This window comes from Python bivittatus, unplaced genomic scaffold (genome assembly GCF_059951505.1).
Source record: "Python bivittatus isolate LINGU-HERP-01145 unplaced genomic scaffold, Pbiv_v1 ctg000080_np1212, whole genome shotgun sequence".
Lineage (NCBI taxonomy): Eukaryota > Metazoa > Chordata > Lepidosauria > Squamata > Pythonidae > Python > Python bivittatus.
The window spans coordinates 26,513,948-26,586,036 of NW_028277035.1; the positions used below are offsets into that span (position 1 = coordinate 26,513,948).

The 72,089-nt window shown below is 37.7% G+C and overlaps 1 pseudogene; it reads right to left on the reverse strand.

Moving 5' to 3' along the window:
* Nucleotides 1-14,517: 14,517 nt before the first annotated feature.
* Nucleotides 14,518-42,914, reverse strand: LOC148216647 (uncharacterized; annotated as a pseudogene).
* Nucleotides 42,915-72,089: the final 29,175 nt, after the last annotated feature.

The following is a 72,089-nucleotide window of genomic DNA, read 5'->3' on the forward strand; positions in this document are numbered from 1 at the left end:
AGTCAAAGCTATGGTTTTTCCAGTAGTAATGTATGGCTGTGAGAGCTGGACCATAAAAAAGGCCGAGCGCCGAAGAATTGATGCCTTTGAACTGTGGTGCTGGAGAAGACTCTTGAGAGTCCCCTGGACTGCTAGGAGGTCAAACCAGTCAATCTTAAAGGAAATCAACCCTGATTGCTCATTGGAAGGATCGATAATGAAGCTCAAGCTCAGATATTTTGGCCACCTAATGCGAAGAGAGATCTCTTTGGAGAAGACCCTGATGCTGGGAAAGATTGAAGGCAAAAGGAGAAGAGGACGGCAGAGGATGAGATGGTTAGATAGCATCACTGAAGCAATGAGCATGAAACTGAGCAAACTCAGGGAGGCAGTGAAGGACAGGAAGGCCTGGCGCAATATGGTTCATGGGGTCACGAAGAGTCGGACACGACTTAACGACTAAACAACAACAATACCTATTTTTCAGAAAGACAGATTTTTTTCAAGAATAGATATGATTTGGATTTCAAGTGACTTGGCTACTAAAATCTCCAAAGTAGAGATTTTACCAAAGACTTTTTCAGATCATAACCCTGTGAGTCTGATTTATAAAAGAAAATTGGGTTCTTTCAGGTGGGGATTAAATGAAGAGTTGTTACAGAAAGATGAAATTGTTGAGGATTATAAAAAGAAATTAAAATAATTAAAAATAATAATTTAAATAAAGGTACTGATTTCAGAATGTTCTGAAGATGTAAGTAAAGCCTTTATTAGAAGTTATCTGATACAATATAATTCTGAATGTAAGAAGACAAGGCAAGAGAAAATGCAAAATATTTTGGATGAAACAAAAAGAAAAGAAGAAGAATGAAGGAACTCTCCAGGGAATACAAGTATCTCCCAACAGGTTAAGATTTACAGCAAGTTATCTATGTTAACAACAGGAGAAATGGAAATAAAATTGAATTATGCAAAGCAAAGAAATTTTGAATTTGTGAATAAACCAGGTAAATGGCTTATAAATTATGAAGAGAAAGAGAAAAGAAAATGATATTGAAACTACAAGAGGGAGATCCTATATTAATGGATAATGTGGGCATACAAAAAACATTTTATCAATATTATTCTAATTTGTATAAAGGACATGATATTGCATTGGAGAAAATAGATGAATACCTTAGAAAATAAAATATGCCGAGAATTACAGAGGAACAAAGATAAATTACGAATGGACCTATAACAATAAGGGAAGTTTCAGAAGCAATTAAAAAGAGTAAACCAGGAAAGGTGCCTGGACCAGATGGTCTACTGAGTTTGTATTATAAGTGCTTTGAGGATGAATTTTTACAACCTTTACAAAATACGATGAGTTCTATTCTACAGGGAGGAAAGATGCCAGAGACTTGGAAAGAGGCTAATAAGCACTAATACCTAAAGAGGGACAAGATTTGACTTCAGTAAGAAATTACAGACAAAGATCATTATTGAATAATGACTATGAGTTGTTTACAAATGATTTTAGCTGAAAGACTGAAAATAATTTGCAAGAATTTATTCATGAGGACCAGTGTGGGTTTTTACCTAAAAGACAGTTGAAGGATAGTGTTAGAACTGTGTTGGATATTTTGGAATATTTGGAACAACACAATGAAAAACAAGTCACATTGATATTTTTAGATGCAGAGAATGCTTTTGATAATTTGAACTGGACTTTTCTGTTTGAAGTTTTGGAAGATATGAATTTTGGAAAGAATTTTATAACATGGGTGAAATTGACTTATATCTTTCAGACAGCACAAATAATCATTAATGGAGACTTAACCAAACCATGTGAGATACAAAAAAGAACAAGACAAGGTTGCCCACTGTCTCCTCCTTTGTTTATTTTAGTTCCTGAAACATTGAACAGAGATATACTGTAAGACAAGATGAGAGGATTGTGGGCATAAAGATTAAAAAAAGTCATACAAGTTAAGAGCTTTTGCGGATGATTTGGGTTTGGTAGAATCTTTAAAGGGAATTGAACTTTTATTGAGTAAATTAAAGGAATTTAGGGCATTAGCAGGTTTCAAAATTAACAAACAGAAGACAAAATTGTTAACAAAAAATATGAAGATACAAGATCAAACAGAACTGATGAATAAAATGGGTTTAAGATTGAGAAGAAGGTAAAATACTTGGGTATTACCATGACAAATATGAATTGTATGTTATTTGAAAATAAGACATGGAATGAATTTAAAAGAGAGATGTCAAGATGGGACAAATTACAATTGTTATTATTGGGTAGAATTTCTGTGATTAAGATGAATGTCTTACCTAGAATGTTATTTTTGTTTCAGACAATACCTGCTTTGATGACTGATGTACCATTTCAACATTGGCCGAAGGATATATCTAACTTTGTAAGGCAAAGAGAAAAAAAAAACATGAGTTAAACATAAGGTACTACAAGATGAGAAGGAAAAAGGAGGATTGGGCTTACGAGATTTGAAATTATATTTTGCTGCCTGCTGTTTAGTTTGAATGAAAGTGGGTATTGTTAAGAAATATAAGGTTATTGGACTTAGAAGGTCATGATCTGAGATTTGGGTGGCGTGGATATCTATGGTATAACAAAGCTAAGGTGAATGCAGATTTTAAAAATCAATATGTCATGAGGGCTATTCTTAGAGTATGGAATAAATATAAATTTAGGTTCTGCCTGAAAACACCTTTGTGGCTTTCAGCACAAGAAGCATTTTATAGATGAGAAATGATAAGTAAGCATAAATGGTTAACTTACTGTGATGTATTAGAATTTTCTCAAGGGGATTGTAAAATAAAATCTAGAGAAGATTTAACAATAGAAAGATATCCTTGTCAATAGTGTTCTTATGTACAATTGTTAGAAAGATTTACAGTGGATAAAATATTTTTTGGTTTTGAACAATGTAAGATTCAATTTCAGACAGAATCATGTACTAATGATGAAGATGCTATTGCTAAAATGTATAAACTTTTGTTGAAATATGAGACAGAAGAAGAAGAAGCAAAAGAATGTATGATAAAATGGGATAAAAACTTTGGTTATAATATATAAGTGGAACAATGGGAAAATATGTGGCTGAAAGGATTGAAATTTACATTGTGTTTGAGCCTTAAAGAGAACATTTATAAAATGATGTATCATTGGTATTTGTCACCAGAGAAGTTGTCCAGAATGTATAAAGGTACTTCAAATCCTTGCTGGAAATGTGAACAACATGAGGGGACGTTTTATCAAGGTTGGGGGATGTGTAAAAAATCAAAAATTTTGGACATAAATACTTATATTAATTTAAAAGATTTTAAAGATTAAAATATAACTGAATCTAGAAACCTTCCTTTTGGGAATAATGGACAGGCAACTAGAAAAAAGTTATGGAACTTTGTTTTTGTACATGATAACTGCAGCAAGATTATTGTATGCTCAAAGATGGAAGGGTTCGACATTACCCACAATGGAGCAATGGTTGGTGAAGATGATGGAACTTGTGGAGATGGCTAAATTAACTTCTTCGATCAGAGAAAAAATGATACCTACATTTATGGCTGAGTAGAAACCTCTTATTAGACTTTTTGCATGAAATGGAAAAAATGCACTTATGATTTGTGGTTTTGATGATTATAAAAAAATTGGATAATAGAAAAAAGGGAGCTTTTTTGTAATCATAGAGTAAGAGATAATTTTGTAATTGTACTTATATTTGCTGCAAAGGAAATTGAAAGCCTCTTTTCTTTTTATTCTCTCTTTTTGCACTTTTGCCTTTCTTTCTTTCTTTCTTTCTTTCTTTCTTTCTTTCTTTCTTTCTTTCTTTCTTTCTTTCTTTCTTTCTTTTTACTCTCCATTAGTTTGTGTTAATTTTTTTGTTCGTTGTAAAGCTTTTAATAATACACACACACACACACACATAAAACAAAGCAGCCCATATATTACATATTTATTATTTTTAATATTTTGATAACTGTATTTGAGCTTTATTCATTCATTCATTCATTCATTCATTCATTCATTCATTCATCATATTTATATAGCCATCCATCTTACAAAGAAAAAAAGGAAATCTTACCTTTTGGTAAGATGATAAGTAGCTAAATTAAAATTGTAGCAGTTTGAAGCTTTTTTTGTTTTTTGTAAATCTGCTAACCTTTACTGGCATTTCATTATTTAACATAACTAATCAGTTTTGCTGCAAGAGAAGGCATAGAAGGATTTTTCCTCTACACAGCAATCATTATATATGTTACAACTGAAAAATACCCTTCAATTTAAATTCAGCTTATATAAAAATCTGGACATGTATAATTGAAGAAAGACCCAAGTTCCTAGGTTTTTAAAAAAGTGAAAATCATAACTGTAATCCAAACAGTTCTGAGAGGGCAACTGTTTGTGGAAAAAACTCTTTTATATCACACAGCAGCAGGTGTACATGCCTACCTATTATACAAAAAGATCATACACTTTTTTTAAAAAATAAGCACATTCTCTAGCTGATAGCTGCATGATTTGGGAGAACTGTTTTGGCTGAAATAAGGGATAAAAATAAAATCAATCATAAATGCAATACAGCTTGATCAAAGGCTGTTTATTCTATACATGCAAAATACTGTATAATGTTTCCTAACTTAACTGTGGCTTTGTCATTTTATATCAACTGTCCTGTGATGGTACACACACCCCAATCTGGACAAAAGTATTTACTTCCCGTGAAAGTCACCCAGGCATGGTGCAATATGAAAAGCATTGTTCTGCATTTGAATGATCTCATCTCTGCCTCGTGCTTGTACGGTCAACCCCATCTTTCCTTAACTGCATCGTGCAGTTAAATGGCAAATTCCTCTCTTTTGTCTCACCCTGGACATAACTGTTACAAGAATTGGAAGAAGCCAGAGATTTAAACAAACCTTAAACCAGTGTTGTCCAAACGTGGCCACTTTAAGATTAATGGACTTCAACTCCCAGAATTCCCCAGCCAGCATGGCTGGCTGGGGAATTCTGGGAGTTGAAGTCCACTCATCTTAAAGTGGCCACGTTTGGACAACAGTGCCTTAAACCAAAGACCTTTGGGTTCACAGTAGTGCCACGGGGCATGTGGTGGAGTAAAAACAACCTGTGGACAAAATCCTGACACATTTAAGGCTTCTTTCTAAGTGCAATCTGAGTATGGCGCCACATCTGTGCACCCATAATCCCATGGGGCTTCCATAGGTCTTTGCAAAAGGAACTAATTTACTCTGAACGTTTCCCAGATCAGCTGGTCCTCCAAGAAAAGACTGTGAGGTTGCTTTTGTCATGGAACAAGATGACATGCTCATTAGTAGGAACTCAATCTTTCTGTTACTTCCTGGTTCCTGGGATTTATCCCTTTCTTGAAAAATGTAAGGATCATGGTGGTACCAGGGCCATCAGTCCTGATCAATATAATGGGGGTGAGGGTGGGGAGCTTTGCTGTTCAACTAGTTTTTTTACCCCCACAACAGACAAATGCAGCATGAAGAAGATGGAGAAGGCTGTGGAATGCCAGCTATAGCACTAAGATTTATGCTCTGCCATTGGCCTGCTGGTGGAGAGCGGTAACTAATCTGAGAGGATCCTCAGCAATCGGGAGATACTTGCAGAGTGGCAAAAAGGGTATTGGGAGGGCTTGGGAGGGCAGGACTGGTGGTTGTGTGTGGCTGCATAGAAGTACCCTAAGCAAGGTTTTTTTTTTTTGGTGCCTTCAAGTCAGTGTCGGCTCCTGCTCCTGCTCCTGCCTGAACAAGTCCCTGCAGTTTTCTTGGAAAGATTTTCGGATATGGTTTGGCCTTGCCTGCTTCCTGGGGCTGAGAGAAAATGACTGGCCCAAGGTTACCCAAATGGCTTTGTGCCTAGGGTGGGACTAGAACGCACAGTCTCTATGATCCATTTGTTTCCTTGGCTATCCATTGTTTTTTCAGGAGTCTTCTCAAACAAGTTCAAAAGCATCAATACTCTTTCTATGCTGTTTCTTGAAATCCAGATTTCATTTCCATAGAATGAGTTTGCATAATTCTTATCTTTGTAGGTCTAGACCTGTCATGGCATCTTAATATCTTTTCCAAGATCTTCATTGTTATCCTCCCAAGTGCTACTCTGTGGCATATTTCTTGATTTATGGATCCTTTACTCTTGTTAGTTGAACCTAGAAGGCAGAAGCTATCCACCGCTTCAATATCTTCATTATCAGTTCTAAGGCTGGATGCTGTACCTGTTGTCACTGGTCTGGTCTTCTTTATATTTAAAGTTACACTTTTTTTCACTGTGCTCTTTAACTTTCCTTATTAGAGCTGCCAGATCATTGCCTTTTCAGCTGTCAGAATAGTATCATCAGCATAGCACAGGCTGTTGAGGCTTCTTCCTCCAGTTTTATAACCATACTCATTTTCCAATCTGGCTTCCCTCAGTATATATTCTGCATGTAGGTTGAATGTATAAGGAGAGAATATACAGCCTTGTCTTGCTCTTTTGTGAACCTAGAGCCAGTCTGTTTTGCTATGTTCTATCTGATCTGTGGCTTCCTATGTATAGGTTGCTCATGAGGACAATGAGATATTCTGGGATTCTGATTTTCTGAAGGACATTCCACAGCTTGACATGGTTGACACAATCAAAGGCCCTTCTATAATTAATGAAGCACAGATTGAGATTTTTTGGTATTCTTTGACTTTCTCAATTATCCAGTATCCATCAGCAATAATGTCTTCCTCAACCTTTTCTAAAACCAGCAGAACATCTGACATCTCCCTGTCCATGTTGGTCTTTAATCTGCATTGGATGATCCTAAGTATTACAGGTAGTCCTTGAGTTATGACCATTTATTCAGTGACCGTTTGAAGTTACAATGGCACTGAATGAAGGGGCTTCTGACTGGTCCTCGAAGTTCTGGCTGTTGCAGCATCCCCATGGTCATGTGATCACCATTTGTGACCTTCTCTGCTGGCTTCCCACAAGCAAAGTCAATGGAAGGGTCACAAGTCACTCAGGTAAGTCTCCCCTCCACTCCTTTTTTTGCTTGCATGCACCACACCCTCCTTCCTACCTTCGCTTGCTCACACACACCATGCCCTCCTTCCCATTTTGTTGCTCGCATGCACCAGTGACCTTCTTCCCTGGCCTCCCTATGCTCACACACACACGCCCTCAGCAGTGTGCTCCTTCCCCAGCCTTCCTGAGCTTGTGCTGCTCTGCAGCACTCCCCTCCCCCAACTTGCACATGTCCTGTGCTGGGCCTCCCAGGGCCTCCTCCATCCCTCTGCAGCGCCCCTAAGCTCCTTACCTGGGACTCCTTCTGCTTCCCACTTAATGACCCGCACGTCTTTGGGGTTACGATGATAACTAGGACTGCCTGGATTGCTGTTGCTAAGTGATGTAGTCACGTGATGTCATGCTTTACAACTGCATCACTTAGCAATGGCAATTGCCGTCATAACTCAAGGAATACCTGTATTTTGCTAACATGTGAAATTAACATGTACAATAGTTTCACACACTTTGTTAAGTCTCTTTTCTTTGGTATTGGTATGTAGACTGACCATTTCTGATCTGTTACCCATGGTGTCATTCTCCAGAATGGTTTGCATAGATTGGTTAGAACCTTTTCTGATTCTTCTTTTGTTCCTTACTATATTTCAATTCTTGTAGCCAACAGGGTAAATCAGATTAAGAAACCAATGCCATATAGGTCAAGACTACTTTTATTGTAACAGCTACACTAACAGAATCTTGCAAGTCTGAAAAGTGTTTTTCCCCTCCCTCACTTTATCTTCATGTGAACTAGGGAGGGGCTGGTCTGAGATGTTTTCTCAATTTATTTTCTTGGAATGGGCTCAAGCCCCACTTAGCTGACAATTGTCTTGATAGCAGCTCTCCTTCTGTCCTTCAAAGCAATTTCCTGTGTCCTCTGCACCTTATGCCCGGCTGATGCCCGAAGTATTTCATCTTTTTGTACAAGAGGTTCTTGTAAATGGTATTCTCTAAAGTATCTTAGATACTGACATCCTTGCTGTACAGAATTTCAGTATACTCCTTCCATTTCTGTTTGATCTTCTTTGAATCAGTTACTATCTGTACATTTGCCTCCTTTAGCTTACCAATTCAATTGTACTGTGTTTGCTATATCTTTCCTATGAAAGCAGTACCATTTTTTCTGTGTTTTTCATGTCCTAAATAGTAAACAGTTATGATCTCCTGACTGTCAGTGTCCAATTTCAGTCCATTTCAATTAACTGAAGCCTAAGATGTCAGTGTGTAATCAATTCATTTCATCTTTCCCTGTGCTGAACTTTCCCATGTTTGTACTTCTTATGTTCCCACTCTAATTCTGTCTTTGCAACTTTGGATCTTCTTTTCCTATATTGCAACATCAGCAACTAGACATCCCAAAGGCTTTAATCTAGCCACGTCATAAACTTCATTAGTACTCCAAAAGATCCTCAGCTCTTCCAAGGAGCATGTTGAGTGCCATCTGACCTGAGGGACCAATCATCCAGCACTATATGGCCAACCCCTTTATCTTGTCTATCCATGTGGTTTTCTGGTAAAATACAGAAGTGGTTTACCATTGCCTTCTCCTAGGCAGTATGAAATGATGCCTTTGCCATAGTCATTGAAGTGATCATTCATCTCCAGCAACTTCCTTTATTGCTGCTGTCCAATATAGGTGCCTACTTGCTTTAGCTGGGCAACTGCGATGACCTTCATGCCTTGGGTGACCCTGCTGGGAATATATACTCTTGGCATACACTCCCAAGGTTCTTTGCTCATTCCTCCCAGGAACACACCTCTCCTGCCCCTGATGAGGCAGTGTAGCAAGGCTTAAGAGGAGTTCTGTATATGTTTCTGAGATGGCTCTCCCCTTTCTCACCAAAACTAGCTTCTTTTACCTCAATTTTATCCCTTCTCCTAGTATGGGACCTATTTAGGGCTGGTTAAACTACAACCTGGAACCAGCAACTCTCCCTGGAAAGGCAATCCAGCTCTTAGGTTTAATTTCCTCTACTACTTGCAATTAAACACTTTTAATTGTTCCTGCCTTGCTTCGACTTCTCTGCAACCACTGGCTTGTACATATAACAAATAGCTAAATAAATCTGAGCAGCTGGTAAAATATTCACAGATCAAACCTTCATAAGAAAGGAGCCAATGAATACAATTCACTAATTATGTATGACAATAGCTCACCAAGGGCTTTAATAAACAGAGCTTCTTGAAATAAGGTGGGTTATCTAACACTTGATAGACTAGAGTAGTGTTTCTTAAACTTTTTGCTCTCAGGACCCTTTCCCACTTTTAAAAATTATGGAGGACCCCAAAAGAGCTTTTATTTGTATGGATCATATTTACTGTATTAAAAATTAAAATTGACAGATTTGTAGAATATTTGTTTATTGAATCATGTAAAAATAACAATATTAAACACATTAGATATTAACCTAAATATTTTTCATGAAAAAAAACCTATATTTTTTAACAAATAAAAAATGAGAAGAGTGACATTGTTTTAAATGTTTGCAAATATCTTCAATATCTGGCAAATAATTTTGGTTTTGCAGACCCCTGAGAGGGTCTTGGGGGACCCCCCAGGGGTCCTCAGACCACATTTTAAAGAAACACTGGGCTAGAGGATTTTACATGCAGTAGGTCACATATTGGGCAGTAAGTACATTATCCTTAATTTTAGGAACATGTTCCTGATTCCTATTCCTAGAACATGAGCAGTGTTTTTTAAGAAAGTTTCCCCACTGTCAATCTCATTTCACAGAAGCACACCCCATCCTTGAAAAATACAGGTGCATTTCTTGTAAAGGAGAACTTGCCTTGGGTCTCTTGCTCTGTGATGTAGGTTTTTTTTTTTTTAATCCAAATATGGCTTTTCTCAACCACCCACAACAGCATTCCTGCTGTGAGTTGCTGCATGAAATGTAATTGGCAGGTGCAGTTTCCACATGGTGAAGTAATTCACCCTCTTTGATAAACAAACAAACCAAGTAACAACTACCGGTGTTCATTCTATGCTTGGGAGAGCTTGGAGAAAGGAGAAACTCCTGCTAATCCCCCAAAGTTTCATACAGAAATGAAGCAGTGCAAAATGGTATGTTGCTTTCTGGCAATAAAGATAAAATATCAGCCATCGGGGGCTGTAAATCTTGCCTTCAGTGACCATGATACTTCTCCATGAATGATGTCCTTCCATATGCAAAACAATGACTGGCCAACAACCAGTTCATAATCTACTGCACCCATCGTTATTCCTAAAGCTGCATATGTATTTATGGATCAGAGCAGCCACATAAATGTTTGTGAAATACAAGGCTAACCCACAAGGCTTTAATTTTATTTAGCCTTTTAATTCTTTTTAGAAGAGTATCAGCCTAGAAAACACATTCCTCCAATCTGCCTGCAGCAAATCCCCCAGTTCTTTTATTTGTGTTTTGCAATGGTGATAAAAGATGAATAGACCATGTATAATTTGCTGTCATAAAAGAGGATAAACTTTCTATGATATTTTAGGCCAACAATTGAAACAAGGCATTCTAAGGCCAATGATGTAAAAGTTTATGTCGTAATATAAATATGCCTATATTTGAACCAAATATTGGGTGACACTGCAGCAAGCAAGTTGCTAAAAATAGCATGAGTTTTATTAGGTTGCATACACATAGGTGCTTATGTTTTTAATGATGATTTTGTAGTAGACAATTTTATTTTCCCTGGGGTAAAAATATTTTCTGTGGAAGACCATCCAGCTGATGTGTCAATACTCCTCTGTTTCCTTGCCTCTTGTGCCTGGCTGTATGGCTATTTCCTTAATGTTTGTTTAACAGTCACCACTTACATAACCAGTTACTTTTTTGCCTACAGATATCAAGATCAGACAAAGATTTAAAACATTCAGTAGTTCCACATCAAGTAGTTCAGCTTCTGGCTGAGTAATAATGATAATAAGAATAAGAATAGCCAACAACCCACATTTCTTTAGCTATAAATTCTTGGTTAGCCTGGAAGTACTTCATTTCTTCTCTTCAGTTTAACTTTTTCAGCATTTTCCATGTTGAGGTTCATTACCCCAGCAATGTCGGTATTCTGCCACATTTGTACAGTTGGAGAACAGCAGTGTTGAAGCAATGTGAACTTTCCAAACTACAGTTGGAACTCTCAGTTCAGACCTCTCAGAGGAATTAGAATCTCCCAAGCAAGACTATCTACTCAGTTCTACTGAGGTCAGTGAACACTTTTTCTCCTACCTATTTACTGGATTTTGGAGTCCTGTGAATATTGTGATGCAGATGTGGGCAACCCGAAATGTCTCCAAATTTGCATTTAGGATATTAAAAGCCAGTCATAGTTTGAGTGGGTTAAAAAAATAGACAATGGCAAAGCAGCAGAATGAACAGTCCAACAAAGTATAGAAATATGACCTTGAACAAATCCAGCTATCCTTACTTGGAATGTTGTAAAAGAGCGTTTACCAGGCAAAAGTTTATTTGCAGTATGGACTATTTCCGTTTCCATTTTCAAAGCTTTTTTGTGTGTGTGCAGTATGTGTAGTGACTAATAATATGGGGAAGGATGTATAGAAGTGTTTCCTAAATGGATAACCAGAAGAATTTGGATAGATGTTCAGAAGATATATGAATTTCCCCCCTGTTGGTGGTTACTGAGTTTAAGGTAAAAAAAACCTGAACTATCCCAGTAGAATAGAATTTAAGTGCTGGACTAGAAACCAGGAGACCATGAGTTCAAGTCCTCTCTTAGAAATGAAAGCCAGCTGGGTGACTTTGGGCCAGTCATTCTCAACCCAACCTACCTCACAGAGTTACTGTTGTGGGGAAAATAGGAGGAGAGGGCATAGGTGGGATATAAATCTAATAATAAACAAATATTATGGTCATAGACCAACATAAAGAAATTCCTCGTAAAAATATTGTTCCCAAATACAAGGAGGATATTAAAGAGTAATCAAATCACATATAGACATAAACCTAGGTATAGATGATCTGTGGATAAACCACCACAACTGAAATCATTTGTCAACAGAACCAACAAGGAGTCTCTAAGAGCTACTTAAAGATAGATTTCAGTATATTGCACAAGCAGCAGAGCACTATCCAAATGTTTTAACTGCTGGGGGCCAGCAATAAGCAACCTATCACACTCCAGATGTTTGGGTTTGCTATGCTCATAAACTCCAGGCAGGATGGCTAGTGGCTAGGAACAGTTGGAGCTGTGGTCCAATATCAGCTGAACATCTAACATAAAGAAGAAACGATAGTTAGCTTATTCATTTCTTTTCTTCCTATGGCATCTTTCAATATGAACTACAGTGACAACAAACTCGAATATATTGCCTTTCACACTTTCAGTGTCTCATGAAACATCACACTCATGTACCTGTGAGACCTGGGTACTCATCCACGTCAAAGAAAAACCAATTGAATTCAGCTGGATTTACTGCTAAGTAAAGTAGGGCTCCATGGTATTATTCTGTAAGGATGTAATCCTAAACTAGGGAGTAATTCCCAGTGATATTACTACAATGAACATCTAAGCAAACATCATTAGGCTTCCATTCTAAAAGTGCAATCCCATATGCTTTTATCAGCAAGTTCCAAAACAGAATTTATTCCCAACAGATAAGAATGCATCGAACCCAATATACAAGCTACTTATTTCTTTGATTTTTACTCTGACTTCTTATTCTAGCAAATAAGATGGCTTCTTACTCATCTTCACAAGGGTAACAGTGGTTTATTTATTGCACTTACAAGTTATTTGAATAGTAGCAGAAGGACATTATTTATTTATAGATAATTGGTTATACAAGGAGTGATTTTTATTCTGATTGTACCTAACATTTTTGTAGCACTTCTCCTTAAGTGCTCAAAAAGACATTACATATAAATTTAGTTCTAGATAGATTGATGTATATCCCAATTTAATGGACTTACTTACAATCACCGATTTTCAAAATGGTATATCATCCATCTGTGCACTTAAATTAACATTTCTACATTTCTTATTCAAGAAACTCAGGGAAAGGCAGGAATTCAGGCTAAATCAAGTGTTGTTGTTTTGTTCACAGCAATCTCTGAGGCTTTCATGCATAAGGAAGAGGTAGACTCCCCCCTTCCCCTTCCCCTTCCCCATCCCTCCCTTTTCCTTCCAGCCTCCATACACTTCTCCCAATATATAGCATCTCTGGGTGACCTTCTCCTCAGTCAGATCTGAACACCTCAGTCCTCAGAAACAATGGAAAGCATTTTTATAGGCTTCTGCTTTTCCCTTACCACTCATTCACTGCTCCAGGATTTATGTTAGAAATGGGGAGAAAGAAACGGGTCAAGGTAAGAGAATATAAAGGTGCTGAGGGATCAAAAAAGATTGTATCAGCTGGATGCTCACTTGTTCGCTTCATTTTTTTCCCCCATAGATCCACTTTTTGCTAGCAAAAGACTGCTTTTGCCATGTCTTTTGGATCCCAAATGGTCTTTTTATGTTGCATGTTATTTGTTTTGAACATTGTCTTCTTTCTTTTAAATATTTCCTGGGCATTCTTCCTTGGTTTAGTTTCTGGATCATGAAAAATGTTGGATAGATTCTGACATGTATTCCGTCTTATTTTATTACCTTTTTATTTTCCGTGTGTTTCCCCACAAAGCTCGAACACCATTGTTTTCTGATCAACCATTTTTCTTTGTTTTTAGCTGAACTAATTTTCAGTCTCAGTTCTGGATACCATTTAGCAGCTTTCACTAAGCTCAGGGCAACCTGTCTTCTAGGCTGCTGTTTGGATATAGAACTCAAGTTGCTGTTTTCCTTCCCCAGCCTTAAAGCAAAGTAGCTATAGACAAAACTGGAATGTTGCTGGGAGCTTGGATGGCAGTCCTCCTTACGTGCACATGGAGGTGGATCTCACTGAATAAACCAATATAAAACTCCACAATTAGAAAGCTCAAAGACATGGGGAGACAGCTTTTAGGATTTGGGGCTTAATCATGCAGGTGACATACTGGAAGTTCTTTGGTTATTTCTTGCAGTTAATGATATCCATGTAGTTTCTCCCCCTGTCCCTTAGATTCATTTTTAATTATGCCTCGAAGTTATTTCATGCAGTGCACTCATTTAGCGTTTGTATCTGATTAAGAGTATAGTTTTTCCCACTCTATATCGCTCTCATTCTCAGACATTTTAAAAGATTTTAGTTGTTGAGTTTTTGCTTTTCTTCCTCATTTGTTGTTAAACAAAAATACAGGTGTTAAAAATGCATACAGTTGCCCAGAGTCATTGGGGTTGGGCGGCATACAAGTTTAATATATTCTTATTCTTATTCTTATTCTTATTCTTATTCTTATTCTTATTCTTATTCTTATTCTTATTCTTATTCTTATTCTTATTCTTATTCTTATTCTTATTCTTATTACACACAACAATGTGAAGTCACAGCTGCCAGTTCTTTAGCTGGTGTTGGCCTTTATTTGCATCAAGTTCTTCCCAAGAACTTAGGATGTCGTAAGGTATCGGCATAGTATATGTGCAGATCTAACCGGTGTGGTGCTTTGTAATTGACAGATGGACATTTTATTAATGTGCAGATTTTGTAAGTGCTGTCCAAGGCTTTTTGGTATGGCACCCAGTGTGCTGATAACTACTGGGACCACCACTGCCAGTTTATGCCTTAACTTTTCTACTTCGATTTTCAGATTTTGATATTTGGTGATCTTCTCCAATTCTTTGTCTTCTATTCTACTATCCCTTGGTATTGCCACATCAATTATCCACACTTTCTTCTTTTCAACCCCAGTTCAATCTGGTGTGTTATGTGCCAAAACTTTATCAGTTTGTATTCGGAAATCCCACAATAATTTAACCTGCTCATTTTCAACTACTTTTTCAACTATAAGTTCCAACCAATTTTTTATTTCTGGCAGATAATTTTTACAGATGTTCCAGTGAATCATTTTGGTGACTGAGTCATGTCATTTACAGTTAGTTTGTGCAATCTTCTTGCATGAGCTGAGTATATGATCTACTGTTTCTCCTGCTTCTTTGCACAATCTGCACTTTGAATCATTTGATGATTTTTCCATTCTGGCCTTGATTGCATTAGTTCGAATAGCTTGCTCTTCAGCAGCCAAAATCAAGCCTTCAGTTTCTTTTTTTAATGTTCCAGTTATAAGCCATTGCCAGGTTTTATTTTTATCCACTTTACCCTCGATCTTTTGTAGAAATTGAACATGTAATGCTTTTCCTTGCCAGCATTCTGTTCGTGTTTTTATTGTAAGTTCCAATTTTTAACTTGCATTAGTGATTGTTCTTGACTGTCTTTTACATAATCAGCCAATGCAAGCTTTTCTTCTTCAACAGTTTGTTTGACTTGAAGTAAACCTCTGCCTCCATTTCTGTGGGGCAGGTATAATCTATCAATATCACTATGGGGATGTAATGCATTATGAATAGTTGTGAGTTTTCTTGTTTTTGGTCCAAACTGTCCAGTTCAGCTTGCGTCCAGTTAATAATTCCAGCAGTGTATTGTATAACAGGTATGGTCCAGGTATTGATGGCTTTGATGGTATTTCCACCATTCAATTTTGTCTTTAACGATTTTCTCACTCTTCGGATGTATTCCTTACTGATCACATTTTCAACTTGTCCCTGCTTGATGTTATCCAACTGTAAAATGCCCAGATATTGTAGGCTTCATCCTGATGGCTCCTGATGCTTTGGCCATTCAGCATTTCAATTCCATTATTGTTTGTGATTTTACCCTGATTTATTGCTACTGTAGCACATTTCTGTAGACCAAATTCCATTGCTATATATGTGCTAAAAATTCTTACAGTATTTGTCAGTGACTAGATTTCGATTTCTGATTTTCCATAAAGCTTCAGATCATTCATATAAAGCAAATGCGAGGACTTAATTTGTTTTTTAAAAGCCAGGAGGAAAATCAAATACCTTAGAGCAGAATAGCCTTAAGAAGTAGGTCCTGGAATGGAGCATCTTTTGGCAGAGCTGGGAAAAGTTTCGAGAAATAAATATCTACCAGGCTGACCTAGAATTTGCCAGATTGAAAAGAGTGATGCTGTATGCTGGCGAGCTAATATTCAGTTCTCTTCTACCTTAGTTTGCATAAGTCTTCAACAGGTAAGCAGATCTGAAGCCAATTAGTCAAGCTGATAGGTAGTTAATACTGAAGACATAAGTACAGTAAACCAGAATGAAAGAATTCCAGTGTCAGCAATGTTTCAAGAGTAAGCTCTATTTATAGAGCCAATATTCAAAACCTTTTGTATCTCTTTATCTTACCCTTTGTTTCCTCAATGGTTAGATCTGCAATTATGTTGTGTTCTTTGCCTGTGTGAGAACTAACTCTCGCAGTTAGCATTATTTTAATTTATATTCTAAAATCCAGATATCCACATATTTGCACAGTGTGGTCATTACAGTTCCAAGGCCGTACTGGGAACAGTTGCTTTTTAAGGTAATCCAGGATGTTAATGACTAATTTGAACTAGAATTTATAATTCACAATTTATGGCTTGAATCATTACATTACACTGAGCACTACCACACCACTATACACTTTTTCTGAAAATCTTTAAATCAAAACTGCATTTCCCCCTCCCCACCTGCAATTGGAAGATACATTCAAGATGGCATTGCTTCTATGCTTGTGAGTGCGAAGCACCTTCAGCCAATGGTTCCTCATCATGAGCTAGCCAGTAGCTTCTCTTCAGCAGTGAATAGAATGAGTAAAATAGCCAATCCGTGCCCATTTTCTCCATTTCAAACCTGCCAAACACCAAGTTTATTGCCACTCCACAAAATTCCAGTACTCCATGAAATAACAAGCAGGATTACTTTCTTCCTTTGTATAACAAAGGAAGTAAAGCAGGTGCTAGCAACTCTTCGTCCCCCATATGCATGCACACACATGTGTGCATTTGTCTGCTGATTTGCAAAATCCTCCCTCCTGATGGGATACTATGGACTTGATTTCAAGGAAAAGCTGAGTTTTAAAAATAGTATCAAATCCCAAAGATGTCTTTCTTTCTCCATGGCATGACATTTGGGAGCCTTGGAAAGTATATTAATGCAAATCATGACCTATGGTAGGATCAACATTTGTTTTGCAGTACTTTTCTTCTGGGGGAGGTGAGTAAAACATGGCCTGGGAGACAGATTTCAATGTCAAATGCTGGACTTTGATATCAAAGTCAAACACTGAATTGTGATTGCATTAAAAAAGAAATAAATGAAATATCAATAATCAGATAATTTCAGCAACCACATTCAATTTCTGCTTGAACTCCAGATCATGTAAAATTAATTCAACCTCTCTAAACAGCTGTGGCACATACACATATACACATGTATATACACTTAACACACACACTTGGAAGACCAAACAAAATCTCACATATTTATTCTAAATATAGCAATGAAGACAAAAGATTGCAAAGAAGGGTAAAACTGATATATTTTTCCAGCTTTATGGTATGTAGGCTGCAGCTTTCAAATGCTTAATAGTTTCAATAGAAGAGACTATATGTGGCTCAGGGTTGACCTGTGGAGTCCCTGGCGCTCTCTGAGCTTGGCTGTTTGCTTCCAGACATTTCATTACCCGGCTAGGTAACATCATCAGTGCTAGTGAGTGTGGGGTTTGCTCCCTGTTTATATACAGTAGCTTGCCCTGACAGTGTTGGTGTGGTTTTCTCCTTGATAGTTTATTGATTAGGCTGTTGTTTACTGCTTGATTGTTTGTCTGGTGGTAATCCCTGCTTATCTGGGTGTTGGCTGCTGGGTAATGAAACATTACAAACAAACAACCTAGCACAAAGAGCACCAAGGACTCCACAGCTTAATAGTTTGCTGCTACGAACACATACAAGAATGACAAATATTTTAGCATTACAAGAGCAGCAAAGCTATTTTTAACCAATAAAAAACAGGAGATAAAGATGGTTAAACAGCTATAGAAAGTACTACTTCCAGCTAGCAAGTTCAGACTAATAAGCTCTTTAAATGGCTGCAAAATCCATCTGGAATTTCACACTAAAAGAAGACTAGGGCAAGTGAAAAGACATAGCTCACTTTTCTTGTATGGAACCTGAACTCTATTGAAAAGAAATTAAAGGAGGAAATAATCAGCTTTTTTCTTCTTTTCAGCTGTGTGTTAGTTTCATAGCCCTCTTTGGAGATAGTATGGTAAGTGAGTGAATGGACAACTACAGGAAATCTTAGCTCAGATTTTGCCTGTTGGATACAGCTTGCTTTCTTAGCAATAATTATGTTTTCCAAAAGGCAATAAGATGAGAGAGCATGCCTGGCTCAAAGTTGGCCACTGAGCTCCATGGTTAATTGGTCTAGTAAGCTAGAGGCAACACCCACTTTTTGACTTGATTTTGCCCCTTTTGGAGTATATGTTATAATAGTCATTCAGCTTTATTAACTGGTGGAACATAAGAGGTAAGATTGTCCCACAGCATCTCTTGCTCTAGTCCAGTGTTTCTCAACCTGGGCAATTTGAAAATGTGTGGACTTCAACTCCCAGAATTCCTCAGGCAGCATGCTGGCTGGAGAGTTCTGGCAGATGTAAGTCCACACATCTTCAGGTTGCCTAGGTTGAAAAACACTGGACTAGTCTGTCAGCCAAGAGTATTGATAGGAATGGAGCACTATAACCTGTGTGCTGTTGTAGTGAAATGCTTTGTAGTCTGATCCCAAATAAGGCTTTCTGATATGAGACATGGCCGAATTTCTGATTACAACAAAGCTTTCACTCTCCTGCTTCCTTATTTCACATTACTGTACATAGTTTGCTTAATCATGATTTATTGAACAAACCACAATTTGCTGGGTTCTCACAGTGCAATAAACCAAACCTAAAGAAACCGTCATACAGTTTTGCATGTAAAAACACTGAAATAGATTTTCTATCTCATTTTATTCTCCTACTGGAGTATGCATTTGCTGCTTTTAAGTTTGCCTTCAGTGTCAGAATAATGAATGTTTTTCAATTAGCACAGGTGAAATGAATGAATATATACAAATGAGCAAGCCTTAGCTTGTTTCTCCCAATTAAATCTTTCAACCCAATGCATTAAAATATTTACAAATGTAAACACAAATAGCTTGTATGTGATGGAGCTTTTTCAGCTGTAAATATCCACATTATTTATGGATTACAAACTCAACTGGCACAAACAGTAACAGCTGAAGAGCTGAACTCTGGCATCTTCTGTGGGCTTCATCCATAATGCTGGAGCTGACAGCTTTCAGTTTTCAATAACCTAAACAGAGGCTTCCTAGAATTTCAATCACTCTATAGCTCACGGAAAGTTGTGTAAGTCATCTGGAGGCACCGGTCCAGCCTTTTTTTTTTCCAAATAAGCAGTTCAGTGCTGTGAAATTGAGGAAGGAATGGGTAAGCAGACAAATGCCTCATCTCTTTCAAAAGGCACCATTTCCATAGAATGGGAGTTTCTTTGCCCCCTTAAAACTGGTTGCAAGTTAGATCAGAGGCAAATGTAATTAGCTAGAAGAAAATCTGGTTTGTCTTTCTTTGCTTGATTGTTTACAGTTCAGGAATCTGACTCTGTAGCATCACTTGGTGCTCCAAGTCAATGTTTATGAAACATTGTTATAGCTGCATTCCAAGATTAGATTGGCCTATAGCAGCTTTCCCCAATCTGGTGCTTTCTTGGTGCGCAGAGCCTACATGCTGACTGGGAATTCAATCATGGCAGATTGGGAAGACAAATAGCTTTCTTGAATTTATCTGGTTTTGTCTGTGAGCTGGAGGCAAAGTCATTGAATAAGGATTTAATCCTAGGACTAATACAACAACAACAGCAACAACAACAACACCTCAAGAGCTTAAATATTACACTTGTTTTGCCACCGATTTTCCAGAATGGTGAAAAGAGAGCTTGGGAGAAATTTCCTTAGATTTGATTTTAAAGCAGAGTACAGATCTTTTCACTGTTGGCTCAAAACACAAATGGAATTTCATTTTTTGGAATGTAGACTCCACTGGGTATTGTGATACAGCCTGCTTAATCAGGAAAAGCACAGAAATATGTATATCAGGGATATCTCAACACGCAAATGCATCTGATTGGTACAGCAAAGAAGCTCTAGTAATACATAAACCAACAGATAAATAAAAGTGAAATGCTTAATTATAAAAATAAATGATATGGAAAATTTGTTAGAAGCAAAGGTTTATAATGGGTTGGCAAAATGTAAACATCTGGACTGATACATGAAATCATAGAAACAAGAGTTTGCCTTGAAATTAAAGCATCCAGGATAGATGGCTGTCTAGCTGTTACTTGCACATGCCCAATAAAGGGGAGCCTATCATATGTAAAAATGGATATACCTGTACAAATTAGTTGATGTAAAACCTCAAAGTAATCTGGAATGTGCCAAACTAAAATTAAGATGGGGAAAAAAATCAGGAGTAGAAAGAAGTCACAACTGGAACATCCTTCCATCTCTTGGCTAAAAAAAAAGGCGGGGGGATAGAGGGCTACTCTTTAATTTTATAGAGAACCATTAACATTCAGCAAAGGTTTGGGCCTTTTCTTCTCTTTCAGTGGCAGCCACAGGCAACTACTGAATATGTTTCCCCTTGATATCCTCAGTAGATTCCTGATCTTAACATTTGCTGAACCTGCAGACGAAAAAACTAGGGCTAAAAATATAAGAGAAAATGTGTGATCATCACAGCTGAATTATAATGTTCAGAGTAAAAGCATCTTATGGTGTTCATGTTATCATGCATGGCTAAGATCTGCGGTAGAACCCAAGATTTTGCATGGAGAACATATCAGAGTCAGTCCAGAGTTCCACTTCTTTTTTTAAAAAAAAGGATTTCACATAGTACTGCATCAAAGTCACTGTGCTTAACACTCTGGAGAACTGTTGCTAGTCAAAGCAGACTATCGTTGGCCAGCAACAGTATAAAGCAACTCTGTAGATTTTAGTCAGGCAAACAATAAGGCAAAGCTAGAACACTACTCTCAATAAAATATTTCTGCTGTTCTAGTGAAAAGTTTCATACAGCTTTTAAAAACAAGGGCCTTCCCTTTCTCACTGCAATTCAGGAGCCAGAAAAAGTTTTCAAGCCTCATGGCCTTGGCTATTGTTATTGTTTGCTTTAAAAGTGTATCTCTGAAGCTTTTCAAACATGTGGTTAAGCCACTTTTTTCTTTATTAGTGGCTTGGGAAATCTGTTTTTTCCCTAGTTATATTCAGAATATAAATGCATCATAGAAATGTGTTTTTCCTAAGGAGCAGCATTCATTCTCTGATGCAACTTCATTGCTGATTTTACCTAGTAGAGAAAGGCACAACTTCTGACCTTGCTAGATTATTTCTATTCTCTGTCATAAAGTGAAGGCATGTATTTTTAAGCATTATGTATTGTAAAGCAGAGGGTTCTTTGCAAATTACATTTCCTATGCTTACTCACTTGTGCATCCTATTCATACTGACAGATTTTAAGCTTCTTTAAGGACACGTTCAGTTAATTAGAAGGCTAACTGTGTTGTTAACTTAAATGAAATAACAAGTCATATGCCAGAGTATCTTTAGTTAAAAAAAGGAATCTCCTGGGCCACGTTTTTTCACAGCTGATGGTCAAATCAGCCACAACAGTAGAAGACACATTTATTTGTTCATGTACCAGCCTTCTTCATATGTAAGGAAAGAGTGAAGCACAAGATCAAAGACAACTTCCTCTTCTCACGGTATCCCCAGTTCTCCATTTTATAGTCTCAGGCATTTCTTTCTCAGCCTGAATCACTCCTGGTATCACAGCAGACTGGGAGTAATGAATCTAAATACCCATAAACGCCCACACCCTTACCCCAAAAAACCTTTTAAGCATGCCTACCAGTCTCAAGGAACAGGATAGCTGCATCCCAGTCTTGCCCACCTTCCCCAGTCTCCTTTTCTGTGTGGTGATGCTCCCTTTTTCCTCCATTATTCAACTCTTGACAGGATTGAAAAGATTCTGGCAGCATCAGGTAAGGGGTGCAGTTCCCCTAAATGCTGTTTGGTAGGTACGTAGTTCTGTAAACAGCTCCTATGAGAGAAGATCTTTTGAGAGTGGACAGGATCCAGGTTTTGTTGAGTGCCCAGAAAAGAAAGGAAGCAATGAAGAAAACCAGCTTGGAGAAACTCTTGCTATCTATTTAGGATGAAATTAATACAGACTTGTTTAAGTCGGTCCCTGAAGTTGCAATCTGGACAATGTAAGATTGTGAGTATGGGTTTTATGGTGTTTACAAGGAAACGTGCTGGTTGAAGATGATTTAAATATAATGAAAACTATGCACACATTTCCTTCCTTCCCTCCTTTCTTCTCCTCCTTGTTGTGCTATATATAAAGATGGCTTTTTCTCTAGCTCCCAAGTTTGAGGAAAACATAAACCTGATTTTAAATTTGTTTACCACTGACTTACCTAGAGCACAAAAACACTCCTAGTTGTATGTGTTTGTGTACATGTCTTTTCTTTCTATAACGCAATTTGAATAGGAAAAAAGAAGCAAAATAGAATTATAGATGATGAGCTATTGAATGACACTACCCCATTGTAAGCATTCTTCACAGGTGCAATGGAGTGTTTAGTTTATAATAGGAAAAAACTAATTTGCATTAATTGTGTAGATGATATTGTAGCATTTTGGGGATGGTACCCAAACATGGCTATTATAAGCCCTGTAAAAATTGCAGTGATAAAGGATGCTCCGTCCTCTCACACTTTTGATTCCATTTCTTTGTCAAGCCTCTCAGCTGCATCAGATCTCCTTTACAGAGTAATGGATGAGACCAGAAGTACTTCAACAACAACAGTCCAGGGAGGCCAATCAGATGCAACATATTAGAAACAGACAAAACACACCCATCTCATTTACTAAACAAAACCAACACTGTTTTAAATTTTGTTCTGAAGTTCTCATCCTTTCAAATGGAACGCAATTGTTTTAGAGAACCAAAATCCCTTGAAATATTTGTCAAGCATTAACAGTTGAACTTCCCAATACTTTCTGTTGTGATCCTATAAAGACTAATAGAATCAAAGTAATGCCAGAGTAAATATAACCAAGCCACAAACACAATAGCAATATACCTACAATATCCAGGTATATCACAACAGTGAGGATTGTAGATATTTTGCTGTCTGCATTGGAACAGCAAATGGTCTGTACCGTCTATATTTTTTGCAAAAGCATGTACAAATACTGAGGAATCTGAAGAAAGAGCAGGATAAAAAAGTCCTACAAGAAGAATGTGTAGTAGTATTAGAGGGTATAGCCAATAAACTCTGTGAACTGCATAGAACTTAGAAGGCTGTGATGGTTGGCAACTTTATACAAAACTGCTTGCTCTGAAGTGCAGCATTCTTCTCACTTCATATGTAAACAAGGTTAAATTGTCATCTTCATGGCACTAACAAGATCCACATTCTTTATTATATAACACCCTTCCCGTGTCTAAAAGGAAGCTTTGAAATGTATGTCGGGTGTCCCCTGGTTATGTTGGATTACTTAAGGACAGAGATACTAAACTCATTCAGTCTCACTATTATAATAACATGAAAGGCTAATCTACTTGGTTTCTGTGCCTTTGATAAGCTATTGCCCGTGTGTTGTGATTTATCTTCCCTGAACAAGTAGGCATTCCTCTTTCCAATGAAGACACCCTTTGCTTTCTTTTCTAGATGGTTGCAAAACAATTATTCAATTATTCTGTACTCTGATGTCACTTCTTAGAATGTGATGTAATGCCTTAGAATGCGATGCAACCTATATAAAATCCGGATGGACCCAAAAGTGGGGGTCTTGGTGTGGCTTGCTGTATTTCTTTGCTAGCTTAATAAAGGAACCAGTTTCTGATGTCTCCAATGGCTTTGACTCTTGAAAGTGAGATTTTTTCCACCCCAGATGTTACCGTTACACACTTTTTCCCCCTCCTTGAAGAAAAATCACTTTGGAATATGCTACTTGCTTCTCTCTCTGCATGTACCCTTTCTCCCACACAACTTAACCTTACTTCTCCCAGGTTTCCACCCTCCCCTACGCCTACCTACACAATTATTATCTCTCTTTAGATAACTCAATTTTCCCAGTTCTTTTTGTCTCTTAATTCATTATCTATTTTTCTAAGTTCTTTTGTTAAGCTTTGTACCAGGTGTTTCTTATATTACACATGGAGAAGGCTTTAAAGGAAATGGGGGAAAAGAATCAGTTCACTTTCAATAAGGGTCTTTCCATGCAGCCAAACAATGCATGGAGGGGATGTGGAGTCAGACTTGCCAGCTGTGCCTCCATTACTGTCCCCACTCACTCTACCTCTGGAACTGGAACTTCAGATATTGGGTAGAAGGGCTGATGGAGGAACCTAAACACATTCATTTAAGCATATGAAATTCCATGACACCTAAATGAACGTAGCCTTAGGTATATACAGGGCTTCCACACTGGATTCCATTTGAGTGGCACCCACTGCTGTGGTGGCACAAAGAAGCTGAATTCTTGATTTTTGTTCCCAGCTTGTCATTGCTATCCTGTCCCTTTGTGGCTGGCTAACACAAGGAGTTGTCTGCATAGGCGGGTGCATGTTTGGGGCTCAGGTTTGATTAATATATGTGCCAGTGGGGTCTATGTCCCACTTTCCCTTCACTGGTGCCTTCCCCATCACACCAATGTAATTATGTGAAAATGTTCAACTTGAACATCCCAGTGGAGTTGTATAGACAGTAAGGTTGATCACATTGATGGAAATATGCAGGAACTGTTACTTAGGCAAAAGGGGCTGAAACATTTTTTAAGTCCATAACGATGAGATTACATTTGGAAGTGGCTCAGGCAGATGCCTTCCTAATTCAATGGAGTATAAGAAGGAGAAGGAGATGCAGCAGAATCAGACTTTAAGCTTCTGTTATTATAGACAACCTCAATAAAACTGGTTTTAACCTTCCCATGGAGTTGATTTCCTGGTCTGGTCTACCAAGCAGGGTTGATAGGGTGGAATTCATACTTCTTGTGTTCTGCAAACCTTTGTACAGCACTCAGCTGGATCATATGCATCCACCACGGTCTTAGGTTGCTATGCCAGTTATGGCTTTCTGTTCTACAAAGCACCTTCTACCTCCTTCAGTAGTATACATTCAGTATTTCAATTTTTGAATGCAGAACACAAGGCCCGCAGAAGTATTTTGCAGCATGTCATAGCGACCATCACACCACTGTGGGGAAGTAATTTAGGCAGTGGTTGAATTAATGTGTGGTGGTATTGCTAGCTTTGATTGAAAATGGGCCTCTTCTTGATGTTGATTGATCTAGTCTGTAAGAATGAATTGCTGGCATATGTAGTTCAGCCATTAGGGATGATCTGTCAGGCCTTCGTGGTAGTCCAGACAAGAAACACAAACCACGAGTACTAACAGTACCCTTATTGTAAGGTTACAGTAACAGAATCTTGCAAGTCTGAAAGTGCCCCTCCCCTCCCTTGCCTTTACTTTCCAGAGAACTAGGGAGGGTCCCTTCTGAGACACTTCCCATGCCCCTTTTCCTTCTGCAGGCTGAGATACCTTTTGCATGATGGTTGTCTAGGGTGTGGCTCTTCCTCCTGTATCCCAAGGTCATTCCCACAGACTATTACATGGTCAGAAAATATGAATGAGGAGGGTGAAAATTTATTGGTTGCTACCATCTCTACCATAAAATGGGGTAAGGAATGCGCTCGATTATTCAGTACATTGGGGGTATATTGAGTTTATTTTAAATCAGGTCTGGTTATTACAAAGGTTATATTAAAATAAGTCCATTTGAAATGCTCCCTGCACTGGAAACTGCAATAGAGTGATATGTGAATTGAATCTTTTTCTTAAAAAAAGTAAAATTGATGGAATTATGAAAATCATATGCACTGTCTCATTAATTGCCCTTCATTCTAACCTTGCATATTTGCATTTGTCTCATGCTTTCCAGAAACATTTTAGGGTTAGCAGCTGTATGAAAATATTTTAGTGAATTGCTAACAAAAATGAAATTTGAAATGCTACTCAAGAGTTGCTTAAGTTTAAGCTTAATTTGGAGTCACTAAATGTAAATAGACCAGCTTTTGTGTAGTCAAATTGTTTATTGTGTTAGAAGAAAGGTGAACAAAAAACTCCTGGAGAAGCAAAGCCTGCTGAACCCCTTGTAGGACCAGATTCAAAATAATTCAGTGAGGATTAAAATAAGAGGTCTTTGCCTATCTGCGTTAATAAAATTGCAAGTTTATATTGAAGCTGAGCCAAGGTGTTCCTTCTCACTACCTTCATAGATTATGAAGTGACACTTTCATTTAATTGATGCTTTGGGCAATAGAATGTTTTCTCACTATCCTGCACAAAACTATCCTCCCAAACCAATTTACCATCCTGTTTCTTCTATGGTTGTTCAGGGCTATGAAGATCACGGCTACTGATTTAGTTCTGGAAGATTAGGAGAGCTGCGCGGTTGCTCTTTTGGACAGTTGTGAAATCTCCCTGCTCTTTACTGCAGAACAGAGTACTGGAAGACAGAAAGCACGATAACTTCAATAATAGTGCTATTCTTCCAGTGAAAATGAGGTGAACATTTTGGCTGTGAACCATGGAAAGACTGAATCTAATAAAAAAGGCTGTTCATCAAGGGAGGGTTTTACACCTCAACAAATGCTCAGTTCTCCCCTCAGATTCTTGCTGTCTCAATTCTAGTTTATCTCAGATGTAATTGTGGACAATAAGAATGAGTAAGCAGTAACTAAAACTCTTCCTCCTAATTTCTTCTTTGTACTGTATTTGTCTTATGGATGTAGTTCCAGACTCGGGGAAGCCATAACGTTCTGACATAATTCTTCAGAACGGCTCTGTGCTCTGGTATCAACCTTTTCTGGATCCATGCTCATTATTTTAATGATTTTTAGCTACCATTTGATCAGACTTTTCATTAAAAATAAATTAACCCGCAGGTAATGAAAATGGTTCTAACGTATACTAAGATACAATGAAAAGTCATAATGGATAGTCCCCCTCTATGAAAATGTCAGATGTTTATCAATGAGGCATTCTGTTTAGAACCTTCAGTCTGTCTACGCACTGCCACAATGTTCCTTTATGAAGCAGTTCCAGAGGGCTAGGTTGTTCTCTGGCTTTTCTCAAGGGACTATTATGCTATTTAGTTTTTGTTAGTCTTTAAATATTTACTACTAACTAAAAGACTCTCAACCATTTTGCTGCAGTTCCATTATAGTTTTTTTTTTTTTTAACTTTTGCTTCATGTTAACATGGAATGAAGTTCCATTTAGAAATCCTGAACTGAAGCAGCAATAACATCTGCGGTTTCACCTCTTGAACTTTGTCACCTGCCTACAAAAGCTAATGGAAGCAAAACTTAGATTAGTAAAAATTGTTCATACCTTGGACACATGGAAGAACATGAAGATTTTTAAAAATATATTGTTATAATGTATTAATTATTAATACTGTCTTTAATAAGCAAATACATCACACATAATGTTCACGTAAACATCCACACCTTTAAACAACTTATATCACACTCTCTCTTACATACACACCCCTACTCAAGATATATGAAATATAGATTTTCCTCTGATGTTAGTGAAATGAGTATATCTCAGTGATTTTAACTTGATTTATTTGGCATCAATAATTATCACGAAATGTTGGGCATAGCTCAATGGCAGAGCAAGTGCTTTGCATGCACAAAAACTCAGGTTTAATATTTGCCATATCTAGGTTGCACTGGGTAGCAAATCCTTCTGAAACCCTGATTTCAGAATAATATTCAGAATAATATTGGGCCAGGTGCATGAATGTTCTGATTCAATGGCCCTGTTCATACAATATGTAAAAAATCCATCAGGAACTAATTCAGTGAGATCTCCTTTTTGGTGATTCTGGTAGCATACAATCACACTAATGGTCACCATTTGGGAAGAGTACTAGGCCATTTTCTCCATCTAGCATCTGGTTTCTCATGAGCCTTTACATAGGGAATGTACTGGCAAGACCTCATGACATCACTAACCCTTTAGCTATCTCCATGGCTTGACTGCTGTAGTCAATAAGTATTGGTGGGGTGGTGGTGGTAGTCAGGCCTTTGTAGTGAATTTGGTAATGGAGAAGCTTGCTTTTTCTAGCTATATTGTCTATCCAGTTAGATAGGGCTAGGTAAGCAAAACGGGACAGTTGATTGAGTTTTGAAGCTTGATAATATGATCGACTGATTGGAATCACTGCAAGACTGAGCCTTTTGGTGACTAATTCTGATCGCTTTGATACAGTTGTCTGGATCAACTCACCTCTTTTTGGTGTTTCCACAAGACACTAACTTGTTAATTGACCTAGTTAAGTGTGTTATACAAGCGGGCAACTTTCCGTGCTCCTAAGGTAGCCACGACGTATTGTAATTTGAGGACTACAAATATATCACAGCAGTAGATATCTCTGAAGGGCTGCTTCACTTCATTGAAGTTTCAAGTGAAGCACAACCTCAAAACTTCTTCCTAATGCAACAGGGCCCTCTTGCATCTATCAGCAAAATAAGGCAGTTATGCCGTGCTCTTGGCAGCCTCTTCTCACCACAACTTCTCTGGCACCACCAGTTGGACAATTTGCTGTTTATATCCTCTGGCACTGCTTGTCCTACAGTTCTGTGGGAAGATGCATTTTTTCCTTTTTCCGGCACTGCTAACCTCGAGTTTTGGTGAGAGCTGACAGAGGATGCACCACTTACTTATTCGGGCACCACTGCAGGATATAATCTTTATGATTGAGACAAACATTTTATTGTATTTCTTTGAAACTTTAGTTATACTGTAATTCCAAAGGGCACAGGAGCTTCTTCTTCTCAATAATATCAAACATAGGAAATAAATCTATTCTGCAATGGTTCAGCACATCCAATTAATGTTAATGATCTGTTCCTTTCAACCTAATTGGATCAGAGTCTAGGAATTCAAAAGTGGTTCAGCTTCACTGTTTCTTTTGAAATAAATTCTTGCAAATCTTGTTCTGTGAAATTGTCTTTATTTGTCTGATACATGATAGCTAAAAGCTCACTAGATCAGAGTACTTTGACGCTGCATGTCTAGGGTTGTAAATTCATTAATGAAAGAATGACTTCATATGGAAAGCTCACCAGAAAAGCAAAAGCCAGCTTTTACAAATTAACTGTTCTGAATTAGTAGCTATTACAGCTTTGCAGGAACACATACAAAATGCTTCTCTTTGAGTCAATAAACCAAATGTGCCTTTTTCCAGGCCCACATGGATGATTCGTGATGCATGCAGAGACAGCTGGGAGCAGCTTCTCAAACAACCATGTGAGTCTGGAAAAAAGATGCAGCGGCTTTACAGATTCAAAAAGAGGTGCTTTGCAAACATTCTCACACATTGCAAACTACATCTTTCAAAGCATTTGCACAGCCCTAGCAGCTATTTTGGTGAGCTCACGTGTTCATCCAGCTCAGAGAAGGATAATCTTTTTACAGATGATGGCAGCACTTTTTAAAGCATATATTTTTGTTTTGGTTATAATATTCAGAAAAGAAGGAAAAGAAAAAAACGGCAAGATATGAAACGGTATAAAAACAAGCGTATTAAAAGAAAAGAATCATCGACAAAGCAAAATACACATATTGCAGTATGTTGATAGAAGCAATTTATATACAATAATAACTCAGAAAAAAGTATACAGCAATTTTCATTTAATAAATCACCTTAATATATATATATATATACACACACACACATACACACACACTTGGCTCTATAGTGCTGGCTCTATAGTTCCTGATGAACACATTGAATATATACATGAAAATCAATCTTCCAAAGAGTTTGCTAGATCACTTTACTGATTAGACTCCACCATTATTGTTATATGAAATAATACACACTATTAAATCCATGAAAACAGGGAACAGCCTTAGTCCAGGTAGTTTTCCTATAGAGTAGTATAATACAGAGATAAGCTTTTTGCTCCTGCACTACTGGAGGTGTAGATGGATGCTTTTGCAAATGCAGTTTTCCTCTCTTCTTTTTTCAAAGTGTATTTAATAGTAATATTGAAGCCAGATAAAGACTTGGTAGAATATGCCTAGTATTGCCCCATATCATTGCTAAATATAGATGCTAAAATTTTGACAACAACCTTGGCACAGAGATTGCAAACTATATTATCTTTGAGATTCATTGTCTAGTGTTACAAAAAGGCAACACACTTCAGATAATATTAGAATGTTAACTGATAGTTTAGAAATACAATCAGAAAAACTTGAATCAGCAGTGGTGGCTTTGTTAGAGGTTGAAAAAAATCATTTATATGGTGCTGGTTACAGTTTCAGAACTTACTTTGATAAAAATGGATTCCTTTCAGCTTTTATGAGATGGATTAAAACATGGCATCCTAGTCCTTCAGCCAGAATTGTTACAACTGTGATTATTTTTTTACCCATTAATATGTTTTGTGGAACGCTTGAAGAATGTGCTGTAAATTCGTCTTATATTTAACTTACTTTGGGAACCACTGTCCTGTTTTATTAGGCAAGCAAATGATATTTGGAATATATAGGTTACTGCAGTTGAATGTAAATTATTATTATATTGAGATGATATTCTGTGTCATTGATAATTATCAAGATTCTTTACCTACATTTGTGGATGTTATTCAACAGTGTGATAATCAGACTACTGAATTACTGAAACAGGCCCAAAATATTTCCAAGATCTAATGTATATTTGTAAAATGTGGTTTTTTAAATTGTTTGAATTCTCTTAAATATCTTGGAATAAATTTTAAAATTGCAAATAAATCCTTTTTTTAAAGTACAGTACTTGGGCTAAAAAGGACCAACTTATTGTTGATCATCCCTACAAAATATTTAATGTATTCTTTCTTTCTTTCTTTCAACTTTATTGATTTAGTCTATTGACCTATCAAGTATAAAGGAAATAAGATAAAATAAAATAAATGCCATTGTAAACATACAAATAAGAATTAATAAAAAATATAAATATAACTAAAACTATGATATAAGTTCATGTCAAGCCATCACCGCTGCAATCAACACCAATCTGATCTATATAATCTGCCCTCTTTATAACTGCCTTTGATATAAAGAGTGCAATCTTACTGGTGATACGCAGGTTCTTGCCCTGTAAAAAGTAGGAAAGTTTCTGCTGGCTGCTCCAGTATTTTTATTTTTTAAATCTAAATCTAAATGGTCAGTCCTCTCTACTGAATATAATCTACAATCAAACAGGATGTGTGCAGTATCTTCAATAGCTGGGGCGCCACAAATACATAGTTTTTCTTCATATGGGACTCCTTGAAATCTCCCATATCTTACTATAGAGTCTAACTGCTTGAAATGAGCTCTGGTGAAAGCTCTTCTAAGATATTGGGGTAAAGGAGTTGTTAGATACTTTTCTAGTTGGAAGACTGATTTGTGTTGGGCCAGCCACTTCAAGGACTTGAGATGTTTAAGGTGTGCTATATCCTCTTGGGCAGCCACATCCAAAACCCTTTGTTTAAAACTTTTTTTGGCCTTCAAGTCTGATTGTACTGGGAAGTGGGTTGAAAATCCATACTGGGAAATTGTATTGGTAAGTCGGACTACCCAAGCACGAGGAGGCTTATTGTGCAACTGTTCTTCAAAACAAAGCTTTGGTAATCTTTCTGAGTCCATAGATAGGATCTTCAGCCAGTAATTGAATGTATTCTAAGAAGAATTTGGATTGCCTAGAATTGCTGAATAATGGCATATTCAGTTCAATTTCTTGGTTTGACTTGATGCAATTAGTAGTTTCCAAAACCCTAAATTACTTGTACTGAAACATCTTTTGAAAGAGTCTAAATCTATAATTTGTTTCCACAGAGACCTGAAGAATAGCATTATTAATTGGTAATTTGCAAAGAACTTTTTACAGACCTGAAATATAATAATTTAATAAATCAGAGATCTTATGTTTTAACAACTATTAAATATATTTCTTATAATGTCAGTACTGGAAGGAACTGGTCTAATAATGGACTCCATATGGTACATGGATACAAACGAGGATAAAAACTTAAAAGGACATATTATCAGACTAAGTTTGATACAAGCATGGAACTCCATAAGGAAAATAATAAGCCCAACAATTTCACCATTAGCTTCTCCTTTAAACACTTTCCATGTTGGAGAAATATATAGTAAGAAAAATCTCACTTTGTTTGCGATGGGCTGCTATATAAATGTGACATATAAACAAACAAACAAATAAATAAACAAACAAATAAATAAATAAAATTACATATGCAGATATGGTCCACCCAGACTCCATGAATACACTAAAGACACAACAAGAATTATTTAATGAAGGCTGAAACATATCATGGCTATGTACTTAAAAATTGTTGGAAGGATAAAATCTGATCTTAAAAATTAAGGGAGGGACATTAAGAAAAATGACAGTATTTGAAATGCTCATAACACCATCTGTTAGATATATTACTAATAATATTTTATTAGTAAATAAATAATATTTATTTAATAATAAATTCCTATTAGATATGAAACAGAGGTTGAACAAATAAAAAAATGCATGATAAAATGGATGCAAAACTTGAAAGAAACAGTCACAACACAACAATGGGTAGAATGATGGAACAAATCTATAAAATTTATTCCAAGCTATAAACTAAAAGAAAACTGGTATAAAACGTTTTACAGATGATATACAAGCCCATCAGTAATTTCCAAAATGAATGAATCAGCAACAAATGTTGGAAGTGCCATGAAACAGAAGGAACATTTTATCACATGGGATGGACATGCAAAAAACTAAAAAATATTGGAGAGACATACACAGCACCATTCATAGAATTTTAGAAATTAAATTTGAAATGAAATCACAATTTTTTACTAGGTATAATCTCACAAAACCTTAATAAAAAAATGCCATAACCTGTTGAGATACACGATCAGAGCTGCGAGGATCAACTTTGCCCAACACTGGAAGGATATAATACTAATGGTATGTGATTGGGAATCAAAACTTGGAGAATATGCAGCAATGGCAAAAATAACAGCACATATCCATAACAGAAGCTGAACTAAATTTAAACAAGAATGGTTTCCATATGTACAACACATCACGCAGCAAGGCAAATATAAATATTTACGGTATTTTTAAGGGGGTTTAAATGTTTATAAAGGAGTACAGAGAAGGGAGAAGTTAGAGATGAAATACTTATTTTATCTTTTCCAAGCAGCTCTCACTTTTTTTTCTTTTTCCTTTTTTGTCCTTTTTTTAGTACTCATAAATAACAATAAATAATAACATAGAAGAGACTTTAGTATTAAGTTCAAAGATATCAACTTTTTTTATATTATGAAATAATTCAATGCACTTTGCAACTTCTTATCAGTGTCATATTAAGCATCAATTGTACAATAAGCAACTCTATATTCATACATATATTAACACTGATATACATTTTCTATCTTTAAAGGTTTAATTCACTTTAATCATCACAGCATTAACACCTTCCAGTTTCTATTGTATAGATATCATTTAGTTTTTATTTGTATTCTATAAGGTATTGTTTGTATTCTATAATAAAACAATTATTTGGGAAATTTTAAAAAAGAATTCTTACTACTTTAAGAAGACTAAATTCATCAAAATACTATTCTGTTTTTATTGCACACCTCAGTGGATGGCTAAGAAGGGCTGGGTGTCAAGTTTTTAATCTTGGAGAGGTAATAAATTTGAGGGGATTCTGACTCATGATTTGCTTTGCTCATGATCATCCCATTTTGTGTCCAAATAATATTAACACATTTTTGTTAATATTATTTGGGGAAGAAAATAAGGGTTAAATATATCACTGTAATGTTCGAGTTATACCAAAAACTTAGAATGTACTAACTTATGAAGAAGATCTGACTTATCAGTCTTGGAGTGTAGCAAAAAAGTATTACTGTTCTGGACTTAAAATCTTGAGGTTCAGAAATATGTTTACTCTTAGCCTTTGAACTGACTGAGTTTGAAGGGGTCTTTTAGACTATTTGGTTCAATCCCCTGTTCCCTGAAAAATCCAAATTAGACCATCCCTGACCAATGGCTGTCTATCCTGACTTGAACACATCCATTGAGAGAGAGCCCACCACCTCTCGGTTAATAGTTCCAGTTACGCTCAGTACCTGCCTCCCCCTTCACCTGGAATCAGTCTTCCTGTAACTTATGGCTTCTATACAGCCAAACTTTCTTAGATATGTCCTCTGTTTAGTACACTCACGCTCCATTCTCTCGGCAAGCAAAAGTATATTGAAATATGTGGGATTGGAGTGCTGGTGTTAGCATCAGAGGCAGAGATAACATAGGAATTGGTAGGCCTGGGAGTTAAGATGAACAGAAGTGATGCTCCCCTGCAGCTGTCTGCCACTATGTGCACCTAAGAAAGAGAGATCAAATATCATTTAACAAACACTGCTTTATGAGTGCCAGAGATTTTTATTTTATTCAAATACTGTTTTATAAATAGACAAAGACTGGTTTAAAAATGGGAAAGGCTTTTCTTTTTATATGAACAAATATTTAGAAATGGTAGGGACTTAAACACATGAAATAAAATCACATTGGGTTCAATTAACTCTCACTCATTGTTGGGATATTTTATTTTACTATTCCACCCCCACCCCCCGCCAAGATGCCAAAATGAAAGTATAAATTTATTGTAGAATTAACATTGACATTCCCATGTTTTTTTAAAATGGCCAAGCAGATGGAAAGATAACTGCTTCATATGTAGAACTGTGATGTATGTCTCCATGGCGCATAAATGTGGTATTGATTTGCAATTTTATATAAGGCTGGAAAAGCAGAAGAAAGTAAATAGAGAAAGCTCATTAGAAAATGAATTGATTGGGAAAAATCAGAGGATGTTATTATTACAGCAGAGAGCATTTGTGAATTTCCCATAATTAAATATCACCGTTCTTTCAAGTCAATAGATGGCATGTCTGTCTTGTGAAAGAGGACATTCCCTGATTATAAAGTAACCTAAAAATGTCCAGTGCTGAAACCAAAACAAACTTGGCTTAATCTTGGAGACAAACAAACGCTATTGGCAGAATTAGCCCAGTACTTAAGAAAGGTAATATAACACAGGCTTCCTCAACCTCAGCAACTTTAAGATGGGTGGACTTCAACTCCCAGAATTCTGGGAGTTGAAGTCCACCCATCTTAAAGTTGCTGAGGTTGAGAAACCCTGATATACAGTAACAGATTATATTACTCCAGAGTGCAAGTCTTTATAAAATACATGTTTTATTCTGAAATACTGTTTCAGGTTCAGTAGTGATTGTTCTAGCTGTCACTCATTACTGAGGTGTTATTTTAGATTTGGGTTGTATGTAGCTAGAGATGCACAGCCTTTGAGACAAATATGCATCACTGACCCAGTTACCGATGCCTTAGAAGAGTGTTTCTCAACCTTGGCTACTTTAAGATGGGTGGACTTCATGCTGGCTGGGGAATTCTGGGAGTTGAAGTCCACCCATCTTAAAGTGGTCAAGGTTGAGAAATACTGCCTTAGAATAATGGAATCATAAAGTTGGAAGGTACCTTAAAGTTATCTAGTTCAACTCCTGCTCAGTATAGGATCCATTAGAGCAGGGATTTTCAACCCTTTTCAGTTAAATTAAAAATAAATCCAGGAACTCCTGATCAAGAGGCAAAGCTCTATTAATAAAAATTGGCTGGGTTTGAGTGACTTTTTTTTTTTTTTGCTGTTAGTGTGTCACAGGACACCATCAAGTTCTCACAGAATCCTGAAAAACCTTGTATTAGAGCATCTCTGACAGATGATGATCTAGCCTCTGTCTAAAGACTTCTATGAAGGAGAACTCAGCACTTCATGTAACAGCCTATTTCACTGGATGAGAGCTCATATAATCAAAATGTTCCTCCTGATGTCTAGCCTGTTTCCTTGTAGTTTTAACCAGGTAGTTCTGGTCTTGTTCTCTGGGGCAAAAGAGAATAAGTCTACCCAGTCTTCTGTGTGACAGCCCTTCACATAAATTGAAGACTGCTGTCATATCTCTGTCCTGTCATCTTTTTTACAGGCTGAGGATACCCAGTTCCTTTACCCTAAACTTTCACCATTATGGTAGCCCTCTTCTGAACTTCCTCCAAATTTTCCCTCTTCTTTTTGGGCTGTGGTGCCCAGAACTGGACAAAGAACTCCAAACAGGGTTTGACCAGGACAGAGTAGAATAAAATAATACCTTCCCATGATCTACAAAAATCACTCCCTTGTTTCCTTGGATCTATTCCTATAGGACTTGAGAGACAGAATATGAAAGAAGAAGAAAAAAAATGCCCATTATACAGAACTCTACATAAAACAAATCTGTTTCCAAAGAATCCACTTTTTCAAAAAAAGGCAGCTCTTCTATGACTTCTGTGATCAGGTGTTCCATAATATGGAGGCACTGCAATTTATCACACTGTGGAACTTTATACAGGTAGTCCTTGTTTAGTGATGACAATTGGGACTGGCAACTTGGTCATTAAGTGAACAGTTGCTAAGTGAAATTGTGACTATGCTTACAATCTTACTTCAGCTTTCCTTTACTTTACAGACCTGCGAAGGTTGTAAATGTGAGGATTGGTTGTAAAGTTACTTTTTCATCACTCTCATAACTGCGAACAGTTGCTAAACAAGTCAGTCCCTAAACAAGGACTACCTAGTGTCATTAATTCTGGGTGATTCTAGCACTTAATTGGAAGAATTGGGAGAGACTTCTGCAAATGCCTTTGATTCAGTATTGAAGATGTTGTTACTTATTAAAGCAGAATAGAGTAAAATGATGACTTCTTAGATTTGGAAACTATAGTTCTGCTGAACCAGCTCAAAATTGCTTTTGCCTTTTTTGCAGCCACATTCCACTGTTAGCTGACATTCAGTTCAATGGCTATTCCGAGATCTTTTTCACAAAGATTATTGCAAGGTTGGGTATCTCTGATTTTGTATCTTTGTGTCTGATTTCCTCTCCCTAAAAGCCGAACATAGCTAATGCCATGAAAAAATGTGGAAAAATTAAAGGCAGGCTTTGCAAGAAAAAAAGCTGCATATTTCCTGGTAAGGTGATGCTTAGGAAACAATGAAATCCTCCAAAGAATCGGTATTAAAGTGTTAGCAGCAGATCTAAATCTGACCTACCACGTATGGCTGCTATGAAATGAATTTATATTTATATAAACATAGCCTGCTTTTTTCACATTCAGAATGACTAACAATCTAATTGGAAGGCATGGCATAATTGAAAAGCATTAATGACTGATGAGGAATTTATCAGTGGAAGTTATGCTTCTGAATAACCCCCCATTGAAAGACTTCTGCTCTAAATTAAAATACGGCAAGGATGCACTTCTCTCTGTATTAGATTATGAATCTAATATGAAAAATGCAGCTCCTTTCCTGTATTCATGTAAAGGACCCAGCTACGGTATTTGTCTTCATATAAGTGGATATTTAACCGATTTTTATTTTGTGAGTGGAGAGAGACGTGAGAAGAATTTTTCATGCAGTCTGTGAGAATGGCTAAATTGAATGATAATGCTGTTGGGTTAGTCTTTGTTCAGGTACTGTGTAAGGAAGAAAGTCACGTCTTTGCTCTCCTTGTGTCCTGAGGAAGTCTTTTAAATGGGTACTCATTTAACTTGTGAGATCTCTCAGGGGCATCCAGGCATGACTTCTGATGTCTGCAGGGGGTAATTAATAGAAAGAGCACAACAAGTAATTAACGAAGACAGCTAAGTTCCAAACTTGCACAAGCGAAAGTTACTCTGTAACATACAGGTGGTACGTGCTCAGAGTGAGTTCGGCTGCACAGCCAGGCCTGAAGATGCTCAACCTGTGGATAGATTTAAATCTGGCTGTGCTGAAATAATATTAGAGTGGGCAGCATCTGTTTTCTGGTTATATTATTATTATTATTATTATTATTATTATTATTATTATTATTATTATTCCTCCTCCTCCTCCTCCTCCTCCTCCTCCTCCTCCTCCTCCTCCTCCTCCTCAGTACAGCAGCCCTGCACTATTGCAAGAGGAACACCCCTCTGTAGCTTTTCCAATACTATTTTAAAATGGCCACCATTTTCTGTAGGCTTGAATTTATGCTGGTTTAAAGAAAGCATATTCAAGAGTGATGCATCCCTTACTTCAATCTGTGCTTTCAGAAAGTGTGGCTCTTGGCACACCCTCTTAAAAACAGAAGGGATTATGTTCTAAATAAAATGTAATAGAGGGTTCTAGAGGACTATAATATCTGTACACATTTACCTTGAAATTCAGCAATTAGTTACATGTTATCTAAGCATATATGTGAAAAAGTCAAGTATAGTTTGGGAAATAACAATTAAAAGAAAAAGGTTTGGTTTGGTTTGGTTTGTTTATCTAGCTCATGGAGAGTGAAGTTTCCATACAGTCCATTCTTACAAATTTACATTTGTAAATTTCTTCATAAGTGGGATGGAGAAAACTTGGATTTTATTTATTTTTTTACAAAATCAAATGTCTAAGAAAGTAACACAGTTAAGTTTTTCCATCCTGTTCTTTAATCCCTGGGTGCTGGGCTGAATCAGAGCTGCCCTCCCACCCCCACCCCCAAAATCTTTAGCATTTCCATGAATATAAATATAGCACAATCTTTTTCAGGGTGAACACCGCTTCTTCTTTCTTCTTTCTTTCATCATGAAGTATGTTCCAAATGTTCCAGACCTTCCATGGAGTCATAGGGATCTCCAAACATTTGGAACACTGAGAACCTGCTATGGACATTTTTTCAAAATGGCTGCTGGGATGGAGGCTTGCCTATAACAATACGGCCACCCTGAGGGGCATAGCCGGTTAGAAAAAAAATTATTGTACTAGCATGCCACCTGCTACTTCCTTTAGTTCCACTTCCCACAGGGTGTGATCTATCCTTCCTGCTTATGTTGGTCTTTTTTCCTGGGCAGTGGTCACACTTTCAAACAAAGCAGTAGGCTACAGATACCCACCATTGTTATTTTCCAGTACACTTTGGGGGCCTATTTGAGGGCCATAAGCATTCTTGGAAATAATTTGATATTGAAAGCTGGCATGGCACTTTGCAGTATGCTAACATTTCATTTTTCTGGTCTGTATGATACATAAATATATGTGTGCGTAGATACACACAGATACATACTTGCATGCTCCTGCATACATGTACAGTACATGTGACATGTCAGGTGGGGCAGGGCCTCTGGCAAATTCCAAGGAAAGTGTGAGCAGACATATTGAGGAGTCCCTGAATGGCCAAAGAGTTTGACTGGGGGGGGGAAAGTCATCTAGTTTTCACTTCTCTGCTCAGAATTAAAGCATGATGCTGATCTGCTTCTCTCTTTTGTAAGCTATGTCTACACCAGTGTTTCCCAATTGGGTGCCTTCCAGATACATTGAATGACAACTCAGATCCCTCCTAGCCAGCGTAGTTGTGCAAATTTCCCTGGGAATGAGTCCCTGTGGGAATAACTTTTCAGTAAACACTCACTGGAACAAGCTGTAGATATGTTAATATTTCTTCCAAGAGCAAAGGAAACCAAATCCTCTTTGCTGTGTTATTTTCAATAGATGATTAATTTGGTTTCTTTCTAAGTCCAAGATCATCACAGTTCCTGATTTTTCAAATACTGAACAGATGGACCGTTTTAGAAGGGATGCATTTCATTAGAAGCCTTGTCAAATAACGCTGCAATATTTTCATGAGCTTTAGTTAAAATGTCTTGATGATCAAAGCCTATTTCCTCCCCCACCCCCCACTAAAATAAAGTATATGATGAGTTTGGGAATGTGCCAGAAAATATGTTAAGATCCATACAGATTTCAATGTTCAGCTAGCACTCAATAGATTTATTATTTTAAAGTATGCTACTGAATCATCCCAGTAATTTTGATTTAATAATACAATATAATTCCATTTTGGTAAGGTTTAGAATCTGGACAGAGCTGGGATTGCACATTTCTCCTCTTTTTATTGTGTTAATTGTACCCCGTGCCCCAAAACTACTCTGTTGGACAAACCTAGATACCATTCTAAACAGATTTGCCAGCAAAAGAAAGTCTGATCTGGAAAGGCTTGCCCTCCATTACTGCTAACAGAATCTTTGTCCCTTTTGCAAAGCATTAGGCAGAATTTCAATAGGCCTAGTGCTTTCCCAGTACAACTTCCTCATGCCGGGTTTCTGTAAAGCAACTGTTTGAAACAAAGGAAAACAGGTGTCATCCCTGATTGTAACATGAGACAGAAATGTTACCCGTTCTCACATCACACTGAAGCCATATGGCTTTGGCAGTCACATGGCTGGCTTGGAGCAGTGAAATGAATCTGGCAGTGAGTACGGACTGGATGAAACTGACTGGAGAAAATGGCAGAGGCCTCCTTAACTCACTTTTTCCGTAATGTCCCAAACCCCCCAGGTGACATTCTCTTCATAGCCCAAATTTTTACTTGCTTTTTGGATAAAGCTGTTATGAGTCACTATTTTAGCACTTTCCCACAGCCTGAGGGGAGAAAATTCATATAGGAGAAAGATGGCTGCAAAAATGATGAGATTTTAATAATGTGTATAGAAAGAGTTGCAAAGAGACCAGTTAAGATTAAAAGAGGCTGAGAATATACAGAGTGATTTGGATCAAAATAAACATTGTTTGGAAAGTAAGCAAAGAGGGCTAAACAAGGAGCCTCCAGCAGAGGGAATGGAATTAAAAATAAAAGTGATAAAATGATTTGGGATGAAAGGGGGAATGTTGGAAGGGCTATTTTAGATATGTTTAAGGAAGTGATAATATGTGTTGAGGAGTGGAATTGAAATGAATGCTCAAATCCTAGAATCATAGAATATAGCAGTGTTTTTCAGCCTTGGCCACTTGAAGATGTGTGGACTTCATCTGCCAGAATTCCCCAGGCAGTATTCTGGGAGTTGAAGTCCAAACATTTTCAAGTGGCCAAGGTTGAGAAACACTGGAATATAAGCTTGAAAGTGTCCTTAGAGATCTTCTAGTCCAACCCACCACCCAGTGCCAGATTCCTGGACAGATGGTCCACCAGCCTCTCTTTAAATCCTCCAGTAAAGGAGAGTCTACTACCTCCTGAGGCAGCTGTTCCATTGCTGAAGAGCAATTACTATTAGATTAACAGCAACTGAAATCCCCTTCCTCATCACTGTACCTCTTTGTTTCTTCTCTGATCTTCTGGAACAACTCTGAACAATTCTGCTCCATCTTTTACATGAAAGCTCATCAGTTATTGAATCCTTGGGTCATGTCCCTTGACCTCTTCCTTCCTTTATTTACATCTTCCCTTTCTGGTGCTTCCACAGCTTGCATGTCCCTCCCAGTCCCATCCCCAGACAGGACTTGAGAACACACTATTTTCATCTTTTTTTCCTCCCTCCTTGGCAAGAATCAGTTTAAATCCTTCTGGATCAGGTTTTTCAAGGCGTCTTTCAAACACATTCTTCCCAGTTCTCATGAGATTAGCCTGTCTCTTGCCAGGAGTCTCTCATCTCAGAAATGTGTCCCATTATCAAAGAATCCAAAATGTTCTCATTGGCACCATCTGCGTAGCCAGTTGTTCACTTCCAGTATTTGTCTCCCTGTTCTTGGGTTATGTCCTTCAGCAGGAAGGACTGCAGAAAACACCACCTGTTCTCTTCAGTCCGTCATCTTAGCTCCTTCAACCTCTTGCTTTGGCATCCAGTTTCTTTTGCTTATTGCTTCTTACTTTTGTGTGTGGAGGAGTTTTGCACAGCACTGCTTATCCTGAAAGGGAATAGCGCGATGGGTATATTACATGTCTGCATATACATAGGCACAGCCAGACAGCTACTGTTTTCATCCCTTAACAGTCAGAAAAAAATCATGCAGCCTTAGGAATGTTCTCTGTGTTGCACCCTTATAACATTCAGTTCTTCTCCTGAGCCAAACAGCATTCCCTGAATTTGCTCAAATGGAAATTGGCATCCAGCCACTGCCTCACGTCTCATCCTCATGGCTGCCTCCCTGCATTTAGTTTCACACTGAGGTGGGTGGGTGGGAAATCTGTGCTGGATTTGGAAATCATGGGGAAATGGTGAATCATCATCATCATGATGCCTTCATTTCAGCAAGGAGTGGAGATGAGGAAGGGGTGTTATCAACAGGATAGTGTACTCCTTGGAGATCCAGTATTAATACTGCCAAACCTCTTTATTGCATTTCTTTCTACACTGCAGCTTGGCTGGAAGTTAGTGGGCTCAACTGCTGAAGGGTTCCCTACTGGGAAAGCATGGCGGCATAGTGCTCATCTTGGACTGATGCCAAAGTCACATATAGGGGAGCCCTTTCATTGAATCTCAGGTCATAGGAATTGCTGTGCTTGCTACATTCAGACAATACAGTTAAGCTATTTACTGAATTCATCCATCTGAGGAATTTGCCTCCCACACTAAATCACACACAGAAAACCCACCACCACCGAACAACAAAATGAATGAAATACAATTTAAACTAGCCAAACAAAATTTGTATGAATGCAACTGAGTTGATTAGCTAGGTTGTGTAACACAGCCATTATTCCCCCCCTCCCCCCCAATTATGACCTTCTGGAAACTAAAGCATTGTGGAAACAGGAAGTTGCATAGGATTTGGAACCATCAAGAAGTGGCTACTCAGGATACTTTTGTGGGCTCTGCTGCTTTTGGATCTTCTTAATGCGTGGCTTGTTCTGCTTGGAATCAGTCTGGCAAGAAAGAACAGCTTGAGCCATTCCTCAGACCTGGAGCCCTCTGCTACAAATATATAAATGGTCCCCTGGCTTTCAAGACAGGGGTGGATGGACTGGGAAGAGGTAGAGACTTCTCTAGCTGCATCCTGTGAAATACAGAAGTCATCTGAATTGAAGTCAGAAGATGTGCCATTAATCAATGACTTGCAGCTGAAGTTTCAAAGGCTGTTCTCCATGAAACAATAGAACTCTGTGAAAGCATCAATGGAAAACGCAGCGTTTCCCAATATTAACAGGATCAGGAAGTACTTCTCAGACTTTTTCCTTGCATTGGGAGTCAGGACACACATTCTCTTACACACATTTAAAGATCAGAATCTGTATGCATTTTTATCTCTGTAATGTTTAAGCTTTGAGGATGGGGAAAAGCTTAAGATGATCCTATTAGCGTGAAGAATGTGGCTATTAATTCCCCCAGTGGCTGGGCTGTAAGAAAGAATAAGGATTAGAAAACTGGATGAGAGCAAAAGTGCTCTGTGGGTCTTACTGAGAAGACCCAGGAAGGAGAGGAAAAACATTGTTCCTCTTCCTTATATCTTTCAAATTGCAGTTGGACCAAATAGTGCAAAAATATATGCTAGGAAATAACTCTAGGCAAGTTAAAGGGAAAATAAACGTGGTTCTTCGATTTTACAGTATTTGTACAAGAACTCAGTTATTGAGACTTCTGACAGTACTTGCCTGTCACATGAGAAAGGAGCAAAGTGCTCTTAACCTAGAGAAAACAGCTAGATTCAGAAATCTGTGGGTGGAATTTAACTTATGGGGTGCTCCCACTGGTAAAAAAGGGAGAAGGATGAGGCATTTTTGTCACTGCTCCCTTCATTTAGAATTGAATAATCTTCTCTGAAAGGTTGGGAGAAGTGCTGAGCAGAGAAATTTTCCTTTGTTTTTTCTCTCTCAGTTCTGATTCAGTTTGATGAAAGCAAAAAAAAAAAAAACCTTTAGAAATTCTTTCAAAGGTGAAAGATGGGGTTTTTAAAGCGGCCAAAGGTTGGGTTGAATGTCCTGTCACTCACTGCCCAACGATTGCTTCATCAGTCTGTAGCCTCCCTGGTGTTACAGACTCCCACAAGAAGACCTCATAAGGGAGCTATTTCTATAGGGCTTTATCTGTCAGTTCTTGGACCGTTTCTCCTTCTCCTGGAGAAATGCAGAGAATTCATCCATCACTTTTTCCTATCCACACATTTGATTGATAAGGTTGAAAGGCCATTGGTGCTCAATTCTAGTTGGAAGACACTGAAATTTAAAATGAGATGTTTGTAAAGTGTCCAGATTCAGGAAAACAACTTTTTTAACTGGAGGAAGCTTCTGCTAGATTGAAGAATCTTCATCAATTGGAAGGAGCTTTTCTGTTCTTAGAAGAACAATTCTTGAGCTTTCTTTTGCTCAGTTGATATAGATGGAACTCAAGATGCTGCTTTTTGTCTGGCTTTTCTGAAACCAGAACCCATTCAGTATAGAAAAAAAGAAACTGCAGAATTACAGAAGTGTCCCCATTTCTGCTACTCCCAGGTATCTTTTCCTACGTATGTATGCAAAGGGAAGTTAGAAGCTAGAAGAGAGGCAGAGTGCTTAAAATGAAGCACATTATATGACAAATTGGGACACAGATGCTTTTTTTAAATCATAGAACAGTTTTGACTTTGAACTGAAATAAAGCTTAATTTACCTTGAAATATATCACAGAGATGCTTGGGGGTGAAGAAGAGAGAGGTGCATCTAACAAACTTCAAAAAAAGGGGAGTAAATCCATCTCAGTAGCCTTCCTCTGAACTTGCTACAATTTGCCAGTGTCCTTTTTGCACAGTTGTGCCCAGAACTATTCCAAGTGATTGGAGTAGAGTGGAAGAGCCAGTTTGGTGTAATGGTTAAGGCACCAGCTAGAAACCAGAAGACTGTCACTTCTAGTCACGCCTTAGGCATGAAGACAGCTGGGTGACTTTAGGTCAGTCTCTCTGTCTCAGCCCTAGAAAGAAAGCAGTGGCAAACCACTTCCGAAAATCTTGCTGAGAAAATTGCAGGGGCTAGTCCAGGCAACTGCCAGGAGTCAAGACTGAGAATAGAGTAGAACAGTTACTTCCAATGATCTGGAATCTGTGCTGCTGTTAATGCACCCCTTTTTAGCAGCTGCATCATACTGCTGGCTTATGTTTAACTTGTGGTAAAGAAGGATATCAGATACTACTTCATAGGCTATTGGTTGAACTCAGGTTCCAAGCATTAGGGAAAAAGTCATTGGAAAAATCTGTTCACATTTTCAGCAACAAAGAATCTCATGGCACCTTAAATTCCGACAAGTATATTATCAGCTTTCATGGATCACAGAATAATCCTAATAATTCTTGGAGGATTAACATTGTTTCTCAAGGATTAAAGTCCAATTTAGATTTCTTATCATATTCCATGTGCTAATCAGCTCATCAGTGCACAAATATCCGTGCTTCACTGAACGATTCCTGTGTTAATGGCCACAATTGATAAGTCATTCTCACTATTTCTGTTTTATTGCTGTGACCTCTCCTTTTACAATTCTTTCCTTCCCCCTCAAATAGCTAAGTCTCTATAATACTCCCATCTGAAGGCAATAGTCTATCCAAATATTTAATCAAGAATAATATAAGTAATCCATGAAAGCCAAACCAGTGATAATTTCATTAGTTTTTGAGACATCAGGAGATTTTTTACTAATTCCTGCTACATTAAGCTAATACAGTAGGCTACCCTCTGAAACTTTCATGATTTTAAGGACATACTGTTGTATTTCCCTATATGTTTACTTATTTCAGATATTTTGGGACTGGGTTCTGATACTGAACTGAAAGCATTACTTCTTTCTTTGACTGCTTCCTGGGCTCCTGTAAAACCCAAGACCCATTCCTAGCATAAGGGTATAAAGTAAGCAATCGGAGAATCTTCCAATTAAAAAACCCAATTCCTTGAATTAAAATATGGAGACATTTTTTTTAAAAAAATGTATTGAGGACCCTGAAGTCTAAAGTTCCAACCCAACCTTTTCTTTGAAAATAATTGTGTATGACAACAATAGTACTTCACATCTTTCTACCCAGATGCATCGGGACATGAAGTGTGAAATGATGGCCTTTGACCCATATACTGTAGTAGAAACAAATGATGACTTTGCTTTTTATTTTTACTATCCCAATCTGATGAGAAAGTATATTTTAAAGGAAAAAGTACAGGAAAATGAGAGCATTTATATCAGAAAAACTGCTACTTCCTCAACTCTACTACTTTCCCCAGGTCAGGCTTCAGTGTATGGGTGGATTATTTTGAGATGATTGTCTCCTTTTTGTGAAAGCACTTTATTTTCTTTTTCATTGATACTAGTGAGAGGGAAATCCACTGTGTGTAATTTTTCTGGCCCTCATGTGGGACTTTGAGGGGAAAATGGGCACAGGATTGGCTGTATCAATGGCCTTTTCTGATGCCCCCCCTCAATAATGTCTTATTCTTGTCCACACCAGTTTGGGGGCCACAAAGTGGTGGAGACTGGAATAAAATGACTGAAAATCCTCTGCCTTAGGTCAAAGAGAAAGCCGCGTGGCACCCTCAGATCCTTCATTATGAAAGTGTCTCCTGAGTATGCACATGCCCAGGGAAGTTAGAATCCAGGAAAGAGGCAGAGTGCTTAAAATGAAGCATAGTCTGTGGCAAACTGGGACACAGATGCTTTTTTAAAATCACAGAACAGTTTTGACTTTGAATTGAAATAAAGCTTAATTTACCTTGAAATGTATCACAGAGATGCTTGGAGGTGAAGGAGGGAGAGGTGAATCTAACAAACTTCAGACAAATGCTGTGGGGAGTAAATCCATATCAAATCCATATCAAATTGAATTGGTTAGGAAGTGTTTGATGCTGCTGAAGTGCCTTGCAAAAACTGCCTCAACTGAAAGATTATCTGTTAAGATTTTTTAGTTCAGCCAACCGATTTGATGTCAAAAAGCCTAACTGTTTCTTGTCTAATGAAAGCTACAGAATACTTGGAAAGTGTGGTAAAGCACACATTGTTAAAATAGAAAGTTGCTGTGTTTGTCTCTTCAACCAGCCCTTCTTTCCCCTTTTTAATAACACCATGATAATAGCATAATATCAGTGATTTTGTAACATAGATACTGCAGGACCTTATGGCTATATCTTAATGGGGAGGATAATCATGTCTTGATTTTTCCAAGGTTTGAACTAAAGTGACAACTTCTACAGTATTTGTAATAAAATTGATATCAGATTCATTATCAAAGACTATTTAAGTTTTCCATATCTCCTGTTACTATTACAATTAATTTATATATTGTGATGTAATATTTCTAAAAAATTGCATTTTTATTCTTTTTCTCACCTTAAATTGACACTACAGTTATGGGCTAATACAGACCTTACAATTGATAAACAAAGATTTGAACGACTGTTGAGATTTTTGCTTTAAAACAATTATTGGATGATAACAATGAGTTTTTTATAATTTGCCTGTTGACACGCTCTGGCAGAATTTCCAGCCACAATATTGGCCAACATTTTGATTTGGTCCAGTAGTATTTTTAGCTTCAATAACACCTAAATTATTAAAAATGATCACTGAATCCTATAAGACAAGAAAGTTCACAATTAGTCTATAAATAATTGTTATCTATAACATCTGATATGCAGATTTTAAAAACTAGAAGAGGGAATTGAATATCTCCATTTTCTTTTAATGATGGGAAACTGTCTTAATGTCTGTATCAAAAATTTCAGAAGATTTTAGACTACAGCTTCTTGAACAAAAAATAGTATTTTGGACCTATTGGACCCTACTGGGCTTGTGTAGAAAAAGGAATAAGTTAATTATTGTATTGTTGGCAATGTAATTACAATAACACTTTATTAAGATGCTTTTGTGATGTCCTATAATTGTTCTTTTCTGGGACGAAGTCATTAAACATAATAATTTGATTTTGAGAAAAGGTTTAATAATTTCAGGCATCCCTATTCTTTTGAACTGCACACTTACTACATGGAAATGATGACTGGATAATGGAGATGGATTTTCTCTGTCCTTCATGATGCTAAGTGAATTACTCAGCGAATTGAAGACCTGATCTTCCTTCCAACTTATGAATGAGTTGCTTACAGACTTAGATTATATATGTGCAATTATAATGAAATATGGTTATCCTTTATTGAGACTGTTACATAAATATATCTATATCTATATGTATGTACAAGAAGCCCTCACATACAAGGTGTACAGAAGTCAGGTCCCACAGACAATTTATTATATACTGTAAATGACATTAAATGTTCAAATTGGTTGCCATTTTCTTCTAAACACTTCCTTCCTCATTTGTCACATTACCTTTGAGCATTTGTAAGTACAGTTACATTTTCTCTTTCTCAAAAATAAATAAATAAATAAATAAAATAAATAAAATAAATAAATAAATAAATAAATAAATAAAACATATTGTGATTGGCCTATGAGGACTGAATTTTGGTATATCCTGTATATGATTTCTGGCTGCTGTTGTTTTATTTTTCTATTGTTTTGTTTTGTTTTTTTCTTTCTGTTCTGTTTAAATAAAGGCAAAAAAGTTTTTCTTTTATTTAGTAATTTTATCAATTATGAACAATATCCTAAAGAGGATAATGGTTAACCTTATAAAAGATGATGTGGCACATCAAGATTGAGATTCAACATTTGTTGCTTCAATTTATTCAAATGTCATTAGTTTGATTTGTTACATATTTTCTATGAAGGTAAATGTAAATCTCTAATGACATTTGAGAGACAGGAGGAGATGGGAGGAAAGGGCACCACTTCGCCCAGGTTGGTTTCTTTTCCAAAAGCAGCTGCAGGAGAAGTAAAAGCAGTAAAACAAAAGAAGAAAGAGGTAATGCCATCTTTAAATTCAAGGCTAAAACTTATGCCATGCCCAAATCTGCCTAGCACTTGCTCAAAAGCAAAAAGAAAAAAAGAAAAAGAAAAAAAACCTGAGGATGCTGCTTTTGTTCTTTTTTTATTATACATCTCTCCAGCTGTCCCTAATTCCTAGTCTGATAAAATGGACGCAGTTGCCTTATGTTGTCTTCACTTGGAAACATGGGAAGCCAGAAAAACTGCAGATGGTTGGAGTGATGTTTGTACAATGATAGAGTGGACTATTGTATCTACGTTTTGGCCACCTCTTAGCTAAATAAGTACAAGAACGTTGCCTTCCATCCATTCTTCAAAATCCCTTCTCTGAAAGGAAGCTTGGAAACAAAGTATTTTGCATTCAGTGGAACAAGACGGGTTAAAAAAATGCAGAGGTTTCACGGCACTAGATGTAACCTTTATTCTCAACAGCTTGTTAGTCCAGTGGAGCAGAGACTATGGCAACTAAGGAGCCAGGAGCTTTGATGTGTGTTAATGGTATAGACCACTATTTAAAAAGGGTTTTAATGCATATAGACTTTTCAATTGATCTCATACTTCCCTGGCTCATAAATATCCATTCTTATTGCTAACCATCACATGTCAATATAGTACACAGAAAGGTAAATTCTCCATCAATCGATATAATAGCTGACTTCTACCCCAGGGTAGACATGTATTTGTACATTTTAAAAAGGAAAATATGGGTAATTGGCGTTTATTTCTGACACTTTTCTCTTCTGGAAAACAGTTGAAATAAAGAGAGCATGAGATCATCTGATGATTTAAGCCCTCATGGACAGAGCTAGTGTTCAAGTTTAAGAGATCTCCCATAAAAGGTTGCTTTCTCAGTTCTATTTGGTAGCCTTAATAGAGTTCTCCAAAATGAAGAGGTCCTGTTTCTTTCTGTCCTTGTAATTTGATACAGAGAGCAGCCTCCAGATTAGTCTCTCAATAGATTTGGCTACCCTCTTTCCTTCTGTTAAATTTATACTCAAATACTTTGGGGGATTGCGTTGATTGGTGTTGCTTGTGACAGTTCTGTCTGCCATTTGTCTGGGCACCTCATTAGCTTGATTGCATAGACTGATGCCTGTGTGGCTGTCGGTGCCTAAATGAAGCCTTCAAAAGAATTTGTAGAATGTAATTAAAAGCCACTGAGCAAAATTCTAAGGGACCTAGAAGCACACAGGACCCAGGAGTTATATTGGTGTCTCAATCTAATTGACCTTACTGAGAATTTTAGCTTTAATGGCATTTGCTCATTGCATATTTTATAAGGTGATCATGCACACAGTTGTAGATAGCACACATGCTTGGTGGAGAAATGGGAGGAGAGTACATGGAGGAGGACATTACCACCTGCTTCCCGCAATGAAGAATTCTTGGTATAACTAATTGAATGGTTTTTTCAATGGACGGGGGTATTGGGAAAAGCACCTGGTGATGAAATTGCTAGCATGCTCTCATTCCATATAGTTTTTAAATGCAACAGAGGAATGATGGCTTGGCAGCCAGTAAGTCTTTAAAGAATTCCAATACTTTTGTTTACATTTTTTTTTACAGCTGATCTTCTCATAGCTATGTGTACCTGACATTCAGAGGTAAGTGAAAGAAAATACCCCTGCAGATTGCATTCAGATTGTTTTACAAGAGAGGTGGAAGTAGAAACACTGGAGTTGTGGCAGTGCCCAATGTTATGGGGTTTCCTAGATCTTATCTCCGTCTCTCTTTTGAAGACTGGGACAAGCATCTTCCTTCCTTCCTTCCTTCCTTCCTTCCTTCCTTCCTTCCTTCCTTCCTCCCTCCCTCCCTCCCTCCCTCCTTCTTTTGCTGTCCTCCCCTTTTATTTTCAGGCCACTTTAATCAAGTGAATTGAAGCAGCATACAAAAGTTATACAACAATAATTTCCCCAAAACAACAACATACACACACACACAGAGTGTCTATCATCCATCCATCCATCCATCCATCCATCCCATCCCATCCCATCCATCCATCCCATCCCATCCCATCCCATCCCATCCCATCCCATCCCATCCCATCTCAAACTGAATTTCAATTTATTCATTTGCAGCCCTGTGGCAACCACATTCTCCAGAATTTCCATAGTATTTCTGGTAAATCATCAGTAAATTACTTTAGTAGCCTAAAATGCAACCCATATGGCTCTTAAGACTTTAGCACATTAGCCATCCCCACAATATGGTATGCTGAGCCTTTATATTGTCTTGGTGCTGTGGGAATAGGCAAGCAGTATGATGGCTCAGTGGGTCAGCCTGCTAATTCCCCTGGTGTTCATTGCCATTTATTCTCTCACATTTCAAATTTCCTTTAAGTCCCCACTCTGACTAAGAAACTTGCATAACAAGGAATTCTAAAAGGTGAAACAAAACAAAACAAAACGAAACCTATTTGCACTGAAGGCTAAACCCTGCTACCAGGGTCCAACTTGCCAACCTTAGCATCCACCTCAGCAAATCCATTCTTAATTCTAGAAGCCTTTACTCCACCCCCTGCCCCTTTTCTTTACCTCCTTCAGTTTAATTGTTCCTCATCTTTCCTCCAATTTTCCAATCTCCCTGGCAAAAGTTATGGCTGCTGTTCTGACTTTCCACCTTCCCTTTCTGCATCCAGTTGAATCTTCTCGCATCTGTCTTTGTTGCAAATCATTGTTATACCTTTAAATCCAGACTGGAAATTCTAAAGAGTAGAAGTTCCTGAATCCTGGATTGTGATAAGTAAATAAGAAAATCCTACATAAAAATACAGCTTTAAGTCAGGACATACTAAACACCCAATATATGCATTTTTTTTTTTTTTTAAATGGCTAACTCCTGTATTTGATGACTGTATCCTAGTTGGATTAATTAAAGGAGATGTAATTGTATGAATACAAATGCAGGATAGCAAACTAATATGTGCACTGCTATCTGCTCATAGATTCCTATGTTACAGAAACAGTTAATCAAGGGACTTATGTGAACCTGTCCTACTTATTTCCGGTAAGTCATTAGGAGCTTAAGTGAGGTTGCTCCTGCCAGTTTTCCTTTCCATTAAATATTCATAATTACTAATGGATATTGTCTTGACAAATTGAGCAATTTATAAATTTATGTCACACACACACGCACGCACACAATCATTTTTGTTTTTGGAATTCCCACTGAGCAAAAGTAATGCTTAAATCATTAGCATTTCATTGATTTTATAATTAAAAAGCTGGAGAATAAATGAGAATAAAGGCTTTCTAAATAGTATAGTAACTGGGTTTTTCTTCTCGTCCTTTCCTTGTCCTTCTTTCTTGATCTTTTTTTCCTTTTTAGGCTAATATCTGTGTAACAACAGAAGTCCCACTAAAAAAAATTCTAAGTTCTATTCTAAGATAGAACTGTACAACTGCTGACTCTTCCTTCAGGACGGCGCTACAGAGCACCATATGTTAAAACATCTAGATATCAGAATAGTTTTTTCCCTTGTGCCATTGCTCTGTTAAACACTACATGACTTGATATGTGCTGGACAGTGGCTTCTTCCTTTGAAAAAGTTATTTTACTGTGTTATTGTTTATTGTTTTTCTGTTGCTATCCAACACACTGTTGATCTTAATTCCTTGTATATATTTTATACTTGGTCATTAAAGTATTTTGCATTGTACTGCATTGTATTGTACAGGGAGATGAATGGGTTTTATTATCCCCAGGCAGGAAAGAGAATGGTATACCAACAAAAATAAGAGCAATGGGAAGCAGAAGTTTAATATACAGATTGTAACATCCCTATAGACTGAGGATTTAGCAAACTAAGAGGTATCAAGGGCACCACACAGCACAGTGCTTAATATCTTAGGTCTAACATATGCATATTAGTTTAATATAAACAAGAGGGTTAATGTTCAAAAGCATGAACTGGTGTCATTTAGGTTGTGGGTATGCATGAAAGTGGCAATCTATAGATAAATGATAGTTGCATGATATGCTTCAGTTAAATGGTGATAATGAAAGAACCAGTGATAAATATCAGGAAATATTAGTCTGCTGTGCGATATGAATGGATGGGTGAGAACAAGAGGAGAGAGAACAGAAAAAGTAACTGTGTGATTTAGAGACTCGAGAATGATGATGCTTTGATGAATAACTACTTAGAAAAATATCTGTTTGTTTCAAATATGTGGTTTAAGCATAAATCTATGTAAAAGTCCACATGGCAAAGGAATGAATAGAAATCTAAAATGTGTTTGATTTGATTGCTTATGAGGAAAGATTGAGATAATTAGTGAAGAATGCAAGAGTGTTGAGAGGATCTGAATTTGAGACAGGGCATTAATTAGTGAAGAATCAATATTAATAAAAAGAATTGGATAGGAAAAAAGTGAAAAAAAAACATTTAAAGTAGAACTACTTGAATTTCCAAAAGAATGAATGGGAAGTGGATTCAACGGAAGAAAATTTAGAAACTGTTTGGAAAAGAGTGGAAGGAACTATGTTATAGAATACCACAGCAGTGTGTGTAATTTGTTCATGAGCTACTGATAGTCTTTTTAATGATTGTGGTGGGATAGAAATTTGATTAATTAAATGAGCATAATAATAATAATAATAATAATAATAATAATAATAATAATAATGAGAAGTGTGAAAAAGGATGCTTGGTGGAATGATGAAGATGAGAAAAATCCATCTAAGAGAATGGATGAAAGGATGAAAGATACTGTATAATATTTATAGCCTGAAAAAGATAGCTGTAAAGAATATATTCAACAAAGGGAAGGAACAGTTATAATCTGGAGCAGATAAAGGGCAGAGTGATTTTGACGCAACAGAAAAAACTTGTTCCAGAAGTGAGTGAAAAGCCCAGAACAAGCAGCCTCCAGCAAAATGGAATTAACAATAAGAGTGATTTGGGATGAAAAAGAAGAGTGATTTGGGATGAAACTGAAGTGAGGGATATGGAAGTACTATTTCAGAGTTGTGTGAAAAAAATAGTGATACTGCTAAGGGTGGAATTGGAAAAAATGAAATCAATATTAATGTCCAAGAAAAAGAATGGATGGAAAGGTGTAATAAATATAGGGAGAATGTTGAACAATTGTAAGATTGTAAGTATAGTGGTATAACTGGAGAAATGTTACAACATCAATAAGGTTTTCTTATGGAGAGGCTATATGATTTGTTTAATACCTGTATTAAGGCTGCATCTGTGCCTGATGATTGGAAGGCTGCTATTGTTCCTCCTGACAAAGGGAAAGATCATAATGGCTGGTGTAGGTCTTCCGGGCTGTGTGGATGACATCATCCTGGGCACAGAGAGAACTGCTCCTGTCTGTGCTCCTGCCCTCTGAAGATGCCAGTCACAGATGCTGGCGAAACGTTAGGAAACAAAACTTCCAGCACACGGCCACACAGCCTGGAAGACCCACACCAGCCATCATATTCTGGCCGTGAAAGCCTTCGGCAATACATGGAAAGATCATAACTTGCTGTGCTGTTCTCACCAGGTAGCAATAGCTTGGCCAACCTTACCTGGGCTCAAAAACTAAGCAGATCAGGATTGTTTACATCTTGGATGGGATTCTGTCATGGAATTCTAGGGCTGTAGGATATGTGGGACCAGAAACATTCTAGAAGAAAGCAATGGTAAGCCAATGACATATTGTGGTGACCAAATGGCATGTCCATGTAGTGTGATGGAATGTGATGGTGACCTTGGAGGATGGAGGGGAGAGATGCCACCTAGGAAACCATCAGATAAAAGAGAAAGGAGTCCGCAACAGAGTAACAGCCAGAGAAAGAAACGTAGGAAGGATCTGCCCTAACTACTCAGGTAGTAAATAGGGAGGACAGGATATTTGTACTTTCGGACTTGCAAGATTCTGTTAATGTAACCTTACAATAAAGTAGAATTAGCTCATTTAGTCATGTTTCCTGTCTGGTTTACCTGAAAGGGCTGACATATAGTCACTAGGGGTTGAACTTGACCTGAAGATACGTGTATGTATATAATGCCTTTGAGTCAGTTTTGACTCTTGGTGACTGCCTGGACCAGTCCCTGCAGTTTTCTTGGCAAGATTTTTGGAAGTGGTTTGCCATCACCTTCTTCCTCCTAGGGCTAAGAGGGACAGGCCCAGATGGCTTTGTGCCTAAGGCGGGACTAGAATTCAGAGTCTTCTGGTTCTAGCCTGGTGCCTTTAACTGCTGCACCAAAATGGTGTCGTAAAGATATATTTACCTTTATGTCATTAAAGATTTTGGGTAGTGGTGAAAGACAATATGTGGTCTTCCAGGCTGCCCCTCCACCCTCCATTTTGAGGCACAAAGAATCTAGAGTGTGCACTGTAATAGAGACATTTTAAAAGCATAGGTTTTTTTTTTAAAGGACCCTAACTTAGTTTCTCCCCAAGCCTTGAAAAAATAAAATTTCATGATCCTGCCATTCCTGATACCACCCTGTTTATTTTGGGCCATTTATTCCCCCACTGTGGTCCTCAGCCTCACCAATATAGATAAGTATATAAATAATTGCAGGACCTTTGGCCACTCTAAATTTGCCCATCCCTGGTTTAGGGCCTGACCTAAGCCAAACTAAGTCTCTGTCTGTGAAGACAGTAAGTGTAGATAAGTTGCATCTGGTAAAAGCTAATTCAAACTCATTTGACAGCATTCTAGGTCATCAGTATTCCAGGATAGACTAATTACATGCAGGGCAGTCAGTACTGGACTTTAACCTGACCAGCAAAATACAGGATGCTAACTAACTACTAACTAGCTAACTAACCAACCAGCCACTAACAAGATAAGAGAACAGACACATTCCTCAGATCCCCTAGAGCAGTGTTTCTCAACCTTGACAACTTTAAGACATGTGGACTTCAACTCCCAGAATTCCCCAGTCAGCAAGGCTGACTGGGGAATTCTGGGAGTTGAAGTCCATACATCTGAAAGTTTCCAAGGTTGGGAAACACTGCCCTAGAGCAATGAGTGGTCTGATCTGGTGTATGACAGAGAAAATCTAGGGCCCGTCCAATTTCATTCTGTTCAGCTCTTTGGCAGGATCCCTTTTCCCCAGGCATTTGGAAGTGATCTACGACATGCACTCTCCTTTCTGTATCTCATTCTTGTAATTTACATTTCCTCTGCAGGGCTTAAGTGGACACCCTCTTAAAAGCCAGCAGTGATGTTCCAGTTAAAGCGAAATCAAGCCTTGCTTTGCTTCTCTAAGTTTTCTCGCTTAATACTAGCCTACTCTCAAGGTATCTACTTGCTTCTGTTTGCTGTTGTTGCTGTCATTGTTGTCGTTGTTGTTTTCTTTTAAAACTGTTTCTTGGTCCTGCTCACCCTTAGGGGAATACATTCAGCAGCTATAAACGTTGAGCAGCACGGGCAAATGAGCTACTCTGAAGCTCCAGTAATAAAATTTGTGTCTATCTTTGTTTCGAGGGCAGCACACACACACACACACACACACACACAGACAAGCATGACTGAATGGCACAGGTAACCCCAAGAACAAGGGGCATTTGCTATGCAGGGACAATGGGCAACTTCTGTTTATCAGGCAAAGATGCTATCTTAGACTAAAATATTATTGAATTGACTTACCACTGCGCTATTTAAAATGGATTAATCAGGCAAAGCAAAAATGCATAGCTGATGTAGCAGGGCTTGCTTTTGCAAGCAAATGAAAGCAATACTTTCATATGCAAGTTGGATGAGAAGTTTGGTTCATTTTCCTAGGCTAGTGCCCTGGGGTGACTCGGTAATGTACTTTACAGCTGCAGTCAGGTAACTGTACTCTCCCATATCTGGGGTTTTACCATTTTTGGATCTGGATGGGGTTGCACTACCCCAAACAGACCCAGTGCACAATTGGGGGCCCCTGCTAGACTCACGACCCCTACGTGAGGAGCAGGTGGCACTCGTGGCCAGGAGGGCCCTTGATCAACTTCATGTTGTGCACCAGTCGTGCCCTTTCCTAAATTGGGAAGCCCTTTTCTCGGTCACTCATGCCCTGGTCATCCCCTGCATGGACTATTGCAATACACTGTACATGGGGCTACCCTTCAAAAGTCTCGGGAAGCTGCAGCTAGTACAGAACATGGCAGCACAGGAGGCTTTGGGCACCCCCAGGGCTGCTCATGTAACACCTCTGCTGTGTGAGCTGAATTGGGTGCTGGTTTGCTTCCAGGCCCAATTCCAGGTGTTGGTTATGACCTTTAAAGCCCTTCATGGTGTGGGCCCAGGTTACTAGAGGAACTGCCTCATCCCAGTTACATCGACCCACCCCACCCGGTCCGGCAGGAAGGGCATGTGGCGAACCCCGTCGGTTAGAGAATTTCAACTGGCGGGGTCTAGGAGTAGAACCTTTTCTGCCATCGCCCCTGCCTGTGGAATATCTTGCCCCCCCGAGGTGAGGTTGGCCCCCACTCTTTTGGCTCTCCGGAAGAGCCTTAAGATCTGGCTCTGCTGACTAGCTTGGGGATCCAGTGGGGGCTCCCAACCCTGGGGGTGGCTGGCGCCTTAAGGATATGCTCTCTGTCTTTTAGCTTTGTAGTTTTTTAAATGTGCTTTGTAGTTTTTAAATGTTTTAATTACCTTTATTTGTGAGCCGCCTAGAGTCACTGATAGTGAGATGGGTGACGTATACATTTGATTTATAAATAAATAAATAAATAAATAAATAAATGACACTGCTGGTATCTGACATTTTGCTTCTGTCAGAACAAACTTTCACCAGAAAACCTAAGGCAGTTGACAGGACCCATTGCCAGCCTCTGAAGTGGCTGATCATCTTCCACTGATCTCTGAGGCACCTTTGTCTCTAACATTTCTATTCCCTTAATGTGGCAATGGATCTCAAGGAAAATCAGGGTATCTGCTGCTTTCACGAAGGAAGATTTAAATTTACTTATTTATTTGCATGGATCACTGAAATAGTTGCCGAAAACACCACTGTGGAACTGCATGTTCAGGCTACTGAATGGATACAGTGCATAAATTGTTGGAGAACAGGAAAACAAACTCAGCTAAACATACTACTTTGTAGAAAAATGACCTTGTGAAGAGATTATCCCATTAGACCATCCATCCTTTGACTCTAGCTGCTGAGAAAATAGAAGTTCATAATAAAGTCTTTTCATCTAGAACTAAGTTTGTACGATACTATTGCAGATATTAAATGGGAAAATAGAAGAACTATAATGAGTCTGACTGTTTTCTAAAACTTGTTTATTTAAGAGCAAGTCCACTAATTACAATAGGTTCGATCCATCCTTTATTCTGCCAGAATAAGAGCAACCTTGGAGTGGAAATCCAGTTTTAACACTCTTGCCAGAGGAAAGAGGTGATGTTCATTTATTCTTCTTTATTCTGAAGGGCAGAGTGATTTTCTCTCTGTTCCACTGGGCCTCCAGCCCTCTCAAGCAGACGTTTGGAGACATGTTGCTGCAGGAATAAGGGTATAGATAGTTATTGCTGACTACTGGATCAGAACTGTCCCTTAACCAAAAGGAAAACAAATCAAATTCACTATCTATTTATCACTGGACAAAGAAAGCAACAGCAGGTGAGGAATCAGCTTCAGTGTATTTGATTTCCTGAAGAATAGCATACTATAAAAAATAGTCTAGTTGGTCTCCAAATGAGGGCTGTAGTGGAAATACTCATTTAAGTTGTAAGTGTTCAACAAAGGTCCATTTAAAAAAATAAATGGGAACTGCTGGACAACAGCAGTAAAAGAATAATTATTGCTGTTATTTCTGTTTCCACTAGCTTGTATAAGAAACTCCTTGTATAATAGTCCCAAATGATATTTCTTGTTATATGGATATTGGCATATGTTTGTTGGAGAAGGAAGATGTTGCTTTTCTGTTTAAAGGTTTGTCTTAAAAAATAGGATAGTCCTGATGGCTAGGCTATAGGAGTTTAACAATTTCTGTCAAACGTTTGTCATGAGCGGGAGATTTGCAGCAAGATATTAGCAGAGAAGAAGATCAAGGGCCTCTTTGAAATGGCTCAGAATACATTGGTAATGGGCAGATCTCTTGCCAACCTTATTTATAGTTGATGCAGCTGGAGAAAACTATAAAGGGCAAAGGAGAAATGGATGGGTGGAAGGTCATGAAAAAGACTTTAATTGGTCTTAGGTTCTGGAACATTCCCAAATCATTTCCAGCAGTCTACTTAAAGTAGCAATATAGAGGTTGCTGAATTTAAATCAGACAAACATGGTGGAAGAATGGTATTTTAAATTTGATAGAGCAATTGGGTTTATTCCATCTGAATAGATCTACCCTAATGGCAAGAGAGAATCTGTCTATCTGTCTGTCTGTCTATCATCCATCCATCCATCCATCCATCCATCCATCCATCCATCCATCCATGAGATGTTAGCCTCAGAATTTAGCTCATCCTTTTTGCCTGGGTTATGTCTAAGAGCATTAAAAACCAACCAACAAACCTATCCTGGACAAATCTAGGCCTCTCTAGTCCAGCACTCTGGTTTACTGTCAACGAGATGCTAATTAAATGCAAGAGCAACCTTGCTGTTATGTTCCCCAGCAGTTTATACACTAGAGTTAATTTATCACCATCGCAATTGGTAGCCTTTCACAGCCTTTTACTGCAAAATGTAAGTTAACATGAAATACATTATAAAGAAAGAACTGCTACTCTTTGCTGAGTGCAGCTGCTATTCTGAGGACAGAACTATAATTCTGAGCAACCTTCTCTTTGGATTTTCAAATCTACACTATGATGGTATTACTACACTTGAAAGAAGGCAGGAGGGATTTGCATATAAAATCAGAACTAAATTCTAGTGTGAAGCTCCATGCAAATACAAGAATGTAGATCAACCAACCTAAAAAGCTCAGGAGTAAGCTTATAGGCTTTATACAGTATTGGTACAGTTTTTATACAGATTAATAGCCTTTAGTATGTATATATATATGTGTATATTCAAATCCCATGTTGTGTCTATACCTACAAAGATCAGAACTGTGCAAGCCATGGTACTCCCTGTGACACTCTATGGAAGCAAAAGTCGAACTTTGAAGAAGCAGGATAGGAAGAATATTGATGTTTTTGAACTTTGGTGTTGGAGAAGACTCCTGAGAATACTATGGACAGTCAAGAAAACAAACCAATGGATCATCGAACAAATCAACCCAGAGTTCTGACTCAAGGCACAAATGACCAGGCTTAAATTACCCTACTTTGGACGCATTATGTGAAGACCCAGCTCTCTGGAAAAGGCTCTAATGCTGGGAAAGGTGGAAGGAAGGAAAGAAGAGGATGACCAGCAGTAAGGCAGATGTACTCAGTTACACTGGTGATGGGTGCACTGTTGGAAGACCTGAAGGACCAGGTTAAGGATAGATTGTCATGGAGAAAATCTATCTATGTGGCTGCTAGGAATCAAAAATGACTTGATGGCACATAATCAATCCATCAACCAATCAATCAATCAATCAATCAATCGTGTGTGTGTGTGTGCAATATTTCTGACCTTCTAGATATTGTTCTTAAGCGCCTATCATGCTGGTCAGCATGGCCAGTTACCTGGGATAATGAAAATGATAATCAAACTGTTGGATGCATCAACTCAGTCTACCAAATTATTTCCTTCATGGGGCAGGACAGAGGAGGGATCACCTGGTGTCCTACTTTCCATCTCTATTCTGCTGCTGTTATGTCCATAAAAGGGTTAAAGCTAGCACAACCAAAGGCCCCTCCCTCTGGGATTTTCCATGCTAATTAGCCACAGTATTGTTTCCAGTGGCTTTGGGGAGTTCTGTGCCTTTTGATAGATAGATAGATAGATAGATAGATAGATAGATAGATAGATAGATAGATAGATAGATAGATAGATAGATATAGATAATGTTAATTGTAGCCTGTTTGGGTATTTCTCTCTCCCTGCTTTTGCTTATGTTTTATCCCATTTTTGCAAGTTAACTGTTTCTGATGCTTGCTGATGTTTGATAAATAAATGTTAAAGTATATTTTTGGTAGCTGAGCTAAATGATGTCTGCACTTGCCCTGATCTGGGCACAGAATTGACTGAGAGTGTGCTGGATGCAAACTAAATTGGAAATTACGCAGTAATTTTCCAACTCTAGCAACATCTAAAAGGCCACAAGTTCTCTGTGCTTGTTTTAAATGGTTCCTTTTGTCTAAATTCCTCTATTTTTCTTTCTAATGTATGACATTTATATATGATCTTACTAGTTTTCATTCTCTACCGATGTCATTAAAACAAGCCACCTTCTGAACACAAGTAAGCCAATGCCAGGATTTAGGGCTCAGTATAACAATTCAGGTGGAATGCCATAATTTTAATAACTTAATAACTTAAGTAACATAATCTTACTAATTCTATTACATAATTCTGAACAATAAAACTCTACCCTGAAATTAGAATTGCAAAAGTTAGTGGGATATGTAAAAGAATTATGATAATGATAAAGTGAATTATAGAGTCCAAACAATAGGACATATATTAAAACAGAGTAAACCCTATAGGACAGCCAGTTTGGTGTAGTGGTTAAAATCACTGGACTAGAAACCAGGAGACTGTGAGTTCTAGTCCTGCCTTAGGCACAAAGCCAGCTGGGAGATTTTGGGCCAGTCCCTCTCTCTTAGCCCTAGGAAGGAGGAAAGGGCAAAAAAACTTCTGAAAATCTTGCCAGGAAAACAGCAGGGACTTCTCTGTGGGGATGCTAGGAGTGAATACTAATTTAAAGGCACACACACAAAAAAAAGTCCCACAGAAATGGAATAGTTTCTTGTTAGCTCATTCTTAGGTGTGAACAATAGCTGAAAGAATGTGCTCATGTTTTCTTAAGTGTAATTTATTAGATGTTTATTATACCAGAGAGGACTTATGAAACTTTATTCACTTCTCTGCTAACACATGCTGGAACTGAAAAAATGCTGCCTAACAATTCACATTATACCTCATTGATTATTATTTCTCCCTGTAGCTTTTTTTAATAGTTGAATCAACATCTGGTCCAGATCCTCAGCATTTGAAATATACCTAAAATGAATGATAAATTAGAAAGTTTCTATTGGGACATTTATTGAGACATCTTGAATGAAACTGAGTTGAAGGAATACAGGTAGTCCTTGTTTAGTGACCACAATTGGGACTGACAACTTGGTCATTAAGTGAAGCGGCTGCTATGTGAAACCATGACTGTACTTATGATCTTACTTCAGCTTTCCTTTGCTTTACAGACCCGTGAAGTCTGTAAATGTGAGAATTGGTTGTAAAGTTATTTTTTCCATCACTGTTGTAACTGCGAAGAATTGCTAAATGCTGCAGTTGTTAAACGAGGACTACCTGTACACTGAAAGGTAAAATTCATCCCACATTTGTTTGCTAAATGGTAACATTTTTTTTTAAGAAAGTCACCTATGGATGATCAGTTGGTAGTCTATGGATAAGACTTTGTTCCTGAATCAGTGTGACCTATAAGGGCTTGTTCAAATTCTAGTGTTTATTCAGTAATATTTGTCCAGCTATCTGATCAATAAAAAGCATAGAAAAAGAAATGGAGGGAAGGATCTCACTTTTTAATGTTGTTTTTTTCTCATTTGTAATGCTCAATTTCTAACTATTCCTTAATTTTATATCCATTGCCTGTGACGGGATTAAGGGATACAAGGGCATGGCTTGGTTCTATAGCAAAATGCCTAGAGAATAAAATGGCTCTCAAAATTATGAATGTTGATCTTTTATAAGAGAATGCATTCAGTGGTGAAATACAGACTGATAGAGCAATAGATGCGTGACATGTGTCCTATATAATGTATATTTCCTGTAAATGTTTGCAAACAAAAATAATGCAACAGAGATTGTCATAAAGCATCAGTCACATCAGTAGTACAACAAAGATTATTATCTAGTTAAGACACTGCACCAGTCATGGTAAGAGACAGTAGCTTAATACAACCTCAAAATTGGTAAAACAGAATGCAAGACTAATTCAGGCAGTTCATGAACAGTGTTCCTTCTCAAAGTTATATGCTCCTTAATTTTCTTCCCTCATCTGTAAAAGGAGATTGAAATTAAACCATTCAAAGTTGGGGCAAATCACAGTTTGCTTTTTTTGCCGAAAGGCAAAACATGACCGTTAGATCAATATGCTAAAGAAGGACCAAACCATGGTCATCAATGTTTTCAACAGAAATTAAAAATGGTAAAATGATGGCCAACTCACAAAACTGTTGCAATGTCTATTTTATTGGAATTAATTGTATTAACATTAATTGTTGTAATTTTTATCTATATTGAATATATTTTTGTTTAGGACACTGGGTTAAAAAGATGTTAAAATACATGTGCAAATGTGGATGAACAATTGAATATTTAAATGCTAGATTAGAATCTAAGTTGTAAACACCATTATTCTGTTATGAAATATTTGCAATATTTGCAAATACAGCATATTTGTGACTGATCTTCCAAATGATTGACTTTTTTTTTTAAACTGGAATTGTAAAATTGGGGTGTGATGACAGCTTCCATTTGAATCAGAGCACTGATTACGGATAAAAGGATATTTTATTCTTTATCCTTATACCATTTTTCCAGTGAAAATAATTTCCCCAAACTACTGTTCACTTTGCAAGGAATACATGTGCTAGCAGTTTAAGGTCAATTTTTAAACTGTGATAATGGCATGAAGGCTGCGAAAAACAACAAATGTGTGTGTTTCTGCACAAGTCAAATTGGAAACCTTTTGTGGATATATTTTTTAAGTGAAAAGACCAATTATAGCTCTCCTGTAAATTTGTACCTTGACCCTTACACTAGAGATGAGATCTGGTAGGAAGTGAGCTCTGCCAAGTATAAGCCTTCTGCAAAATGTAGAACTTCTTCCATCAGACAGTGAAGGAAGTCATAAGGTGATTACCCCTGACCTGCTCCTAACCAATATGGACGACCTATTAGACAAAGTGGAAGTAAAGGAATCCTGGGAGAAAATGATTTATACTCCTGGAATTCTTGATATGAATGGAAACTAAAGCTGAGGAAGATACCTTGGATTTCAAAACAAGAAAAATCATCAGAGAAATTATATGCAGGACTCCATTCCAGGAGAGTCTGATGGGGAAAGGATCCTGAGGAGGAGCTGGCACTGCCTCCAAAACCAAACGGAGTATTTTTGGGGACTGCGCAGCTATTGTGCAAGAGCAGGAAAAGGCACTACTTCTTGAAGGTACTGTTGACAGGTACAGTGAGTGTGCTGGGTTCCAATATATCCAGATATGGGGATCATGGAATAATAGAATCATAAAGTTGGAAGGATCCTTTGGACCATCTAATGCAGTGTTGTCCAAACTTGGCCACTTTAAGATGAGTGGACTTCAACTCCCAGAATTCCCCAGCCAGCCATATTGGCTGGGTAATTCTGGGAGTTGAAGTCCACTCATCTTAAAGTGACCAAGTTTGGACAACACTGATCTAATGTAACCGCCCTGTTCAGTTCAGAGATCCAAATTAAAGTATTCTAGGGTGACAGTTTTCTAACCTCTGCCTGAATACAACTGTAGTCACAAACTCTGTGGGTAAGTGGATCAGAAGAAATCTGATGCGTGTCAGTGAAGCTTGAATTCACGTTGTATTCAATGCCATCTAATTTCATAAAGCAGTATAAAACAATATAAACCCATGACTCCCCAGTTAAACAGTAACCCCTTATAACGAGCTGCCACCTGTTGATCCCAAATCCAGCAACTTTCCTTGCAACCAATATTGATTCAAAAGAAAGTTCATTTATTGAGAATAAGTGTACAGATCCAAAGCATCGCTAAGACTGATCAAAAGCGCGCCAAAAGCTGTTTTTCTTACTTCCCCCCCCCCCCCCACATCGCCCTTAGTTCTTGGTTCTCTGATTCTCTTGCTGGTATGACCTTGAGCATGCCAGAGCTTGTGATAAGGAGTCATCTGCTTTTTAACGGTTTCTCATCCCTACTCCCCCCCCCGCCTTTTACAATGGCAGAACCACAGCATGTGAAAAACCATTTTTTTTCTTTTTAAACTAGCCATCTAATAATCTATTATAAAATCTTGTGAGGATTCTGACACCCCTAAAGCAAAAAGCCACATCACTAACAGAGCTCACCTAACTGCTTGGCCCAAATGCCTGGGGGAATAGTACCTTCAAGACTTTTGAAGGCTGCAGAAAGACTATAATCGGCTCAAAACTGCTTAATGGCAATACATTGAATTTAATTTTTGGTTATGTTCTCAGTTTGGACCTGATGCGTTGGCAGTCTCAAAAACTCTTATAATTTTAAGAATATTTCTTTAGAGGCCAAACCAATAATACAGATTTGTCAACAATTGAAGAATCCAACAAAGGTAAATATAATCTATAAGAAATCTAAAATAAGTAACTGGAATAGCCAATTGTAATAAATCAGTGGCATCAGATTGTAAAAAATTGGTTAAATATGCTTCTTTCAGTTTTAAGGTAAGACTAATTACATTTTTAAAGGATTGGTTATCAGTTACACCTTTTTATGTCAGAGATGAAGGTACATCAATATATATGATTGATCATGTCATCTGGCTGTTCCAAATTTGCTGAATATACTTGTTAATCAGCTGTTGATTAGGGAGTTAAGGTTCAACCAAATTAATATGTAATACTCCTAACATTTGGAATTCGTCTATTGATGAAGAACTTTGGATCTATCATGAATGGGCTGTGGACAAAAAAAAGATTATTATGTTCTTGAAAAGTACATGCACATCAAATACTGAAAGTTGGCTTGATGAAATCTGTATTCTCTCAGTCTTTGAAGTGGCTTTTTGTCAATGTAATGGAGAGACAATATGATTCTATGTGGTCAGGATTTAATATATTGTTTAAAAGTTGAGCTGTATTATTCTTCCAATGTTTACAATTGTTGCTTTATTTAATTAGTATTTGCTTCTTTTTACTGTTGGGACTTGATAAATCTTCAGTTGGAGTGGGGTTTGTTCTATTAAAACGATACATTTATGATAAAGGTAGCTTTTGATGCAGATTATTTTTAGCTTTTGAATGTAAATAAGCTACTCCAAGTGAGTACGAATAGAATATATACTAGAGTTTGTATAATATAGTGTGGTTAGAGGAAACGAACATTTGCACTGTTTTTGCCTCCTCCTGATATTTCAGTTTTTGTATTTTGATACTATCACACATCTAAGAGCATATTTCATATTTTCAAAAAATAGCTAGCAGCACATCTCTCAATCTATCCTTTATGCATTATTTTGTCCCCGTTTTTCAAACCAATAGCATCTTTTCTTCCGACTAGGAGCGATATTGGCTAACTCTTTCTCCCTACAGTTTTCTGCTTTTCTTTAACATTTCTTTTGTTCTTATCTCCTTGTAAGCCATTGATTGCGCTATTGGTCATAGCTACCTTCAGTTCAACTCTCAGGAATTTCCTATGGAGAAAAAGAGAGTCCTGTGTTCTTGGAAATGCAAGATGCCTTTTAGTAAGTGCAGTTAATTGAAATTCCTGGATACCTGCAAACCATTATGTAAAAGTGACAATGGGTGACTAATGACTTGTAGTATTTGCAAGTAATTAGTGCCCTTTTTTAAGGTAAAGCATTATCTACATTTGTTCCTGAAATACATTTAACCATGGAGAATTTTCTGAAGGCTCTGAAAAGAGTGGCATCTCCTTCAATTTTCACAATAATGTCTGCAGAGGCTTCTCTCTCATTTTTTAATGTTTTATTCCCCTTCAGTTTCAAGATCCCTATCTAATTTAGTACAACTGAGAAATTAAATACCTGGGTTGAATAATTATACATAAATATGTTTTAATGCTTATTCTTAAGGGGCCAATTTTCTATCCATTTCTTAGCATTTGAAATATTCAACATAATGCTATCTACAACATTCAAAACTGAACATAAAAGGGATTGTCAACATGGTAAATGCAAATTAGACAGGTAGTTTGGCGTTGCTATGTGAAGTTAAAATGATTCCAGATAAAACAATATGTTGTATGGTGTGTAACTGGATTTGTTGTTTCCCCAGTATAGGTTTTAGCAATCTTACTGTCATCTGATTTTTCTTGCTTTGCTGTTTTGTTTTAAACCTAATTATTCATTTTTGTTAACCACCTAGAGTTGCTATTGTAATTATAATCAGCCTATTAATTGAATAAATAAAAACATAAAAATAAAAAAGGCTTGGAACAGACAGAAATGGAAGTTAAACCATTCTCCTGCCTGAGGACTGTTATGAACAATTGGTAGATTTCTGCAAGTTGGAATAAGTATTTGGCATCCGTATTCTCTGACCATGATCTAATAAATCATGGACAGAGAATTCAGGTGCCAAATACTTAGCCTTCCTTGGTGCTCTTCTAACGTACTGGAGCTGGATTCCAGAACTCCCTGTGAGTATTATGTTATATAGTCTTGGGGGAACTCTGGAAGTTGAAGTCCCAGCCCCCCTGAAAGGCACTAACTGGAGAAAGCTATAATAGGGACACGCATGCATACCACATGTAGGCATATTTAGTCTCCCCATCTCTAGATATGGAATGGGGAATCACATCAATCCAGTACAGCCAAACTACAAATCTCAGCAGTTCTACCTAACATAACTAGTTGTAAAGGGTGCTAGATAGTCCAGTGCAACATTTGGTTGGCCATGTAGTCCCCATCACTGCTCTAGATGAGTCCACTATGCTCTTTTGGATAATCTAAATCTGAAACTAGATGTTACAAGAAAACAAGTGGATCAAAGCCTGTGTTTTCCTAGGCTAATGTGGAAATGTTAAGTATATGACGTTTGCTTGAGAGAAATGGCCAGTAGGAGAGTAATGCTTAAATGTTTCCTCACCTCTAAGTTCTGTCTTGAAATTGCCCCGTAACAACTACTCAATGCTTTCTCTGCCTCGATGGGCCCATAAATGGGAAGTGAAGGCAAAGTGATTCCTGCAGTGAGAGATAATCTACGAGAGGTTCTTGAGACTAGGCAATGCACAGCTGCCATGACTTTAATTTCCTGTAAGATAAGGCGTTGCTGCCTGTCTTTTGCATCTCATTCTACCCTGCTATCCCGTTTCTTACTGTTTGGGAAGTTTTCCAATCATAGATTTAATAACTGATGTGAAATTTTATAACATTTCAGAGCCTAAGGACTGACTCATACATAAGTTTATTTAGAGGGATGCCTTACAGTATCAATAAGTATTTTACTTATTGAGAGTTATGTCTAAGAAAACATACATAACAGTGTGTTGCTATGAAGAAAATCTCATGGAATTCAGAGTGAATCTTCTGAATAAACATGATTAGGATTCTGTTGGGTGAGCATTCATGGCAATTATGTATTCAGTTTTTTATATGGTCAATACAATTGGTTTATTAATGCCTACTGCTGAAAATACTGTCCCAAATTGGACACTTGTTTTATGGGCTATCTTTTCCTCCCAGTCCCTCTTGAAGCGAGTTTTAATCTTGAAACATAATTTTCAGAATCTGATTTTAAAATATATATATAAAGTAAAACATGCCAGTATAGAACAATGTAGTTGAAAGGATCATATAATCCAACCTCCTGCAATGTGTAGGAAATCCAGTTACACCATCCTCAAGAAGGGTCTGTTTATTCTTTTCTTAAAAACTTCCAGTAATGAAGATCACCCAGCCCCCAAACTATCTGAAAAAATATTTGTACAGACCATCAGGAAAACTTTCCTTATATTTAACTGAAATTTAGATCGCTGCAATTTATGCCTATTATTTATGGTCCTAGTTTTGGTGGCAGTGGTGACCATTTTCTCTAAGGTACCTTTTTATGTAGCTAAACCCTGAGATCATGGTTTTTTTCAGTCTTCTGTTCTTCAGATTGAACTGCTGAACTTCCTTCAGACTGTCCTCATAGACTAGGTCCTCAACTCCCTATATCATCTTTGTCATTCTTTTCTGAACCTGCTGTAATCTGTCAATATCCTTCTGGAAATGTGGTGGCCGTAATTATACACAGTACTCCAGGTGTGGTCTCACTAGGACAGAATAGTGGGAAATTAGGATTTCACATGGCTTTGATGTAATACTTCCCTTTCTCACACTGCTGGCTCATATTCAGCTTTTTGTCAATGACCACATCCAAGTCCTACTCCAAAGTAGTGCTTCTAAGCCATGAGACCACTATTTTGTATGTGTGAACTGTATTTTTATTTCCTAGATGTAACAGCAATAATGGATTCCTGCAATGGGCACAGGGCTGGAAAAGGTTATGTCTAAGATCTCTTCTAACCCATACAGTGTATCACTTTAGCTTTTATAAGTTATTATTTATAGAACATTAATGTAATTAGTTCTAAGATATTAAGGATAATGAGAAAATAATAGAAAGAGAATAGAATTCCTGGAAAAAGCTGTGCTTATTTGAAACTTAAAAAAAAAAGTATTTTAGCACTATCCGTTTCCAGTTACAATCTCCTCTCACTTGGGAAAACATAGATGCAGATAACATGAATGCAAGATGAAAAGATGAATTCTGTATGAAACAGAAAGGGAAGAGTACACTTTTAATGGCCAGAAGCCACATTTTTTTCTCAATTTTAGGAGTAACCGAGTGCTATGGAGCCATGAAAGTCATACTATGACATTAACAAAAGACTAAGGGCTATCCCCTCTTTCACTTTTTTAGTTCATTTATTATTCTGGAGAGCAGTGCACAGGGCAAAAATGATTCAGAAGTGGTTTGGACCTTGGGCAAGTATAAGCATAGTACCTCTTTGTTATTTACTGAAGAAGCCTGAGAAAAAGTGCTGCTTTTGAAAGAGTTTGTAAAAGCAGAAGGAAGGAGGGAAGGGGCTGGCCTGCCTGGTTGTACCCACACCAGTGCAAGGTGGGAGGTGGTCTCACCCCTTCCTCCCACAAGGCCTCTGGCACTGCCCAGCCTTTGGCCCTGCCCTTCCTGCCATGGCATAGCTGCTGTGTGGTACTTCTACTGCCACCAGCCATCTTGCAGGGAAGGAGAATCCCATGACCGAGTCTCTTAAAGCCGGCTTGTGAGAGAGCTAGGGCATCTCATTGCCAGAGCACTTACTTGCCCATAAACTGGAAACTGTTATCTCTGTAGCATCGCTTCCCTGCCCTTATAGCTTTGAGGTGTGAGAGACCCAGATTTCTTTTATCTGACAATTTCTCTTGGTTGCAGCTCTTCTTCCTGTTCCTCAGGGTATTCCTTCTACCCAGTACGAAAGTATAGATTAAAAATCAAGAAGGAAAAGGTACAACTTCCTTTTAATTTTAAGCAATCACATGCACAATCCCATACGGGTGGATGAAATTTATTTACTTATTTAAATTTATAAAGCTACCCATCCTACAATGATGCTGGGCAGTGTACAGTAAAAAGGAATAATAAAATACAACTACAATTTAAACATCTGGAAGAAGAACGAACCATTAAAAATCCATCAAACACACTAGACCTGCCACTTACTGTAACCCAAGGCCTTGAGAAATACCTGTTTTCAGGGATCGTTCAAACATGGCTAGGGTAGGGGTCAGATGTATCTCGGGGGAATAGTGAGGAGTGCAGCATTGATAGGATCACAAACACTGACTTAAAGATCAGTCTCCCATAAAATGCTGTGAAGAAACTGGGAACAGATTTGCAGTGGGTGGAATATGAGGCTCAAAGAGGTTAAGACGGAACAAAAGTACAAAAGCTGTGCTTTGCACAAATACAATAAATTTAGGATACCAAACTTACTAGAACAATCACAGTGCCAGAGGCAACAATGGAGAACCACAGAACTATATAGCATAAAAACCTGGTGACTTTATCTGCGATTCAGGGATTAAAAGATAAGTCTTCCTTCCTGCAGATCTGTACCTTTTAATTAGAAGCAAAGCAGGGCTAGGAGCCATTCAGCCTTGCTCCTTTGTCTGTCCAGCAGCTTCTAGGATCTTGATCTGGAGCTCCCTCTCTCACCTCCATTCTCTAGATCAATCAATTGGAATTTTTAAAAACCCTGTTTTTTTACCCCCTCTCTGTAGACCATGGAACCCACCAAAGACTCCTCCAGATTTCTCCCTTTCCATTTACTGAGGAAATCACTTTTCTTAGATGCTCTTACAGCTTCCCCATTCTGAGGCTGCCCTCTTCTTTTGCAGAGAACTATTCTGTTTCTCTAATCTCTCTCACATCTCCCCCAATCATTTTCCCTGTCTCAAGACTGAGACTTTTTTAACTAGGAAGAGGGGAACTGGGGAAAATCCTTTGGAACTTGTCCAGGGAAGCCTATCCTTTTTCAGGCTAGGAATCCAAAACAACTAAATGTTTTTCTAGGCAAAAGGAGGGTCTGTGGATAACCTCCCTGGTCTGCCTGTTACTACCAAGGGAGACCTGGGAGTTAAACTCCCTCCCTCCCTCCCTCCCTGCTTGTCTGTAAGGTGTTTGTGGCAAGTTGTAGAGAATAAACAAGAAGACCTTGATGGAGATGTGGGGGAACCATTGCCTAGGCAAAAGGGCTGAAACATTTTTTAAATCCAGAGTAATGAGATAACATTTGGAAGTGGATCAGGCAGACACCTCCCTAATTCACTAAAGTAAAAAGGGAGAGGGGATGGGAGGTACAGCACAATCAGACTTGCAAGATTCTGTTATTATAGTCAATCTCAATAAAAGTAGTTTTAGCCTTCCTGTGGAGGTTGGTCTGGTCTACCTAGTCCGGTCTACCTAGTCTGGTCTATCTAGTGGGGCTGACACAAGGTGAATGTGACAGGAGAAGGCGTTTTCTTGCCTTACCTAATGCAGGTTGCCTATTCATTAAAGAGTTGCATTAACTTTAATGAGTGGATATTTTTAAAGGAGCAGCACCTTTTCCCCCTCCCAGATATGTGGAAAAGTCTGACAACAGTCCATCTACTTTAAAAAATTCTTCCGAATAATTTCTGTAGCATGCACAGTCCTGTTGTTTTGTCCCCAAACTATAGAAAACCAAGTGACTGTTAGAAAGGGTTTTGGAGTTGTGACTTTGAGAGGCTCTGGAAGTTGCAACCAACAAACTAACAAATCCTCTCTGCCATAATCAACTAGATGCACTGTGTATACAGTCATAACCTTTTTGTCCAAATGTGTGTCTATTTTATCAAAATACCAAGGCAGGAGGAGAAAGTATTCTCAGGCTTAGGGGACTTGCAGGACTTTCTAAAACACTAACGTCTTGAGGAACATGAGATCTAA